General features: G+C 33.3%; 4 protein-coding genes and 1 pseudogene across 8 annotated transcripts in view; all 5 read left to right on the top strand.

The window, feature by feature from the left end:
- Positions 1 to 1,651: 1,651 nt before the first annotated feature.
- Positions 1,652 to 4,671, top strand: LOC111017883 (UDP-glycosyltransferase 84B2-like). The gene is made up of 2 exons (XM_022293766.2): positions 1,652 to 2,742; positions 4,133 to 4,671. Exons 1-2 carry the CDS (start codon positions 1,702 to 1,704, stop codon positions 4,505 to 4,507), a joined length of 1,416 nt encoding a protein of 471 aa, XP_022149458.2. The 5' UTR covers positions 1,652 to 1,701; the 3' UTR covers positions 4,508 to 4,671.
- A 3,332-nt stretch (positions 4,672 to 8,003) lies between these two features.
- On the top strand, positions 8,004 to 10,451 carry LOC111017893 (UDP-glycosyltransferase 84B2-like). The gene is made up of 2 exons (XM_088121046.1): positions 8,004 to 9,090; positions 9,912 to 10,451. Exons 1-2 carry the CDS (start codon positions 8,053 to 8,055, stop codon positions 10,332 to 10,334), a joined length of 1,461 nt encoding a protein of 486 aa, XP_087977172.1. The 5' UTR covers positions 8,004 to 8,052; the 3' UTR covers positions 10,335 to 10,451.
- A 5,253-nt stretch (positions 10,452 to 15,704) lies between these two features.
- On the top strand, positions 15,705 to 24,569 carry LOC111017943 (putative cadmium/zinc-transporting ATPase HMA1, chloroplastic). 5 transcript variants are annotated; one of them, XM_022293841.2, is made up of 13 exons: positions 15,705 to 16,365; positions 16,740 to 16,890; positions 16,969 to 17,153; positions 19,251 to 19,397; positions 19,959 to 20,154; positions 21,035 to 21,147; positions 21,283 to 21,524; positions 21,976 to 22,081; positions 22,599 to 22,763; positions 23,183 to 23,399; positions 23,606 to 23,793; positions 23,881 to 23,967; positions 24,279 to 24,569. In XM_022293841.2, the coding sequence occupies exons 1-13, from the start codon at positions 15,913 to 15,915 to the stop codon at positions 24,459 to 24,461; spliced, it is 2,433 nt and encodes an 810-aa protein (XP_022149533.1). In that variant the 5' UTR covers positions 15,705 to 15,912; the 3' UTR covers positions 24,462 to 24,569. The 5 variants fall into 5 exon arrangements, with proteins under 5 accessions (XP_022149533.1, XP_087976861.1, XP_087976862.1 ...); XM_088120735.1 differs by lacking the exons at positions 15,705 to 16,365; positions 16,740 to 16,890 and having other exon boundaries at positions 17,010 to 18,578; XM_088120737.1 differs by lacking the exons at positions 15,705 to 16,365; positions 16,740 to 16,890; positions 19,959 to 20,154 and having other exon boundaries at positions 17,026 to 17,153; positions 19,264 to 19,397.
- Positions 24,570 to 38,983: 14,414 nt separating this feature from the next.
- Positions 38,984 to 40,302, top strand: LOC148212772 (transcription factor MYB73 pseudogene; annotated as a pseudogene).
- Positions 40,303 to 58,661: 18,359 nt separating this feature from the next.
- Positions 58,662 to 60,948, top strand: part of RLK (receptor-like kinase) — a 3,645-nt gene continuing 1,358 nt past the window's right edge. Inside the window, exons 1-2 of the mRNA XM_088121255.1 lie at positions 58,662 to 59,040; positions 59,168 to 60,807. Of these exons, the coding sequence (XP_087977381.1) occupies positions 59,196 to 60,807 (1,612 nt within the window). The 5' untranslated portion in view covers positions 58,662 to 59,040; positions 59,168 to 59,195. The remainder of the gene's footprint in view (positions 59,041 to 59,167; positions 60,808 to 60,948) is intronic.

Raw genomic sequence — 60,948 nt, 5'->3', positions numbered from 1 at the left:
AGAGGTGCGAGAGATCGCTACCACCTTGAGGCTTCACCATCTCTCGACTCATTTCGGGCATAATGACATGGTACATAATTTTTTTGGCTAAAAAATGTCATATATCTAGGATTAGCATCCTCCCTTTTTTCTAGTTCAACGATAGGGTGGAGATCAAACTATTGATATTAAAGATAGTAATAATTGCATTTTGTCTATTGATGTTTGAATTGATTTTGTCCCACCAAACTACATTATATCTAGGTTTGTCCTTACCCACCAAATTCATATCATGAAATAGGTATGGCGTGATGAACTTAGTTAATTCAACGTCAATAAATTATTACTTGCGTGGAATCTAAATCACTAATCAATTAACCAAAGGTCGTTGCTTCTCAAAAACAGAAAAATAGAAGGAAAGAAAGAACAACATGGCTCACTGTATTAGATATAAATGATATATTGAGTAAATCAAATTTCTTGAATTCAATTGAATGTCAAACATTGACTAGGTTTTTAATTAAATGCAATTCGGTTAAAATCTATTTTCATCATTTTCTTTCCTTTTTTCCTTCATATAATTCAGCCATGTATTGTAATTACATCATCAGTTTGCCATTTGTTTAATTTTGGGCCTTAAAAAAGGCTATTCCTTTAACCGTCGCTGTTTTCCCCCACATAAAAGGAAAATTTTATTCGGGAAACTTTTTATTGTGAAGAGGAAAGTAACCTAAAATTTTGTGAAAAAGAAAAAAAAAAGATGAAAGGAAAAGTAACGTAAACTTTCTGGAAATTTTTTATTTACTGTGAAGAGAAAATGGAAACTACGTGGCAAAATTTTTTTAGGGCACGGGACGCCGGAATGCCTGATTAAATTGCCAGATGGAGAGTTGGAGAAACTACCTATTTGTCTTACTTTCAAAAAATTATTATCATGTGGCCGATAATTTTATATTGAAAAATAAAGATTAGAGGTTGAAATCAATAAATTGTTAATAATTAAAGAGAGAAAGTAATTTAAGATTTAAATAAATTGTTTTATATTGATAATTAATAGCGGCATGTCTTGTAGTTTAGAAATTTAGAAATCAACATAGTAGTCTAAAAATATATATTTTTAAGATTATTTCTTTTTAATATATAATAGATTATGGACCAAATTGAAAAATATTCCAAACGTTAAAAGCCCATTTAACTAAATAGTTTTTTCATAAGAGGGAGACTAGTGAACTATCGATCTAATGTGGTTGCCGACACCTATAAGCTGCTTTCTTCGTTTAGTGGTAAGCAATATTAAAGGGTGGAGATTGAATCATATACTTTTAGGATGGTAATAGTGTCATATTCATTTAACTATGTTCATATTAACGATATTTTTAACTTCCCTTTCATATACATTTAACAACGAGAGATTGTCAACTTAAACTTAACTTAACCGGTTAAGATACGTATTTACAATCAAAAGTTTGTGTATTCGAACTCCACCAAGATATATTGGTGTACTCAAGAAAAACCAACACTTTAATCTATTAAACATATGTAATAAGTCTAATTCACACTTCTTAAAAGTTGAAAAAGTTACATATAAAACCTACCATATTTTTTTCCGCTACCAAAAGGGGAAAAAAAATGAAAAAGCTACCTAACCGAGCTCTATATATGACAAGCATCTTCTCCAAAACCTTCAAAACCAAAACCAAAAAAGCTAAAAGTTGAACAACAATGGTGGCTGATAAAAAAACTCATGTCCTAATGGTGTCAGCACCCCTCCAAGGGCACCTCAACCCCATTCTCAAGTTCGCCAAATCCCTCCTTTCCAGAGGCATCCACGTCACCATCGCCACCACCGACGTCGCCCGCAGCCGTATGCTCAAAACCACCGCTACCGCTACTGCCGCCCCCTCGATCCACCTCGAGTTCTTCTCGGACGGGCTCGACTTAGAGTTCAACCGCGAGAGCAACTACGACCAGTGGTTCGAGTCGCTCGGCACCAAAGGCCGCGAAAACCTCTCGAATCTAATAACCAAGCTGTCCCAACACACCAAATTCTCGTGCCTAATCCTCCACCAATTCATGCCGTGGTTCATCCCCCTCGGCGCCCGCCACCAAATCCCCTGCGCCGTGCTGTGGATCCAGCCCTGCGCGCTCTACTCCATCTACTACCGCTTCTTCAACAAACTAAACCCCTTCCCTTGCCTCCACGGCTCCCGGGACCTCCCCGTCGAACTCCCCGGCCTGCCGCTCCTTCGCCTCGACGACCTCCCATCGTTCCTCCTCCCCGACGCCCCCCGCTGCTTCACAAATCTTCTCTCCTTCTTCTTCAGTTCGCTGAGCGAGGTGAAGTGGGTGCTGGGGACTTCCTTCGAGGAGCTGGAGGGGGAGGTGGTGGCCTCCATGGCGGGCCTGCGCCCCACGGTTCGTCCCGTGGGGCCGTTGGTGTCCCCGTTTCTGCTCGGGAGGGAAGAAGATGACACCAAAGGTGGGGTGAAGAATGTGGACCTGTGGAAGGCGGATGAGTCGTGCTTGCGGTGGCTGGACGGGCGGGCGACGGGGTCCGTGGTTTACGTGTCGTTTGGGAGTATCATTGTGCTGTCTCGGAGGCAGATTGAGAATGTTGCAGAGGGGCTCAAGAGGAGCGGGAAGCCGTTTCTTTGGGTTTTGAAAAAAGGGTCGTCGGAGAAGGAAGCTGTTGAGTTGCCGGCGGGGTTTTTGGAGGATGTTGGTGGGAGGGGCCTCGTCGTCAATTGGTGCTCTCAAGAACAGGTTTGTTAAATTTAAATTAAAAGGGTTATTTCTTTTATTTCTTTTGAATATTTGTATTAACATCTAATTGGTTCGTATATTACTAGAAGTTAATTGTATGTGAGAAAATTGCTTATTTTGTTGCTTATCAGCCATAAAAATTTAACTGCTCACTCGTTCAAATTTAGTGGTGGGTAGAGATGGCAAAAAATCTATGAGACTCGATCCGATAGGATCTGAAAATCTCTAGTTTAACCAAGGACGAGGTCGAATCGGGAATCCTAATCGAGGTTCCCGATGGAGATGGGGAGGATTTACTGTCTTGTTTAATATTTTATTTATTTTTCTATTTTTTACATAATAATATTAATATATATAAATTTTATAAATATTTTTTAAACTTAAAAAAAATACTCAAGCTAATAGTCTCATTAGTCATTTTTTCTTCACTCCTTAGTAATATAAGATTAATTTAAAATTTTAAAAAATAAAATATAAAAAAATATATATTTTAACGGGGAATCTCACCCCACAAAATTTGGGGGATGGGTGCTATGGGGCAAAAATCCTGGGGCGGGGATGAGGATGGCCCCCCGACGCCACCTCGTTGTCATTCCTAGTGGTGGTCAGAAAATAAAAGAGTATGTGTGTAGTAACTAGAGTGAACACTTAAGTGAAATTAATTAGTTGAACTAATGAGATGTTGACACCTAGCTCACACGCATTCTTGTTGCCAAGATATAAGAGGTATTTTTTGCGTTTAAAATTTGGTTGTAATATATTTGTAAATTTGTTGCATAGAAAAATAATTGGTAAATATGATCATTTTTCTCTCTCGTATATTATAGGTATGCTATTTTGTATCGTTAATGTATCTAATATATATAAATAAGATGTATGGTCACTTATATATCATTTATGTGATACATTTATTGACGATATATAATTCGTTACGGTCGAATTGGCAAAATTGTATATAGGGATTGGAAACAACAATTTCAAGAACATAAATACAATTATTATTTTATCATTTTTTCTATTTATAAAATGTATAATAAATATACAAAAGTAATTTTGATTATTTATTTAAAAAATAATACTTTTCATGTATAATATTGATTCTTTTTTCTGATTAAAATTTAAGTTATCAAACCCATTTTTTCATCGTACTCAATAATAAAATAGAAAGGAAAACTGTAAACTTAGTTTTGTATTTTTCTTAAAAAAACAAAAATTACCAAATATATATATAAAGGAAAATAAATAACAAGGAACAAGATAAGTAAAATGATAAATGACTAACCAAAAATAGAAACATTACCCAATAGAGTTATGAACTGCCACTAGCTAAATTTAAAAAATTAAGTTAATAGGATATGATATAATCTTTTTTATGCACATTCTTGACAAGGTTCTCAAGCACGGTGCTGTGGGTTGCTTCTTGACTCATTGCGGGTGGAACTCGACGCTAGAGACGATAGTCACCGGCGTTCCGGTGATAGCGTTTCCAGAGTGGACGGATCAGCCTACGAATGCCAAATTGCTAACGGATGTTTTCAAGGTGGGAGTGAGAATGCAAAAGGGAGATGACGGAGTAGTGAGTTCAGAAGAGGTGGAGAGATGCATAAGGGAGATGACCGACGGGCCAGAGGCGGAGGCGATGGCCAAAAGGGCGGCCGAGTTGAAGGAGGCGGCGAAAAGGGCGGTGGAAGACGGCGGATCTTCTCACCGGAATCTTGATATTTTTATTGCTGACATTGTAGGGAAAGAAAGGGTTGACGAGTAAAAAAAAGGTCATGCAGCGGTTTCTTAATTATATGGCGTTTTTCCAATCTGTAACGCTGCTTTGCATGTCCTAGAAATCAGTGTGTTTGTTTTTCTCAATGTCAAAGTTCATATATGGACAGAAGAAGATGAGAATATGAATGAAAATTATAACAAATTATGGCATTTAATGAAACAACAAAATATACTTTCCTATACATAATTAAAGAGTGGTTCTACTAACTTTATATGGGATTATTTTCTGAAATATTTGTAAATATGTGATTTTGTAAATGTAATGATGAATATAATATTTAAAAACTAATTACCAATAAAATCTTTTGAAAAGTTTCGTTGATTGTATGTACATAAATGAGTTATTAACTTAGATAATAATGATTAACTAGAACTATGCTAGCTAATTAATGATTATTAAAAAAAATCTTCATAATTATTTTGTAAAGGGGGGTTATTTTATTTACTCTCGTCGTATTTCTTAGTAAAGTTGAACAAAAACCACGAATTGACATGACAAGTCACTATTAGGAGAATGTGTGAGCAAGAAGAGAGAAAAAAACAATGATATGAATGCCTTGGAACTTGTGAAGAACAATATATCTAAGTCTCAATTGTTTAATTGTTTCATTCTTTCGATGTAGGTCTTTGTACAAGTTTAATTGAGCTTAGCTTCCCATTAAAGACCCTCTAAGCTTAGGCTCAATATTTCTCAAACTGCTCCGTCTCTCGGTCTTGGATCACCTGCTAACTATTGTACTGCAACAAGGACATATGTTAACCACGAGATTGTAGCACATGAGAAATTCATGAGACTATCACACTAAGGCAATTATTCCCCTTGTGTTACGTACTAAGAAAGTTCTTGAAAGTAATGAAATGATATTAGTCTTATATGGTTAGTTACTCCAAATTAAATACTTGTAATTGCTTAGGTAATCTACTTTCTAAACTCTATTTTCACTCGGGTTCTTAGAAAATCATATCCATTTTTCAAGTCCTAATTTATCCATTAATCCATATCTTAAGATTTTCAAGTCCTAATTTATCCATTTATGGCCATATCTTAAAATTTTTTTCACTTAGTGTTTAAATTTTCATAACATCCTTTATTTGACGTCTTAATGTATCTATCTATTATGAGTTATTTTCCTCAAAATAGGGATGAAATCCAAAAATTTGGAGAATACTTTTCAGAATTGTATAAGTAATTACTTGAGAGGTAATCTCAATATCTTTATTTCTTTCAATGAATTTGTTCAAGAAGCACTGTCGTCATGATATATAAGTGAAGTACCAAGAAAACAGATAGCACAAATAAATGCTAGAGTTCTAAATGGCAACGTGTCCTTTACATAATTGTTTCCTATTTATCTCGTCGCAAAAGTTTGTGTTTGGTCAAAAAGTCAAAAAAAAAATGAAAGGCAACGACAAGACTAAAACTGCATTAATGGGGCAATGAGTTAGAAACATCACCTTTCAAATATATCTTAAAAGTATTTTAAGGCAAAATCACAAAAAGATTCATGGCAAAGTTGCAAAACGTCTTGTAATTCTGACTCTCATTGCATTATGAAAAATCATCAATATAAATATTGTTACTTTAGAATGGATTACAAATCATTCTAGAAAAGATGGTTGGTTTCAAAATAAAAAGGAAAAAGATTAAGCAAATTTTACAAAAGACAAGATGAAGGGAACAATTATTTTTTTGTAAAATTGATCACTAAAGTGAATCTCGAACTATGAGGGTATTTGGATAGTGGTTGCAAATAATCATATGGCAGGAAATAAATTCTCTCAAGTAAAGCTTGGCAATGATAAGATGCTGAAGGAAAACATGTCATTATTGTTCATGCCAAGAAATTAAAGGAAATGCAACATATATCTCAAATGTTTAGTACTCAAAGTATCTAAGATATCTCTAGAATGGTATGATATTGTCCATTTTGGACATAATCCTCGTAACTTTAATTTTGGTTTCACCCACAATACCTCATACCAACGAATATAGTTGTTCTTACTTATATATCATGGATCAATCTATTCCCTAACTAATGTGGGGGATTTTGTTTGCCCTCTTTGCAACTCAAGCAATTGTATCATATTCTTGCTAGAAGATGAAGAAAAAGATTTAATGCAACATGGTTCTTTCAATTTTGACAATGAACAACAAAACAATTTCATTGAAAGATGTCAACAATATTGAGATACATAGTCGATTCTTTTCTAGTTCCCATGCTTTGGAAAATGGTGGTGGATAACACTTGGATTATTTTTCATCAAACTTCAACCATTCCTACACTCGTCAAATCTTGCATGTGGCCGATTTTTTAGTAAGAGAAATTATGGTGGACAGCAAAAATCTTTTATATATTTCAAAATATGTCACCTGTTTTTTAAATTTTCAAATATAGCAAAAATTTTCACTTATATGAATAGTATATCAGATACCCGTATCAGTAGTATAATAATAGTATATCAAACACTCAAATCAGTAATATCTTAGATATATATCACATACATATTGCACAGACACTCATATCAGTAGTATATCAGATACATATATCAGTAGTCAAATATATTACAGATGTATATCATTTAGATAAAGTTGTCATTTTAAAATTGAACCTAAGTTTTATATTTTAAAAAATTAAATATAGTTACTATTTTACTAATTTTATTAAATATTTTTTACATAATTGTAGCTGTCCCTTGTAATTTTGAGAAGAATGTCCTCAAAAACGGTCAAATTGAAATTCCTCGTCAGCCACTGTCAGTCACGAAGCTGGTTTTTATTCTATTAAAGAGCTGATTTAAGTAAGGCCTCTGACTTTTTTGGTAAGTTTGTAGTTATCCAATAAATATTCTCTTGCCAAATTTGTAATTCTACCATGAATATTATCAAACAAAAAGTTCTCCTGCCTAAATGAGTATACATTTATTTCTCTCTTAGGTCAGTATTTCAAATCCTCAAATTTTATATTTGTTGTGTTAAAAAAAAAAATAAATTTCTGACCAAAAATTTTGTCATTCATTTTCGATTAAAGCACTATCTCAAAAATTTGGTACTTGCGTCAGAGAAGTTCAATAAACTTTTGAGGGGATGTGGAAAGTTAATTTCTAATTTCTTGTTAAATGTAATTTGTATTTTGAGTTATTTTAAGTGAGTTTTTTGGATGGGAAAATAGGGTGGAAGTTGAAGGAGAGGTGGCAAAAAGAGGGATGGAAGACGACAAATCTTGTCACCGGAATCTTGATATGCTTATAGCTGACATTGCTGGGAGGAAATTAAAGGATTTGACGAGTAAAAAATATCATGCAAATGGTGGTGGTTTTTTAGGCGTTTTACTTCCCAATTTGTAACGTGCTAATGTTTATGAAATTTCCTAGGTAAACCAATTACCTACGTCATTAATTTTGGATTTTTCTCGAGTAGTCCTTCCTCACATAACATTATAAATAGAGCTGAACCAACTTCCAATTGAGCAAAGTGCCAAAGCGTTCGTCTTTCTTTCATTGTCTCCCACATCCCAACTCACAAACAACAATATGGTGGCTGCGGCTGTGACTGTGGCTGATCAAAAAACTCATGTCCTCATGGTCTCAGCAGCTCTCCAAGGGCACCTCAACCCCACTCTCAAGTTCGCCAAATCTCTCATTTTCAAAGGCATCCATGTCACAATCGCCGTCACGGGCGTGGCCCGTGACTGCATGCTCAAAAACACTGCCGCCGTCACCACCACCCCCTCGATCCAGCTTGAATTCTTCTCAGACGGGCTGGACTCGGAGTTCAACCGTCACAGCGACTACGACCAATGGCTGGAGTCCCTCAGCACCAAAGGCCGCGAAAACCTGTCGAGTCTCATAACCAAACTGTCCCAACACACCAAATTCTCGTGCCTAATCCTCCACCAACTGGTGCCGTGGTTCATCCCCCTGGCCGCCCACCACGGAATCCCCTGCGCCGCCGTGCTGTGGATCCAGCCGTGTGCGCTCTACTCCATCTACTACCGCTTCTTCAACAAACTAAACCCCTTCCCTTGCCTCCACGGCTCCCGGGACCTCTCCGTCGAACTCCCCGGCCTGCCGCTCCTCGGCCTTGACGACCTCCCTTCTTTGTTCCTCCCAAACAGCCCCCGCTGCTTCACAAATATTCTCTCGGTCTTCTTCAAAGCGATTAGGGACGACGTGAGGTGGGTGCTGGGGACTTCCTTCGAGGAGCTGGAGGAGGAGGTGGTGGCCTCCATGTCTGGCCTCCACCCCACGATTCATCCCGTGGGGCCGTTTATGGTCGGGAGGGAAGAAGATGAACATGTTGGGGTGAGCGTGGAGCTGTGGAAGGCGGATGATTCGTGCTTGAGGTGGTTGGACCGGCAGGAAATGGGTTCGGTTGTTTACGTTTCGTTTGGGAGTATCATTGTGCCGTCTCGGGAGCAGATTGAGAATGTTGCGGAGGGGCTTAAGAGGAGCGGGAAGCCGTTTCTTTGGGTCCTCAAGGACAAGGAATCCGGCGGGGAGCTGCCGTCTGGGTTTTTGGAGGATGTTGAGGGGAGGGGCCTCGTCGTCAGCTGGTGCGCTCAAGAACAGGTTTTTTTCTTTAACTTTGTTCACTTATATATATTAACACTCTCAACTTAAAATTCCATCGCTCAAGACAGTATCGTTTCCTTTATGTTTCTTGTTTTAACTTTGTTGACTTATATATTAACACCTCTCAGGTCAGAGCTCTCGTTTCGTAACGAATTACATGTCTTCAAGATCCATAAATTTAAGTAGGATAAAACAATCTTTAAAATTATATTTTAAAACACATTGGAAAGAGAACAAGAAAGAAGAAAGATTGTTTTCAAAATTTCTATACAATTGTGAGAATGTTTCCGAAAAATTGAAACAAAAAATAAAGTTAGTTGTAAGATGATTATATTTCTTAAGAAAATTGAAAGCGAGAAACAACAAATGAGATTATCGTTACTAAATAGGTCTTAGTTATAAAAGCAAATCTTACTGGGACGGAGCGATCGACGAAGAGTCTTATCTTAAGGAGAACACACTCTTAGTCAGCACATACCTTAATGTTAACTTAGAAAAATTGTATTATTAAGATTTTATCGTAATTCATCAACTTAAACTTTTAGATTAATGGATGATTAAACATGATATATGAAAGTAGGAGCTCATATATTCAAACATGTATAATGTCATTTCTTTCCGATTGATCATTTTGGAACTTGTATAAATTTACAAACTCACAAATTAGGAGGATTTCTTCCAACATTTACAGTAACCCGTCAAATTCCATTTTTGAGCTAGGAGAATCATCAATTAACCTACCATAAAATTAAAAAAAAAAAATCAGTTAACAAGGTAGGGTATATTGAATATTTTTCATGCATATAATTCTTGACAAGGTTCTCAAGCATGAAGCTGTGGGTTGCTTCCTGACCCACTGCGGATGGAACTCGACGCTAGAGACCATAGTCGCAGGCGTTCCGGTGATAGCATTTCCGGAGTGGACGGATCAGCCTACCATTGCCAAATTTCTAACAGATGTTTTCAAGGTTGGAGTGAGAACGCGAAAGGGAGATGACGGAGTAGTGAGTTCAGAAGAGGTGGAGAGATGCATAAGAGAGATCACCGACGGGCCAGCGGCGGAGGCAATAGCCAAAAGAGCGGTGGAGTTGAAGGAGGCGGCAAAAAGGGCGGTAGAAGACGGCGGATCTTCTCACCGGAATCTTGATATGTTTATAGCTGACATTACAGGGAAAGAAATAGAAGGGTTGACGAGTAAAAAAGATCATGCAATTGCAAAAATGGTGGCGGTTTCTGAATAATATGCTTTTTTCCAATATGTAACCCTGCTCTGCAGATGGACAATATGAAGGAAAGTTATAACAAATATATGACATAAATGAAATAACAATAATACTGTCCTGTGCATAGAGTTTTTACTGACAGTGTAATGTTGGTTTTTCTTTTTTAGTATAACATGTGGGGTGGGGATTCGAACTCACAAACATTTTGGTTGGAGATATATACTAATTATCGTTGAAGATACTCGTTTTTGTAACAACGTGACGTTTTTAATTAACCAATAAAAATATATGTCATCCTAAGTACTGGAATTTGAATGATAGGATTATTTTCTAAAATATCTGTAAATATGTATTTATAAATGCAATTATGAATACACTATTTAGAAAACTAATTACAAATACAACAATTGAAAATTTTATTAATTATTAATTAATTTAATAGTGATAATCAATAAATTAAGATCATAAATGTGTGATTAACTGCAACTACCAATTTTTGTTATATTTATAAGTTTTTTAGTATAACATGTGAGAGCAGGGATTCAAATTCGGTCAGATAGGTGTTTTATCCTATTGAGCTATGCTCGCAAATTATTTTAATTTCATCCTTGTCAATGTGACATCTGCGTCTAAAAATGTGTATTAAAATTCAAACTTGAGAGCTATGAGACTAATTCTACATTAGAAAAAAAAGAAAATAAGGAGAGATCAGCACAATATTCTTTTTTTTTTTTTTTATTATATGTGAGGGTAAAGATTTGAACTCTCATATACATTGCTCTAATGGCTAAACTATGCTATCATTGGCAGAACTAACCTCTTTAAAAGTTCTGAAAACCTAATATGAGATTTTTTTTCTTTTTTAAGTAAAACCAATATGAGATTCAAGCCTTATGTTTATCAGTATTAATTAAGTACATTGTTCTATATTAATCAATCCGAGATGGATATAAGATATTTAAAGGTTGAAAGTTCCATCCACATATTTTCAATAAAATATGGACGTTTTCTCACCTTTTTTCTTCCTCTAGTATTAGGGTAAGATTTATTAGAAATTTTTTTGTTTGTTTTATACAAACAAATATAGGGTGGGTGAAGATTTTTTTAGTACAAAATATGGGGATGAGGGATCGAACTCACAACCTCCTAATTGAAAACCATATATGTTAATTACTGTTTAGCTATATTCACTTTGGTGATAAAGATTTAAACGGCCTCCACAACATAAAAGGTAAATATTTTTTTTCTCATTGATGATTTTGGTTTGATAATATTCATGGTAGAATTACAAATTAGGCAAGAGCATATTTATTGGATAACTACGCCAACTTGCCAAATAAGCAAAAGTCAGAGGAGTTCTTACTTAAATGAGCTCTTTAATAGAACAAAAAACAGTTTTGTGAATATGGATCGAAGGAGGATCCATGCTTTTGCAATAGCAGACCTTTTCTCCAACAACATACGCATACACAAGTAGACAACTTATCTTAAAAATACCTTTCAAATTCTCCCTGACATAAGTTAATTTAGGACTCGTTTGGTGACAGTCTCGTTTTCTGTTTCTCGATTTTTGTTTCTATTCTTTTTAAAATTAAAAACAAGAATATGTTTGATAATCATTTCGGTTTCTTGTTTCTTGAAAAAAAGAAATAGAAACAAAAATATGTTTGATAACTATTTCTTGTATCTTGTTTCTATTTTTTTAATTAAACAACTTGTAGGGGTGGAATTCGAACCTACTACAATCTATTGATCGAGAATTTATACCTTATTCAGGTTAGTTAATTTTTATTTTTAGTTAAATAAAATTTAGTAAATATAATATAAAAAGATATAATATAGACTCGAAGAATAATATTTATTAAAGAAAATATAATTTAGAATATAAATTTATTTGATATAAACATATTGATTATTAGCTTAGCTTAAATAAAGAATAAAGTTTCAAAATATTTTTAATTTAAAAAATAGAAATTTTTTTATTTAATAAAATATAATAGCTTTTAATGAAGAATAAATTATCAAAATATTTTAAGTTAAAAAATATAAAACAAATTTATAGTTTATTAAAAAATATAATTTACAATATAAACTCATATAAAAGTATAAATTATTTATATTAAAAAAAGTCGAGAAAAGTAGAGCTGTGAAATCGGTGTGGTGAGGTATTGGAAGTGTGTTCAGCGAATCGAGGGCTTTGCTGCGAGGAGGATGCCTTTTTTAATCAGCCAACGTCAAGACCTGCAATAGAGTCCTACCACGTTAAGGGAGAGCACCCAACTTGCTTGTTGACACGTGAGGAAAAATAGGGAAAGCTTATCCCTCACTCGCATTCGCCTAATCGAGCAGAACGCCACTCGGCGATCATCCTACAACAGGTCTTACTAGAAAAAGAAAGACAAAAAAAAAATTTAATTTTGCAGTGAAAGTTGCGGATCTCTTCGCCCCCCTCTCCCGACTCAGTCACATGCAACCAGGCTTGAAACCCGACTCAATAAAGCCTAAGGGGAAAGGCGAAACCGAAAACCTCCAGGTTGCTGCTGAGACCGGAGGACCGCGGTCTTGCAAGAAAATAGTATTTCATATTGAGCTCCAAATATACGCTTTAAGCGCACCTTCACTACCCATAGTCGATCTCGTTAGGGGGTTGCACTCAATAGTCAATCGCTACCATCAGTATTGTCCACCAATGTTTCTTCAGTTATTGTAACAGATAGCAACAACCATTTCATCCGGCATGCGTATTTTTTATTTTCCAATGTATTTACATCTTTCATTAATTATTAGTTTAAATAAAGAATAAAATATTAAAATATTTTTAATTTAAAAAATAGAAATTTTTTTGTTTAAGAAAATTAATTAAAATAAAATTTGAAAACATTTTAGATTAAGAAAATATAAAATATAAAAAAAGAAACAAAAATAATAATATTTTGCATGAAATGGGGTTTGAAATTATATGGACCACCACGGCATTGATGCTTTTTAAAAATTTTAACAAATATATTATTTAACATCAGATAGTGCCGGGACACAAAATAAAGAAACAAAAACGGGAAAAACGAAACTACTTTTCATAGTTTCCAAAAATTGGTCCTTTTTCGGAAACGTTTCTCAAAATTTAGAAACGAGAAACGGGATTGGTTAGCAAACATGTCTGTTTTTCAAAAAATGAGAAACAAGAACAAGAAACAGGAAACGGGAACGTTACCAAACGAGGTCTTAAAGTTCTAAGTTTTATTTTGCCTTTCAATATCTCACTATATTGTTCTTTAGGAGGCATTTGGAGCACAGATTCGACATCTAAAAATGTTAAGTTCGGGAGCAGATTTGGGGTGTTGTGATGTCTGTAATTAGGAAGCCCGTTTTGAGGTACAGAAATGTGTATAGACTGCGATTAAGTAATCTATGTTTGGTGTGCAAGAATTCTTCCAACTCTACTTGACCTCATGAGAGTTGCTCAATCTTTCCAAACCTCCCAAATTGATTAAGGAGGGAATAATTCAAGATCTCTTTGGTAAAGTTCTCGTTTTTTTATGTTTTCTCTTTTTTATTAAAGAAAAATAAAATTGCATAATTTCAATACCCATAGTTTCAAGAATGATAAAAAAAAATTATTTTTGAACAAATTAGAAACATGAACAAGAAATAAGAAAATTGTTTTTGTTGTTTTAAAAATTTCTGCACAATTTTAAGAATGTTTCTACTAAAATAGAAACAATGAACATAAAATAATAGTTGTCAAATGCATATGTTTCTTACTACAATTGGAAATGAGAAAAACAAATAGGAAGATAACCAAACAAGTTTTTATGATCCGTTTGATAACGTTCTCGTTTCTTGTTTTTCGTTGCTAAAGAGACATAAGTGTTTGATAATTGTTCTTGTTTCTCATTCTTTTTTTTTTTTCAAAATTTTGTAAAAATCTTATATACACCAAAATCAAATTTCTTGTTTCTCGTTTGTATTTTCCAAATTTTGAGTTTTTTCCAAAACATAAATAAAAGTATTATTTTATCGTTTTTTTACTCATAAGATATAAATTTTGAATAAATTTAAAAAATTAATTTTCATATAAAACCCTACTTTATTTAATTTAAAATTTTAGGGAACAATGAACCAGAAATAGTTACCAAACATATGTTTCTATTTATCATTTTTGACTTATAAAAATGCATAATATATATTTTAACAAAAATAAATAAATAAGATAAAAATTTTGAATATTTAATTTAAAAAATTAATTTTCATATAAAATTTTACTTTTTTCTTAATTTAAAATTTTAGAGAACCGGAAATAAGAAATGGTTACCAAACATATGGTTCTACTCCTTTTTTTCAATAAAAAAAAAACGTAAAGTGCTAGTTGTAATTCTATTTCTATCAATTAGAATGATAAAGGATTGGTTTGGTAACATGCTTGCAGCCAAATAAACTTTTAATTTCAACTACTTACTCCTTCCCAAAAGTAATTTTACTAAAAGGAGAAAAGGATTTAAATCATCTATCCAATGTGTATATCAACTAAAACCATCCATTCATTTTAACACAATTAATTTTCTAATGAATAATGTTTGAAGATTTTAGCACTATTCACAAGAACAGCTCCCTCCACATGTCAAAATATATACGTCACAAATGGCCGTACATTTCTGTTTCTAATTAGTTTGAATCTTCAAAATATCTTACACTATATGTTGCGGTTTTTGAAGTCCTCATTTATTTAAAACGATGTTAAAGCGTCGTAAGAATGTTATTTGTAATTTTCTTTTTCATACAACAAGATATAAAGTGAGAGCTCGAACCCACAATATTTTGATAGAAAATAAATGTCTTAACTAATTGAGTCACGTTCGCAGGTCATAGTTCCCAAAATTGACTTAGTCAATAATCTCAATTAACTTTAAATTTACTCTTAGTACAATAAACGTTAGAGTGAGTTGTCGAAATAAAAAATAAAAAATAAAATAAATGTTAGGCGAGAGATTAACTTCATAAAATATAATAGATACTTGAACTATGTTCAAAACGACGACCAGCTGTAATTAAAAATAAGAAAAGAAAAAAAAATTTGTCATCGATCAAAAGAAAAGATATTAATTGGATGGGAAAAAGATAATAAAATGTTTTGTAAAGAGCATAGCTCAATAGTAAATAGTACCTACTCATTCTTTGAGGTCGGAGATTCAAACATTATATTCCTATTTATTGTTGTTGTAATTAAAGTGACATTTGAGGTCAAATAAATATCTTATCTACTCAGCTATGTTCAAATGGATTAGTCAAATTTAATTTAGTTTTTTTTAAGTATAACAAATGTAGAGACGAGGAATCCAACCTCGGATTTTTTTTAAGAAGCAAGATGCCTAAATTGTGAAGCTATGCTCGCTCCAATTTTGGCGGTTGAAGAGGATGAGTTCATAATGTCAATATTATGACGCCATGTTGTAAAATTCAAGCACTACTTGATTCAACTGTTCTTCAGCTCGAATTTTGGGTCAATTCTCTGTAAGTCGTATCTCTTCTCTCTCAGTTTGCGCACTGTAATGAACTGAATTCAACTGCATGAATTCGAGGATTCTCGTTTCTTCACCATATGGGAACCCTCTCCTTCCCAATTTCATCCCCAAAATCCCGACTGCCACTCTCCCGGAATCGAATTGCATTTTCGACGCCTTTTCTTCCAACATCTCTCCCTTCTCATGCATTTCGCGTTCGTAATTTACCCAATCTCCACCTACGCCTCGTTCCCTGCACTGCTGCGGCAGCCGATCAATCAAATCACCACCACCACCACCACCACCACCACCATGGTCACCACCATTGTGATCATGGCGTGGAGCTGACTGCGCCTCAGAGAGCGGTGGTTGGATTTGCCAAAGCCATTAGGTGGACGGACTTGGCGAATTATCTGAGGGAGCACTTGCAATTATGTTGCTGTTCTATGGCTTTGTTCGTAGCTGCTGCTGTTTGCCCTTATTTGGTGCCCAAGCCCATTGTGAAGCCTCTACAAAATGCTTTCATTGTCGTTGCTTTCCCTCTAGTCGGGGTATGGATGTCTTCCTCTACCACTTTTTGTTCTGTTTTGAATTGCTTCAATGAATGTGATTATTATGCATATATTCCTGAATCCTACTGCTGTGGCTTTTTGTAATTCTAAACTTGGAACTTCTACGACTTATCACGGTGTAATAATCTGCTCGATTTGATTAAAATTTGGGTGTTGAACTGGTGATCGTTTTTATCAACAATTTATTGATAAACAACAATTGGGGAGCTTTTTTCCTGATCTCCTAGGCTTTGTTTCTTCACTTCTTCTTTCCTTTCTCTCCGGAAGACGTCGTGTCTTCCTTTGTGGTTCTATGTTATGAAATTTATTTGTATAAAATTGTAATATATCTAATTTGTGCCCCTGCTTGTTAGGTATCCTCATCCCTTGACGCTTTAACTGATATTAGTGGTGGAAAAGTAAACATCCATGTACTTATGGCTCTTGCAGCCTTTGCATCCATCTTTATGGGGAACTCCTTGGAAGGAGGACTACTACTTGCCATGTTTAATTTATCTCACATTGGTAAGAAATTTGATGCTAGCTGAATTACCTATCTTTTTGCTGTGGATTTTAACTGGACCAACATCAATGGTGATGTAGCGGAAGAGTATTTTACAAGTCGTTCAATGATTGATGTCAAAGAGTTGAAGGAAAACCATCCAGATTCTGCCCTTGTTTTAGATACAGATGATGGTAAGCTTTCCAATATTACAGATTTGTCCTACCAGAAGGTGCCTGTCCATGATGTACAGGTGAATTCCTATATCTTGGTTGGAGCTGGTGAGGTATGTGATTTCAGATTCTTACATTACGATGTAATAGTGATCCAGAGAAAAACAATTAAGCATAATGTCTTCATAAGATACAAAAACTGTATTTTTATTTTTAGTTCATATTTTCGCTCTTATTGATAAACATGAGGAAGAGGAAGTTCTCAAATCTGATAATCAGCTTGTAACTCTAGTTGTTTGATGTTGTTTCGAGAGAAGAGGCATGTTGAAGATAAGCCTACCAATGACCATAACCTTGTACTGTGGAGCGATTATGTATGGGTGTACCAAGAAAGGGGATGGGAGTGTGCAAAGGGGTGATCCTCATGCTACAACAACTGATTGAAGACTTCTTAATTCTACCTTTAGTGCTGCTGTTATCCTGAGGGTGCAATGGGTATCCACGCTTGGGTTTATGAGCATAAATTGGAAAAACTTGACTGTTAAAGTGAAATTTAAGTTGGGGGAGGGTGTGGTAGTCCACAAAGGGGATCCCTGTATGACAGATCTTTTATCTCAAAGTTGACAATGAAAATTCTAAGGATGCAGGACAAGAGTTATGGCTGGAGCTAAACTCCATTTGTGCTCCAACGAGTGATCATAACCAAACAACAAAACCTGGAGATGTTCTGGATGAAATTCAGTGTGTTTTTCTCAAGTATTCCTAGGTATTTTGAACGTCTATCTGGTCTGTTCCTTACAGATGCAAGGATTACACCATTACTCAGCTAAGTGTCTCACCAATCAAAGTACAATGCTGTTGGTACCCAGAACTGAGTAGGCGACTTGAATCCTTGCGTGAAGGATATCCTGCTCTCTAGTGTTATTCACTTAGTAGTTCTTTGTTCAGGCCCATTATCTTGATAAAGAGGATGACAATAAGTTGTATGGGGCCATAGTATTATAAAGAATCAACCCAAGTTAGGTTATCACCAAATAAGTGTAAGGCCAGAGAATATCTAACGACAACCCACATGGAAGGACTTTGCGAACTGTAGTCACGTCCTTTGGACTTATCAACACTCCTTCCACTTCTCAATTGTTGATGAAGTGATGATGAATGACATCTACTGATCTGTGTATTGAGTCTTAACCTACAATGGGTGTTGGGGTTGTTTTTAGGCTGCAAAGGTACTGATTCAATGTGTGGCCATCTCAGCTACTGATGCTTGGCTATATAGGAGCAAACATCTCATATTAGCACCAATTTCCCCATTTTCATCTTGAGCACAAGGTGGCTTTATTGGGGCAGGGTATGATGGGCTCCTTTTCTGGTTTACTTATGTAAGGAGGATGAGAAGTGGGCAGAAAAGGAATAGAGAGGCTGTAAACAGGGAAAATTAGTTGGGAGAAGGGAATCTACGGGATGACTCAAGTGGTTAACTGCAAGCAAGTAGGAGGAACCATGAGTAAGAGGATAGAAAGTTTATGGTAGTCATGGTATCTCCCTTTTTTTTTCTTTTTTTCTTTTTTTTTTAACAGACTGTTTTTACTCTTTTTCTATGAATGAATTTTCCACTTTGAGGCCTACTATATTCCTGCCACCCCCAAGTATTCAAACTAGAAGTACAGTTTGTTTTTCTAGGCGGTGAACTTTTCTCTTCTTCAAGTGACTACACAGCTCCTGAATATTTTGCACATAAAAATTAGCATAATATCCAGTCATGTCTTGCAGTAATTATATATTTACGAATTGATAAATTCTTCAATGTCAACCATTTTAGAAAACATTAAAGAAAATCTCTAAAGCAGGTAAAATTTTTTGTTTTTCTTTTTCTACAAGTAGTATAAAAAATCATGTTAAATGAACTTTCTGAGATCAGAAACCTGAATTTATTTTTTAAATTTCTAGATAATTTTTTAACATAACCTTACGATAAGGCTTCCAAAAAATGTAATCAAGTAACCTCTCACTTATGCTATTATCATTAACCCTGGTTTCTTGAGGCTTCATTTATTGAACACCTGCCTTCTAAAGTTGTAAAAATATTATTGTCCAATGCACTAATTCTATAAGTAGCTGCACTCTCAGTTTGAGTGCCTAGATTTCTCATGTTTCGTCATGATATGTTAGAATAGAAAACATCATAATGGAGGCTTGTATTTTGCTAGTCTGTGCCTGTAGATTGTGAAGTTTTCCAAGGTAGCGCTACAGTCACTATTGAGCACCTAACAGGCGAAATAAAACCTTTAGAGATTACGGTTGGAGACAGAGTTCCTGGTGGTGCAAGAAACTTGGATGGTAGGATAATTGTTAAGGTATTGTCATTTTTTCTTAAATTTATTTTAATTTTTTTGAACTTAACATTGTTTCTTAATATTAAAAAAGAAAAGAAAAAACTGGATAATTGTGTTAAAAACTAAAAAATGCAGAATACAATATCAGTTTGACGAGAAAATCACTGAAAATAAGTGAAAGGAGAGCAATTTCACCTAATTATCTATTGTTTTTTCTTGCAAATTTTATTAACAGTCTGTTATTTTTCTAGTTTTTAATCTTTTCTTTATTACAAGAAAAGTAATTTAGTTGATAGATCAAATGTATATAAACTTTATAAAACAGGTTTTCAGTTGAGACAAATAGAACTTTGAGAAAAATTACGGAAAAAAAAAGGTACACCGATTCAAAGACAACAAATTCTCACGGTCAACCAGAATTTCTAAGATATCATTGGATATTCTTCCTATCTCTCTATCACAACTCCAAAAGCACCACATAAAAGCAGTTGAAGAACGAACTTTAGCTTGATCCCCTACTGATGGTTCGACTACTGTAATTGTTTTGTTAGCTCACCCAGTTAATTTTGAAACTCGATGTAGGCAACAAAGACCTGGAAAGAGTCAACACTGAGTCGAATAGTGAACTTGACTGAAGAGGCACAACTGAATAAACCAAGACTTCAGCGGTGGCTGGATGAATTTGGCGAGCATTATAGCAAAGCAGTTGTAGTTTTGTCCATTGCTATTGCACTCGTTGGTCCAATAATGTTCAAGTGGCCATTTATTGGTACATCAGGTAAACATCAATATTATTCAACTGGAAGTTGCATCCTATCTATACCACTTTACAATGATTACTTCCCTATGTTTGGAGGCAAGGTTAAAGCTCTTTGGATCAATGGCTGATGGTTAAGGAATGGCTTGTTATGGTTGGGGAGAAAGACGAATGTTTTCAAAAGCGTTCAATTATGTCTGTTTTTCCAAGGATGTGGGTGGGCAGAAAGGGGAGGGCTTTGGTATCAAAGCACCAATAATCATCTCCACCCAATATGTAATAGCCCAAGTCATTCTACATCCATCAGTACAATGCACCAATAATGTGACGCCTATATAGAAGTAATTTTATTTAAAACTGGTTGTTAAGGGCTCAAACAAGTTGGATTGTGAAAAGGAAGTCTAAATATTTCAATGGCCATTACATCACACTAAAATCATCTTGAAGACAACTTTTCCAAACTTTCTAACATAAATACCAATAATCAACTATCAGCAAAATTATTATCAGCTCCAATTTGATCCCATAAGACGAACTTAACAACTCAAGTCTTGCAATTTCTCCTCATCTGAAATGAAGATGTTTGTGACATCTCCTACTTGGAACTTTCGGTCATGGTATGTGGTACAGATAATGTTATTTAGTTGAATTATGATTCAAAGAGTATCATTTGGACACACTTAACCTAATTAATAACTTGTGGTAAACACCTTCTAATCCTTAATTGTAGGTTTTGTTTAAAGTTCAGAAGGTGAATCTTTTACATCTCTGTGGTTCTTCATTCCCTCTCGTCGTCTATTCTCTATCTAAGTGTCGTCGTTTACTTTTATCCATTGTAATTCCATGTTTCTTCTTTGATTAAAAGTTCTGTCATCTGTATGATGCCTACTTAATTCTTTAGCTTGCAGAGGATCCGTTTACAGAGCTCTTGGCCTCATGGTGGCAGCATCACCTTGTGCTTTGGCCGTTGCACCATTGGCTTATGCTATTGCAATTAGTTCCTGTGCAAGAAAGGTATAAATAAATCAATTGTCATAGTAAAATCCTAATTACTTGCACTTCAAGATATATTCTTCTTTTTGGTAAAATAGGAGTCTATTCTTACTGAGCATTTCTGATGCCGTCTTTTTTGTTATCAATTCAATGCAGGGGATATTGTTGAAAGGTGGCCGTGTATTAGATGCATTAGCTTCTTGTCACACTATAGCATTTGATAAAACTGGGACGTTGACTACTGGAGGTCTTATTTTCAAAGCAATTGAACCAATTTACGGACACAAGGTCAGAGAAAACAGATCAGACTTTGGTCCCTGTTGCATTCCCTGCTGTGAAACTGAAGCCCTTGCTGTAGCAGCTGCCATGGAGAAGGGCACTACTCACCCAATTGGGAGGTCCTTTTGAATTTAATTTTTCCTCGATTATAGTTATCCTTTCTGAACTTTTTGTGTTTTATTCCTTCTCAGATGAAAAAGGTCTTATAGCTGCATTTGATTGGAAATTATCTTTTTTTTTTAATTTACATATTTATTTAATTATTAGTTTAGCAGGAGTAGGAGGTGGAAATCAACAGATCTAGGATATGTCTGAAATTTTCAGACCAAGTGCTGGGAAATTTTTAATTACGACAGACTGCAACTTATCTGCTGTTTTATTTTAGTTTATTGCATGCTTTTTATATGAGGACAAATTGGTATTAGAGGGGTAGGTCTCATCTATATAGATCAATTACTTGTACATGTATTTGGGTACAAAAAGTTCAAGAATAATTGATGCCCAAGCATTTATTATATGCTCCAAGTACCCATATATTTCTTTTTTTCTTTTTGGTCATTTTACTTTCAGAGCTGTGGTTGACCATAGTATGGGAAAAGACCTCCCATCCTTTTCTGTCCAAAATTTGGAGTATTTTCCTGGTAGAGGACTGGTTGCAACTCTGGATGGTACTGAGGTAATGATTATGCTAAATCAACTAATTGGTTTATCTACTTTTATACCTGCACAGTTGGTGGGTGTTATTCCTTTCTCTCACATGCATTCTCTTTTCTAACTTCAACTTATTGTTATAATTGGAGCCAACTACGAAATCTACAAACTTGCCAACGACCCTATGTATACCTTCTTTTCCATCCATAAAACCAACATCCATCTATTATTCCTTCTTCCACAAGTTATTCTGCTTTGAGTTGTGTGACTTCATGATACACCATCATCTATCTCGTGCCTGTCTATTCTTCTGTAGAAGTTTGTGACATTGATTTATCTTTGCATGACATTGTGATTTATGAATTTAAACGTAACAATTATGCAAAGAAACAGTGCATGTCATAAATCATTCAGAAAAATCAGCTAGTAGTACAGGGGACCGGATATTTATCCACGGTGTTCTTTATTGTAATTGATTTTATCATATTGTATAGTCAGTAACCGGCAAGGCAAACTTGCATTTTCATCTTGATTTATTATAGTCAGGAACTAGAGGTGGGAAACTATTGAAAGCATCTCTTGGTTCTTTGGATTTCATCACTTCACTCCACAAATCAGAAATTAAATCAAAAGAGATCAAAGAAGCTGTGAGCACATCTTCATATGGAAGTGAATTTGTTCATGCTGCTCTTGCAGTTGATGGGAAGGTAAGATATAAGATTTCATAAATGGGCCAGGTTTCTACTTATTCTTTACCTATCTGGTACGAAAAGATATTAATCTAGCATTGCCTTGTTAGAAAATCAAATCTAACATGGCAACGCCTAGATCCATATCCACATCACTATTCTATTATCAAATTTTAATGGTTATTTAGTTGGGACTTTATTGAAAATTTTTATACCTTGGGGTAAAATTGATACTTACAGAACATTTGAGATAAGTAAAAGTTTGAAAATTTACGTATATTTTAAGTACTAAATGATAAATTTAGCCCATATAAAACAATATTAGTAGTCAAACTGAATTACTCTTACTCTACTTACCATATGATTCATCCTAAAATAGTCATTCTAAATACATGATTGTATTTTATTGTTTCAACTTCATTGCTATGAGGGTGCAGGTAACACTTATTCATCTTGAGGATCGACCTCATCCTAGAGTTTCAAGTGTAATAGTAGAATTAAGAGATGTGGCAAAACTCCATGTTATGATGTTAACTGGAGATCATGAGTCAAGTGCATGGAGAGTGGCGAAGGCAGTGGGCATCAATGAAGTCCACTTCAGTCTGAAGCCTGAAGATAAGCTTAGTCACGTGAAAAGTATCTCTAGGGAGAACGGTTGGTTTTCTTTCTTAACCCTCATTATTGATTAGCTTAATTATTCGATGTTAATAGAGCATATACTTGTTCCTACTACTGAATTATCATGACACAACGAAATAGTTCCCAGTTGACAGTTGAGTTTTTTCCCACTGTTTTCTGTATGTTTGTTTGTCCGGTAACTTGTAAGGGTCTTTGTTTCTCGTTTGCTGTTGAACATATAGGAGGAGGGCTGATCATGGTTGGTGAAGGCATTAATGATGCTCCAGCACTTGCTGCTGCTACCGTTGGAATAGTGCTTGCTCAACGTGCTAGCGCAACTGCTATAGCTGTGGCAGATGTTCTGTTGCTGCGGGATAACATTTCTGGTGTACCATTTTGTGTTGCCAAGTCCCGCCAGACGACTGCCCTAGTAATTAATTACAAGACAACCATTGTGCTCTGATATCACTTTTATTGATTGTCACCACTGCTTATTCTCTACTTAATTTCCTTGCAGGTTAAACAGAATGCTAGTCTTGCCTTATTTTCAATATTTTTGGCTTCCCTTCCGGCAGTTTTAGGGTTTCTTCCCTTGTGGTTAACGGTATGAAATCCAGCTCTTTTGACGTTCTTATGGATGTTTATTTTCAAGAGCCTATCAAATGGTATAAGATTCATCAAGTACTATTTCACCTCAGCTAAATGAAGTTGACTCAACTTCTTTTTTATGTTTTTACATTTTGAAATCTTGATCGAATGTCAAAATATTGTTTGAAAAACTAAAACTGTTTTTCGTTAAGATTTCCTTACTGGTCTTAAAACTAGAAACGGAATTGTTATAAAACGAGGCTCGGAAGTGTTTGCATTCACAAATTAATATAAATGTACTTAATCACCTCTTGGGAAAAAATGCAGGTACTTTTGCATGAAGGTGGTACTCTTCTGGTTTGCCTAAATTCGATACGCGCTCTGAATGATCCGAGTTGGTCCTGGAGGCAGGACTTGAAGCAATTGCTAATGGGACTGAAATTTAGGGGGTCGCAGCCAAGCCTTGATACCAGCTCTACCAGTACCACTGTACAATCTTCCCTTTTATAGTTCCTCTCTACTTCTCTACAACTATAAGCTTCCCCTTTGTAGTTCTCTTTCTCATTAAGCTGTTAAAAATCTGTACATGTTCGTTTTAGGTAAATGAATTTTACTCTCTTTTGAAGTGCCTTAAAAATTTTGTGGTATACTTGGGAAATTCGTGGGTATAATGTTACCAGGAAGGAGTATATTTGTTCAAAAAGCTAAATTTAAGCTGCCCGAAGTCGAGGAAGGAGAATCATATGAGTCCTCCTTAATTCACAAAGCCTAATATTTACGTTTTTAATATCGACATAGAGGGAACGGGGTCTAGTTCCGTTTTCAGGGTTCAAGCCTGGAAATCGAAAAAGGCTGGGGCATTTACTGGCAACACAAGGCAGGGCCACTTTTGGTCAAAATAATTGCTTCAGCTGGAGTCACATAATTCTCGAAGCACAGGGGTTGAATAGTGATGGCTGATTTTGAGCATGTCTGGAATCATTTTTGCTTTTTTTTTTTCTTTTTCTTTTTTTCCAAAATCAGTTGTATATCATTGTCAAACATTAATAATTATTTTCTAAAATCAATAGTATATTATTGTCAAACATTTTTAGTTTAAATGGAAGTGATTTCGGCGATGAAAAAAATGATTTCGGTAATGTCAAAATCAATTTCAAACATATTCTAGTGTGTGATATGATAACATAAAACAAGTGACTTTCAAAACGGTCACTTCCAAATGTCTTTAAATTATTTAATTTTGGTCTTTTGCGAGTTGGAACTCATTCTACCATCTAAGTGTTCAACAAATCAAGCCCAATCTAATATCAAACTTTAACTTGTCTGCCTCACTCATCCATCCATTAGATTAAAAATGGATCACTCAAAGGTAAAAGATTTAAGACCTTCATCTCTAGGTGCTTTGATTCCAATCTTGGAAAGTATGAAAGAGTGACAGAGAAGCGGTTGAGTGTCTGTATAAGAAGACATAAAACCAGCCAGAACAACCAAACTTAATAGGATGAATGACATACACAAGGAACCACCAAAGAACCACATGTAAACCCTAGCTCAGCGATAGTGGCAATAATTCACCTCGTATATTCTCTCTCAAATACTAACGATCCCTAAGAAAAACGGCTGTTCTCTCTTCTCCAAATCTTAGATCTAGGTCAAAAAGAGAATAAATATATTTCAAATATTGGAGTTAGGAATGGAATTAAATAATCGACTTCTAGCCCACATGAGTATAACTCAACTAAACTAGTTAAGGTATATATTCTTGACCAAAAGAATATTGAACTAGAAATACGATCAAGCCCTTGGCAAGGTTGAACCAACCAGGACCGAACCCAAATAATGTGGGTTTAAGACAAGCTTGGGCTTGCCTTTATGCTTGGCCTGGCCAATGATGAGATTGATGCTACAAGGAGGCCAAGCTTGAGACAATTGATTATAATTGCCATACGACAACCAGGCGTCTTTTGGTATGGTCCATCTTCTAGTTTAGATCTTATTTGGTCTTTTTTATCAAGATCGAGACATTTAAATAGTAGACTGAGTCTTGACATATTTAGTTGTTCGGGATGTGAATATAGACTCACATTGAGTAAAAGACACATCTATTGGTATAAAACTTTTTAAATGAAACAAAAAGCATGGATGTCCTAAAAATTAGTATCAAATTCAGAGAAGAATGAAAAGCTTAGTTGTTCTAATATTAGCTTTGGATTCAAAAAGAGAGAAACCTCATGGGGTCATGGGCTACTTGGAGATAATCCAACAAAAGGGCAATGATAGCTCTAAGTGAGAAAAAGCTAAGAGAGAAAGCATGGAAAAAGGGATTAGTTTTCAAAAGGCTTTGTTCATCTCAAAGGGAAACCACTATATCATTATTCACACTCTCCCTCTGACATAAATGGCTCAACTAAGGAGACAAGTTTGTCAAACCAAAGAGATAGAAAGACCCAACCCTTCAAAATTGTGCTTATTTAGTGCTTAAATTCAATTTAAAAAATAGTTACATTTCAAACTTTGCTATATATTTCTGTTTCGTTTACGTTGCTAATATCATTAACGTGACATATCTATTAGTTTGTCCAATTATCCTCCACATCTCACTAAGTTAGATAAAACTCATCTCATGAACATACTACTTTAGCATTCTACTGGTGTTAATGGCAAAAGTTGAATAAAAATATGATCTAAAGTTCAAGAAATAGAGTGAAGTCAACTTCAACATAGCTTAACTAGTTAAAGTATACATCTCCGACCAAAATGTCTGAAGTTTTTTATTTTTCACCCCATATATTGTTTAATTAAAAAAAAAAATGTGAGTGCCTATTTAAGATTCATGAACCATACACACAACTCCTTGAAATTAAAGGATTAAATTTATAATTTAATCAAGAAAAAAAAAAGGAGTAATTAGATTTTTTTTTTTTCAATGATTTGGATCTAATAGGCAGCTTGGGGAGAGGATTCAGATTTCAGATGATTCCAAATGAATCAGTTGGTGGGAGTGAGCTGTCTTCACAATTTTGTGTAGTCAATGAAAGCCCCATGGTCCTTTCATGATATGCCATTTAGCTCTTTCTTTAATTAATTAACCAACTTGGAAATTGCAATAGCAACTTTCTTTTTTTTTTTGGTAGCTTTCCCATAATTACATTACCTTTTTTTTAATTAATAGTCAGAGCGGGTTGCAAATTTGAACTTTCGATCTTTTAATTTTAACCCGATCAATAAAGACAACTTTTGAAGTCAATACATCTTATCTTTCCTGCATCAATTATTGTGATCTATAATTAGTGACAATTTCTAAGTGACATTGAAAAAGATATCTACATAACTAAGCTACCTAGTTAAAAAGATTACCTAATCTATGATTATCTGATATATATTTTTTTTTACAATAAAATGTGTCGTATATCATCAATAAGTTAAAATATCGATATGAAAATATAAACCTTTTAGTCCTCTTCAATCATATATGAATGTATGATGATAAATTAAAAGGTGTTTTTTTTTTCCTTCCAAAATTTAAGGATACACATATACAAGTTGAGATTTGAGATTTGAACTTTCAAACTATGAAGAAGTTTTTTTTGTCTTAACCAACTGAACTGTACATTGACGGTTAGAAGATAATGTGATAGCTTTTTTAATCAATGAGTTTTTTTCTTTTTGTTTTCACATACTAGGAAATTAGGTAATCCTAAATTATGTGACAACTAAAAGGATACACAAATTTTGAGGGAGAAAACTCATTGCCAATTAAGTTAAGATAGTTAAACTTAACGCTTCTACTAGGTTTCATATTATATCCTAACTTATTCAGTCATATTTCAATTTTAAGTACTGATAAACAAACTTGAACGCGATCCTATAAAGTTATTATTTTAAAAAATTTTTGGGTAAAATGTCATGTTCTAAATTATAAAGTTCAAAATGGAATCATTCTCACTAAAAAAATATACTTCTATTTTAACTCTAGGTCATTTAAATATCATTTAAAGTAAGATAAACTAGTTTCTAATGATATTATATATTAACCCCTAGTTTCTAATGATATTGTTGTTTTTGTTACAAATACATGTAGGATAACAAAGTGAAGTGACTATGTAGTCACGAAATAGATTACTCTATTAGCCAAATCATTCGACACGACAACTTATGTTCAAATAAATTCCACAAAATAGTTAACTACCAACAATTAGTTCAGTTTGCTCGACACAAATAATTAGCTCAAAATCCAAACAGAGGCATATCATTGCTCATCCATATCTTGGATATTGAATTCTCTTAAATGAGAGCATCTAGTCACACGACACACTCATCTTTTATGATACAAAGTTATCGTGTTCTCCCGTAGCGAGATTAATCATCACATTCAACTTCAATACCTATAAAACCCATCTCCATAAGTCCTAACTATGCTCCATTTCACACTCTAATCTCCATCACAAACCTCTTAATTTGATCCTCAAACAGTAGCCTCAACAAATACCACATAAAGAACAAATCGAAACACTCGAATTAATAACCCTCTCTCTTCTGCAATTTGGTCGAATCTAAGAGTAGATTTCTGATATAATCCACCGCCAAAAAGCCCATCTCTATCCAATCAAGTGGCTGTGTCAATTTGAAAATTCATTTTCAAAAGTGAAAACTACTCTTATTTCTCTTACTTTATCTTATTTTTCCATGATTTCAAGGGATATTTCAAATATTCTGTACCCAAGCAAATTATCAATTGGGTCCCCCAATCAAATTCTCTTCACTAAATCCACAACTCAAAGTTTGGCATCACCACAACTTATAATTATTCTTAAAATAAATATACATATAAAGAAAAAAAGCATGCAAAAGGAGAGTAATTGGGTCATTGTCAAGACATAGAAAAATAACAAAAGCACAATAAAAATTAATGAGAAAGCTACGCAGCCACAACCAAACAAACAAAAAAAAAGATCAATTACCTAACCATAAGGAAATTCTGAACCTTTTTTGTGTAAAGAGAAACCCAATTTGCAGCTTTCTTTTTTCTGCCTATTTTCACACATGTTTTGCTGTAAAGCCCCAATCGCTGCTGGAAAAATTAGGCACCGTTTGCCACTTTCTGTTTGTTTCCCGAGAAAATTTTCATAACCTTACAACTATTACACGGAGGGTCTCTCTCCTAATCTTTTAGGTAAAGATTGAATATTTCATAATATATATATAAAAGATTGAAGGGTTTTGAGTGTTGTAGTGGCTTAACATGATATTTGAATAGAAAATGTATGGTTGAATCTCTGTAATATCATTTCTTTGATAGTTGTTTTTTAATTTTTCTTATTATTCAAAATCTATATCGTGTGACTTCTCACCAATTGGATTCTTATAATTGAGAGTGTCGACAACAACTCAACACTGTAATCGAAGTTGTGGGACTCATCTCCAAATAGAGAGCGAGAGGAAACCCTAGCTAGACGTCCTGGGGAGCACGAATCAGGGAGGAGTATCCCTATTCAATCATAAGCTCACTATGCCACCACCCGTCGATGGTGTTCGCTTATGTTAATTTTAGATCCCATAAATGAAAGATATGCATTAAGAATAAAGAAGATTAAATGATAGGCTAAATATATCAAAATGATTCCTATCTTTTAAAATTATCAATTTTACCTCTACCTTCTTTGGAAACAGAGGAATTTTAAATAATGTGAGTTGAAATTTGAAAAATGATTTTATCTTGTTTTGAATAAGAAATATTTGAAACTCATGTAATTAAAATTCTGGGATGTTTGTTAGAAAAGAAAAAGAAAATAAAAAAAATTACTGATATAGGTTTTTAGTCTTAATTATTAATAAAAAAAATTAAGATGTATGACAATGCCAAATAAATAATTTATTATAAAATCCTACACAATTAAATCATTTTGGTTGGAAATTTTTTAATGTAAAAACGTTATTTGAAATCCATAAAAAATCACTCAAAATCCCAAATAAATACATCATTTATCGAATCTCATTTTATTCTTACCAACAATAATCTTTAAAATTTTGTTAATAAGAAACTAATATATTGTTAACATACTTGGATGTGTGGGTACGTTACTTGGACATATCATTTGCAAGAAATGAATTTTATTGATAGGGAGAGTTTGGTTCGAGGATGGGCAAAAATTAAATTTCACGAGTCAAGTAGCATTTCAAATAATATATTCACACGTCTATATAAGTAAGTTTTTTTTTTTTTAGAGTAAGGGTTTTCAATCTCCCAACTTAAAAAAAAAGTTATTAATAACTTATAAAATGTTTAAAATATCAATGTCGATCGAAATGTTTAGATCTTAATTTTATGGAAATGTCGATAAGATATTAAGTAAATTTTCTAAACAAATTATTAAAAATATTTAATTAACAAATAAATATTTTACAAACTTGTTAAATGAGTTTAGAATTAATAATAATAATAATAATAATAATATATCTAGTGATAGTTTTTTTATTATTTTTTTCTATATTATATAAACGTTGATTCAATCCCTTGTCATATAAAATTATTGATCAAACTATCAAAATCTCGATAAAAACTTAATACCCTAATAGTAAACCACTTAAATGAATAATTAGAAACTTCAAATGCAATTTCCAATGCACAATGTTAATTATGAGAGATGAAAATAAGTTTTTTTTTTTTTTAGTGGTAAAAGAAAATGACATGTGACCTAATTACTGCAAAAGAAAAAGAAAAAAAAAAGCTTAATAAGTTTTTGTTGGGAGATGTGCATGGCATGGCTCATGGGTCCACCCCTTTGACAATTCCAATATAATTTGTTGGGTTATTTATTCTTATTGGTGCATATTATTTAATTTCCAAATAAATGGAAACTTGCATAAAAATTAGACCACTTTTCAACTTAGTTTCTGAATTCTTGTCTTTCTTTGTTTCATACCCAACACCTATTGGCTTGTCACTATCATTTTAATCACCTCACCCACTCATTACTCATTATCTCCAATTTTTTTTCCCTTACCCATACATTTTTTATTTGCATCTAACTATAAAGTTAAACATAAAAAATATGTCTCTATTTTTATTTTTATTTTCAAATGTACGACAAGTTTATTGTTTATTTCTTTCTCGTGTAAAGTAATATTTTAAAAATAGATGTCTTAACCAGTTGAGCTATGTTCAAGTTGACATTACGATAAACTAAAAGTGCTTGCTAGAGATGATTGTCCTTGCTACTAGCGACAATCATTTGTTTTATTGTGTGTGATTTATATCAACATTCATTCAAGTGTGAGTATCAAACTTGTGGCTTTCTGATTAAGAATTTACGTTATATCTCTTGTTTGGGTGGAAAAAGAGTCTTGGTGATCAGGGTAAGCCAAGTGCTATTTTCTCCCCTACCGAGTGGTAGTTCATTTCAATGTACTTGGTCCTAACATGCTTGGAATATCGAGTTAACAGGCATGTGCAATGCATTGATGTTGTACATTATAGTACATGGTAGGAGGCTTGTGTGGAAGAATGTCAATGTCTAGAGTAAATGTAATCTAAATTAATTGAGTAGAAATTAGTAACCATGGAAATTTTATTTTCGACTCTTGCTACGTGGAACTAATAGATTCAAATCGTGTCAAACTCTTTTATCCATAATCCTTATTTATAGCTTCTCAAAAGCAATCACGATAGCTCATCAATTAGAAATGAGACAAGAAAGTTCTATAATCTCATAGAGAATTGAAACTGATATAATATATTACGATAGAATCAGAGTTTGCCATGTGGCCCTCTCGCTTGGAAAAACACATATTACGATAGAATCAGAGTTTGCCACGTGACCCTCTCGCTTGGAAAAACATGTGTTTGGGTCTTAGCTTGGACAGGTCAAGACTGAGGAAGATCAGACATTGGTTCAACCCTGATTGATCTAGCGAAAGTCCAATTGAATAGTACCCTGATGTCACCGGCATAATATCCACCGACTGTGTCAAGCACAAAGCGTCGAAAATAGTGAGACAACACTTCCCAAATCTCTCCTATAAAAGGTAAGATTCATTGCTTACAGAGATACGCAATTCTACACAACATTATTAAGCTCGACTCAACATCATCTCAAGCTAGATACTAACTTAAACTTCCATTGGGAATGTACATGGTCGAATACGACATCGGTGCAAGATTCTATTTGTAGGGGTTTTCATTTCAACTGATCAAGCTGTTTGCTCAAATTCAATGCTGACTCGTCACCTCGTCCTTAAATCATCATCATCATCCTTCCTAGAGGTGAAAGAAACCCAGCCGACCCGAAAACCCGATCCTAATCGAATTGATTCAGGTCGGTTCGGTTTAAATAAAACACAAACCAAAACAAAATCGAACCGAACCATTTTCGGTACGGTTGGATTTTAACCGACTAGGGCTTCACCTTTATTTTCTTGAAGTTAAATGTCGCCTCCCCTCCCCCAGCCCTCCCCCAAAACAACTCACAGGCGACTCGTCTCCCCCCTACCCCACAAATGGATGGCACACCATCGGCGACTCACCTCGACGGTTGGTGAGCGGTGACCCTTAGCCCTAAACGGCCTGCGACCCATGACCACGGACGGCTGGTAACTGAGGCAAAGACGATTCACGATCTTCAGACGTCGAGTCGCAACGGAATCGAGCGATGTCTCGACAGCGACTCAATCCGGCAATCCAAACTGGTGGGATGGCCGCATGAGTGGTCATAGGCGGTGGTTTTTGCTTCTTACATCCTTTATTTTTGGCTTTTCAAAATAAAAAATTGGGAAAAAAACAACTGGGGTTGTTTACACATTCTTCCATCCTTTTGAGTTTTTACTTTTCAAAATGGTTATCTGTGGCTGAATTTAGAAGAAAAGAGGAGAAAGTGAGAAGTTTATGTATGAATTTTGACGTGGTGGTTTAATGAAAAATTGGGGAAAACAACTGGGTTTAGGTTACAAGAAGGAAGGAACAGAGGAGAGCAAGAAAGGGAAGGGAAAAAAAGAGTAAAATCCTTTGCAAAAAAATAAAAAATAAAATGTCGGGTCATTTCGGTTCGGGTCGGGTTTGACTCGAACAAGTTCGGTTCGAGTCGGTTGCGACCCGAATAGATTCGGGTCGGTTCGGTTTCTCTCAAAAATCGATCCGACCCAAAACGATTACACCCTTAATCCTCCCAAGTATGTGTGGCCAACCACCAAGGTGCTCTCCCATTTCGGTCCATGACCTACACTAATGTTGGGAAGTTTCATAAATACCCTTAAATGGTATTACCTTTTTTCAGCTATTACATTTTTTCTTTCAATTTTGCCCTCCACTCGTACCTAAGTAATTTCGCAATATATATAACTTTGCCATTATTATAACCTTCCTCTTATCCGACCAAGATCCATGAGCCAAAAGAGCAATGAGGGAGCATGGTTAAAAATTCCACATTGAAAAAATAAATGACCTAACAATAGTTTATAATACATATTGATTACTTTTCTCATTGTCAATTGGTTATGAGATAAAACCTATGAATATTAATATAATATCAGAGTTAAAAAACTTAAACGAGTATCTAGTCCAAAAATGGTTACCATGAACTCCAATATCCAAGTATAACACCTGTATTCGAACCTTCATTTTCTTTTACCGTTCCCAAAAAAAAAATATATTACGTCATTATATAAATAGAGTTGAACCCTTATACCACATAATCAATGAAAAAGGCTTAAATATATCATTGAAATACAATAGAATATCAATCTTTCTTGGGCTTTCTTGTGCTTCCAGGAAAGAAAATGTTCACTTTGAAGCACAAGAGGTAGATAATTATCATTAATGATGCTCATTTTACTCTTTAAAAATAAAAATAAAAACACAATATATCAATTTAAAATTTGATATAATTTAAATTACCCATTCATAAGCCCAACAATGAGTCTCTAAAAAAAACATCTTTATTCTTCATTCTTTATACATCTCATTAATTCATGGGAGTAAAATTGAGAGGCCCATATGGAAATGAAATATTTAGAAATAAATATGATTTACACATTTGAAATTATATTTAGCAATCCCATGGGTAAACGTGGAAGTCAATGCTTAATTTTATTTTTATTTTTTTCTAAAAATCAGAAATTGCTCCAATTGGAAATTTGAAATGAAAGAGAAATAATTAGACGGTAGGTGGGAGAGACGTACCAGAAAATTGATACGAATCCTTTCATTATTTCTGATACTCAAATTCCTTTTTTTTTTTTCTTTCTTATTTAATTTTAATTTTTGTTTTCTTTGTTTCATTTATTACGTTACGACGCTTCACCTTCCCATCAACCAACTTCCCCCACGAACGCACCATTTAAATATTTAAATTAAATATGATATCTTCATTTATTTTTTTTATACTAAAATATTTTGAAGATGCGGAAGGAAGCTGTTCAGAAGCTCCCCTTCACTCTTGGAGCCCGTGCAATGCCTCTTCATTTATTTCCCTTTTTAATTAAATTATATTTTAGTTTAGTTCACCTAATTTAATTTTTTATTTTATTTCCTTTGAGTTTGCATGATAATTTATTTCCATAAATTTGTATGGAAGGATTTTGTAAGGACTAATATTTTTTAGTCCTCACTATCAAAATTGACAATTCATTATTATTTCTTTTTCTAAGAAACAAGACTGCTCAAATATTTTCATTTTTAAAATTATAGAAACTAAAATAAATGTTTTAACATAAACCAAAATCAAAAGCACATGTTATATATTTTGTGAGTCTATTTAAATTTTAAATTTCAATTTTCATCTAATTAAATCTAAAATTTAAATATCACACCTCTTCAATATTAGCTGGTTTAATCTAAAATTTGAATATAATGATTTGTGGAGTTAATATTTCCTTAAAATCGAATTTAGTTATTCATGAATCAACGTATATAATCATACAAAATTTAACTAATAAAACATTCAAAATTGAGATGTGTCCATATACTTTAGAAGTTGTAACAATCTACTTTCTACCGTAAAAGATTTTATCAAAATTAAATATCAATTTTTATCATATAACTATTTAGTATTTGTGATTTATAAACACATTTGATACTTCGTCTATTTATCGATCTATATATATATATATAATTTAACAAAAGAGAAAAAAATTACAACAAATACTAAATCATTACCAACTTTAATTATAAAAACTAAATTGTTACGTGCTAAAATTCTAAACCCATTTAAATAAAAAAACATTATTCAATAAAAAAAATATCGGACGAAAAAGAAAATGTGGAAGAACTAATTTCGAGGAACACGTAGAGTGAGTGGATGACCGACAGGTGTTGGTTGAAGAAAAAGAAAAAAGAAAAAAGGGGAAGAGAAAAAAAAAGAGAAGGCCGTTAGAGAAATAACGGCCGACGGTGTCCGGTGTCCAGGCTGGAGTGACAGAAAAACAGCAACTACACGTCCTCTTATTCGGCGACAATTCTTGTCGTTTTTCTCCACCTCACCCTCTTAATCATAAAATCTTTTTTTTTCCTTTTTAAATAATTCTAATAAATATTAAATTACAATATAAATTTTATAATTTTATAATTTTATAATTTTAAATGGATCTCTAGCATATTTAATTTTTTTTAAATTAATAAATTTATCATACATAAAATTGAATTATGTATTTTATTAAACAAAATTTCATCTTTGTATATAATAAGTTTATGAATTAAAGAAATATCAATTAGGTCAAAATTCTATTAAATGTGATATTGAGGTTCCTTTGGTAACTATTTGGATTTTAGTTTTCTATTTTGAAAATTAAATTTGTAAAGATCCTTTTCACCTATGTTGTTTTGTTGTATATTTTTAAAAATATTTTCAAAATATTAGCTAAATTTTAAAAACTAAAACAAAGTTTATTTTTATTTTTTAAATTGAGTTAAATTTGAAACCCATACCAAAGAAATTATGAACAAGTCAACATAATTTTTTAAAAATTAAAATTAAAAATTGAATATTTATTAGACATGATATTGAAAGTCGAGCTCTTTCAGATATTTTAATTTAAAGGTCTTGTTAAACTTCATCGAAAATTTAGAAAATTTTTAGATACGATTACGAAAATGAAAAGATTAAAGTCGTATTTATTTATTTTTACTTTTGTGAGAAAGATTAAACTGATGATTTAAAGAAAAATAAAAGGAATATATTATTAATTTATTTAGGATAAGGATAGCAGAAAGGGGAAATGGTAAACAGGCTGGCATTGCTTCCTCAGTCAAAACTACGACTCGAAAATCATAGCCAACCGCTCGCATCGTTATCCTTGTACAAAATTTTCCTTTTTTTCTCTTTTTTTAATTATGAAAAATAGAAAATATTATTCATTTATTTATTTATTTTGAATTTGAATGGATTAATCATTATTTTCTTCTGGTTCTCAGTTGGGTGCGTTTACTTGAACAACACTGCACTCCCCCAATTAATAGATTTTCTTTTCCTTTTTAACGGTCCTTCTACTTCTTACAATTACACAAACCAATTTTTTGTCCCACTCTCGTATACTTGGCGCGTGCGCACCACGCACGTTTTCAATTTTCTTTCTTGATCTATTGTTCAGATTTTCCATTCTACCCTTAATGTATTAGGATTTGTTTATTACGTTCTTTTTTGTAAACATATTGTTAAGAAAATTTACAAGAAGTTAATATGTCAATAAATTATTCTTTGATTTAACGTACTCATCTCCATCTACCCCTTAATAAAATCTATCACTAGGAAAAATCTCAAGCTCCACGTGTACCTGAGGTTGGGTACCCTCGGAGAGCATTTTGAGGAGCATCGAGCAGTCGGCAGGTACGACATTAGTGCATTATTCGCTGATATATTTAGAATGACGATTGATGTGATAGATAATATTCATTTGTGACAACACACACAATTTTCTAAGGATAGGTATAGAGTATGAAATGTTAGAACATCCAATTTTCTCGCATTCTTCTGTTAAGGATCACATATTGAAAAGAAAATAGATTTTACAAATATTTTATAATAGAAATGGACTACTTCTCTCGTTTCCAATTAGTTTTGAGATGGACCCTATAAATATTAATATCCTCATCTTACAAGGGCGGGAATCACAACCTTTTCACAAAAGTAAACAAAAATTTATTGTTAACCCTAGCTCGGCATACTCATTACTCGATTCTGAGTTCTAACTTAGGCATTGAGGTTCATCAAAGACAATAACTAATGTATCGGCACTTGTCCAAAAACGTGGTATCAACAGATTTTTTTTTTCTTTTTCAATAATGGCATGTACTCTTAAATAACATGTCCATTAATCCAAATATATTAACCAAATAATAATTTAATAACACATTAGGGTTTGGTGAAAAAAAAAAGTTTATTAGAAAACCTACAATATTAGGTAACATCTTAAAATAGGTACCCTAAACAACTCTTTTTTTATGAGATGATACTGTCACATGTTTATTTTGCATTATTTTCTCCTCATTTTTGTAATAAGATGAACACACAATATTTTTGTTACATTATCATCTTAGCTTCTAAAGTTTGTGCTAGGTTTAAATTGGGCCACATATAGGGTTAAAAGTTCAAATTTAGTTCCTAGATAAAATTGTTTTTGGTCATGTGTTCTTTGAATTTTTTTTAATATAGAGTAAGATTTTTAATTAGTCAATCAAACTATTTGTCATACTAACGCAACTAAAATTTATTTAATATTTATCATGTAAGTATTCTATTAATGTTTATTATAACATAGATTTTAAATTAAGCCTTTTATCTGCTGTGTCTGTTTAATCAACCTTTTGTTCTTTGCTAAACAAATTAGCAAATTTAGAAAAAGCAGTTTTAAAAAAATATATATTTTTTTCTTAGAATTTGGCTGAGAATTTAAATAAGTTTTTAGAAAACATGAAAAAACATACCAAAAAAATTGTAGAGAAACAACATAAAATAAAAATAAAAATAAAACCAAACTATTATCAAGTGGAGACTAAGAAAATAATACTGCATATCATTAATGGTCTAGATCAGAATCTACGCATATTTAGTTGAAAATTTGAATCAAACTAAGATTGCAATAAATAAAATGTAGCTATTGTAAAGAGGAGAACCAAGAAATATAATACCAGGCCAATATGAATTGCGATACTTCTCTAATCAAGAGGTCATGAATTTGAATCCTTCACCTATACCACTTAGTATACTAAAAAAAAATTATAATATCACAGGGGGGCAAAGCTAGAAATTTTCTTGGCAATGAATAAAACTTTACACGTTAACTTTTTGTATATAAAATATTTCAATGTAAGCAATTTATGAAGAGTAAGTCAGAAGAAAACTATAAATTTTTAAGTATTTCATATAGACATTTTTGAGTTAAAACAAAAATGGAAGCAATTACAACATCGTATTGGAAGTATAAGAATTGAATCTCTGAACTTCAAATAAAAAGTAGTGTCAATTACCGTTTGTTATTTATAGGTTCTTTAAACTTAAATTACTTTTAAAAATTTATTAGTCAATTATTTACGACGAATGAATCATAATTCACTCGATCTAAAATATATTACCAACATTTTATAAAATTAGTTAATTTCTTACCTTTTTTAGATGGCTATAGCTACAAAGCATTTGGAAAGATAATCTCACACAACCAACCTAACCTTGATTTAACATTGAAATTGAAATCTTGTTAGTAATTAAAAAGGGCTATATTTACACTATTAAAATAATTACCCCTAAAAAAATCGTCCCCATTTGGACGGTGCATGGAGGAGTGCAGCACACGCGACACCGCGGGCGCGTGATTGGAAAAGGACAGAGAGGGAATAGATTTTGAAATGGAAGAGCGTGGACTTGTGTATATCAGAGCAGTTAGGATGTGACGCGTGTCCAGTCGCCAGCTGTATCCCAACCCCTCCCCTTCTAACGGCCTGACAGGAACAGCCGGTAACCAATGCCCATAACGCCCCTCCCACCAACGCTCTACCTTCCACCTGCTCTCCCGGTAACCCACCTCCTCCCTTTTATATATCTCTCCCCCTCCATGTCTCCGGCTGCCATTAATCAACCTTGAAATTGAGTTTCCATGGCTAAGGAAATCGATCGAATCAAAGGTCCGTGGAGTCCCGAAGAGGACGAATCTCTTCAGCGATTGGTTCAGAAGCACGGCCCTCGGAACTGGTCGTTGATCAGCAAATCGATTCCCGGCCGCTCCGGCAAGTCCTGCCGGCTCCGGTGGTGCAACCAGCTCTCGCCGCAGGTGGAGCACCGCGCCTTCACGGCGGAGGAAGACGAGACCATTATCAACGCTCAAGCGCAATACGGGAACAAGTGGGCCACCATCGCCCGGCTGCTCTCCGGCCGGACCGATAACGCCATCAAGAACCACTGGAACTCGACCTTGAAACGGAAGTGCTCGTCCATGGCGGACGAGAGCGGGAACTGCAATACGAGTCCGCCGCCGTTGAAGAGGTCGTTGTCGGTCAGTGCCGGAGCGTCGGTTCCGGTTTCGAATAGTCCGGCTGGATCCGATATGAGCGATTCGGGTTTCTTCCCCCCCGCCGTGTCGTCCTCCCAAGTGTATAGGCCGTTGGCGAGGACCGGCGGCGTTGTACCTCCGGGCGAAACGGCGTCGTCTTCCAACGACCCGCCGACATCATTGTCGCTGTCGCTTCCCGGTGCCGACTCGTCGGAAGTTGTGAACCACCGCGGAACGGAGTCGAGCGCTTACGTGGCTAATTCTCTGCCGTCAATGGCGGGAATGACGGCGGCGCCGTACAGGGAAGAGCGGATTCCGGGGGAGAAGGAGGAGGAGAGAAATAGTAATGGATTTGGGGTTTTTAGCTCGGATTTGATGGCGGTGATGCAGGATATGATAAGGAAGGAGGTGAGAAGCTACATGGCTGGATTGATGGAGCAGAATGGCGGCGGTGGTGTTGGCGGTGGCGGCGGCGGTGGAGGGGTGTGTCGCGGTGGGTTTAGAACGTCGTCGTTCAGCGAATTGGGGTCAGCAAGATTGACTGAGAACAAAGGGGCTAATTAAAATGCCTAATTAGTCTTCGTTTTGGTTTTTTTTTTTTTTTTTTTTTTCTTTTTTTTTTTTCATCGTGTAGTTTCTGTGAATCCAAGAAAACTGTTTGGAAGCTGGGAAAATAGAGTGGGAAAATTTGGGGGATTTTGATGGATGATGAAGAGCGTGGAGAATGGTGATAGGGGAGATGATCTTCGATGAGAAGAGTTTCAAAAAGTCACTGGAACTTGAAATAAATTTGGGGAAAGAAAAAGGAAATGAGAAATGTAAAAAGAAATTAAAATATAGATAAATTTGAACCCAAACCAAAACTCATCATATTCTCGTACCCCTCCTTTTTGATTTCCAATTCCACAAATATTGGGTTTTTGTTTTCTTAAATTTGGACAATTTTTTTTTTTTAAGTTCAAACTTTGAAACGAAACATGGGAAGAGAAATAATGAGCCTTTTTATATTTGGATTTGACTATTTTCTTTAAAATCTTTGTTACTGTACACTGGAAGAATCACCAACTTTATATAGTTGTAGTTCGACTATTTGAAATATATGTATACTTCACTAAATAATGAGACGTTGGATTCAAACATGCAATTTTAAGCATTTTAATGTTTAGTTTCGAAGTATGTATTGAAGTATTTTTTCTCTAATCTTTAAAAGATAAAGAATTGTTGGTTTGACGAATGTTTGGTGGACAACACAACTATTAGTTGAGTTCACAACTTCTTGGTTGGAGATTATGTCAATTACCGTTGAACTATGTTCGTTTTGGCAGTGTGACATGTTTATTTGTTAATTAAAATATTTATTATGAATTTTTTAAAAACATCAATTTTTAAAAAAATATTCATCGATATCAACGTTAGCATATTTTCATCGATATTTTTATAAAATTAAGATCCGGATACTTTTACGACACCTACATTAAAGACAAATACTATTGTAGTGTGTAAATATCTGGTTTAGAATCTAATAAGAGAGTGAAGTAGAAAAGTAGTGGCTGTCAGTTAGAGAAAGAATGTGCATTTAAATCAAATAAATATCAAAGCTTGTGGAGGCTCAATAATTTCCATCCCACCACTAAAGAAACCAAACAAAAGACCTTTTTTACCTATTCCATCCAAAAAAAAAAAAATCTTTTTACTGATTGTTTTTTAGTACCACGAAAGTGTGGCTTCGAACTTATAATCTTTCTAGTTTAAATATATACTTTATTATATTCCGATTGACATAACCCTAAAATTTATGTCAAATATTTTACTCATAAAAGTGTATTGTATATCTATTTTTTGTAATATAGAAAATATGTTTTCAAGTGATTAAAAATATGTCCTAACTCAAATATTTAAGTTTTTTTTCTTACATTTCTATCTATTTTTTCAAATATTTATGTTTGGCTACCATTTAGAACGTATAAGATCTATGGAAGAAAGAGTCGAAGATAGGCTTTGTCCCATATGTCGTGACGAAGATAAGTTTCAAGGGGCCCGTTTGGAATAGGAGAATGAAGATGAGAGTAAATATGGGAATAGGTAAGGGTTAAAGATCTCCTTGTTTGGTAACATGAACTTTAAATTAACTAGCAACAATTAATTATTTAAAATTAACTCACGTAGATTAATTGTTTGAAGTTTGTTATGATTGTTTAATGATTTATAATTGTATTAAAATTGTTGAAAGTTATCGCATGAATATAATTTATTTATATGTGTTATGGATGAGAAAATCCATATTTTCTACTATTCGAATTCTCCTTATTTAAGGAATTGAAAAAAGAAGATATATCCGGATAGTTTAGAATTTTCCCTATATTATATATTCAAAAGGAGAAGATATCCTAATGGCCTTAGGATCTTACCTTTATAAGTAGGAGGTAAATATTGAAGGTACGCTACAAGACCCTACACTCTATATTCGACTTCTCTGATTCTGACTTAAGCATCGGAGCCGGTGTGGCCTTGCCACATCGGCTTTTAGTGCTATTCTGTTTTGTAGGTCTTGTCAATCCCTTTATTCTAGAAGATTGGTGCGAATTTGACGGAATCCCAGAAGGCCAAATTTCTGCATCAACAATATGTAAATTTGATAACATTCTCACGTAATAACACCAAACGCAAACATCATTTTATTCTTATGAAAATTTGATAACATTCATATACACAACCAATCACAATTATCTTTCATTTTCAGACAGGCTTATTCCAGTGGTAAGTTGATTATGATCATGCAATATATATATTGATTGTTAAAAGATGAATAAACCACCACTCAATCCAAAAGATTAAGTTTATGGGTTGGGTAAATTTAATTCATATATTGGATATCTAACACTCCTCCCACTTGGAAATCATAATAAATGGGGAGAAAATAGCAACGCAAGGGTTTGAACACAGGACGTCTAGCTCTGATACTATTTTAAAGGATGTTTAGGGTTTAGGAAAAAAAAGGGATCCGGGCAAGATTGATGAGCCAAATGAACCACGATCTTAAGGGAGCATGTTAAGGATCCTGCATTGAGAAGAGAAGGGACCTTACAATGGTTTATAATAGACATGATCTACTCCTCTCATCGCCAATTGGTTGTTAGATGAATCCCCACGGATATAAATATGATATCAGAGGCCAACAAGCTCAAACGAGGATTCAACCAAGATCAATGAGTCAAAAGAGCCACGATCTTGAAGGGACATATTAAGGATGAACCTTACATAGATTTGAAATTCTAATCTCAAAGGAAAGGGTAGATGTGAATTATTGTCGTTAAGTTATGATCATGTTGGTAATACTTATCATAATTATGTATAATCTCACATTGCTTAAGGAGTAAAAAGGGTTATGGTGATGAACATTTATTCCTTTATCTTGCTTATAGGCAACCCTGCTTGGGCTTTCTTTCTTAGCCCACATTTTTCAGCTCTCTGCTAGTTTACTCATTTCCTTGCCACCAAAAGATTTTATAAGAAATTTACTTTTTATATATATATAATAATCTGTCTACTCTCAAAATTAATGAAGGAATTAGAAGAAAGTTTTTTATACCCTGTTTCTTATATATGCTTTTTAATCCAAGATAAATTAAGTAGGAGGTGAACTATTTTTCTTTCTTACTTCTTCGTTACGCCTCCACTTTAGTAGGATGGTATAACATTATTCTAAGGCAAGTTATCTGGTCACGAGACCAGTGATACTATAGGGAATATATCACTTTGTGAACAGTTTAACAAAGCTGTGAGATGAGACTACAAAATTTGTGGATTTTATACACATTTCATCATAGTTTTAGAAAAATATTTACAAAAAATAAAAGTACACTAATATTATTTAATTGTTTGGATTCTATCATCTCACGTCCTCATGTTTAAAATATTATATATCTTGATTTTAATGTGGCGGTGAAAGAACAAAATTTCCATCTTAAAGAATGTAATATGTTTAGATGGACCAAAAATTCGATCTCTTAGTCGAACCTTTATGAGTATTTGTCAAATGCATAGATATTGAGTGTATATATAAGACAAATTTGTACAAAATGAAAATGCCTTTTTAAACATGGAAAGAAGTAGAAGCATGTAAAAAGGAGTAGTAGGCAGTGATTGAATTTATATGTTAAATAAAAAGCAAAGAATTTCCTCTTTAGTGTTTAGTTTTTGGAATATGGGCAAAAAAGGGAGGAGAAATCAAATGACATGGGCTCCACTAAAAAGGCCCATTTCAATGGCAATGAGTGGCCTGGCCCATTTCACCCCATTGAGATGCTTTTCTTGGTTCATGCTTTAATTAGGTCCATATATTATTTATATACACCCCTATCCCCTACTTCAAAATAATTGCAAAACTATGATATCTATTGTCATTCCGAGCATAATTCGATGGATATCATATCTATTATCACCTTCTGTAAGGTCGAAGGTTTAATCTCTCACCCACATTTGTTTATCTAAAAAACAAATATGTATGTTTAAATCTTATTTTAGTATCTAGACTTTTAAGTTTATTCTATTTCAGTTATTACACTTTTAGAAGATCTATTTTATTGTCTATAGATAAATATTTTGATTATCGTTATTGTTTTACCAGCTATCATTTGCTCAACTAATTCACACCTTCAAGAAACCACCTAGGTTAATATACATTCAAAGTCATATTATTTATATATTAAATAATTAATAATAGAGTAATAGCGACCGAGAATCAAAATAGTGTACCTTTTAAAGTTTAAGATCACAATAAACATTGATCTCAAAAGAAAAAAGAAAAAAAAAGACCACAATATACATTTTAGTTCAAGAATAGGAAAAAAAAAATCACCCCACCTTTAAAGTTTAAAGAACTAAAATAGACATTTTCAAAATTCAAGTATCAAATAATGGAATAACTCAAAAAGTTTAGAAATCAAAATAAAAAACTAAAATTAATTAACCAATCTAAATAGTTGATTTGAGTCTCGTTTGTCTTGTGCAAAACCCAAACACCATATAAATAAGCAAGAGGATTTATTAGATTTATTATTTTGAAAGAATGAAATAATGTAACTTTATATTAAATCTTATATCAATAATCAAGTAGAAACAAAAATTTAAAATCATGAAATTTAATAACCAATAAAAGAATGTACAAGGATTTGATAAATAAATAAGAGTTGTTTGTGTATGAGCTTGACAGGGTTAGGTGTGAAACATAAAATTTTGTCAATTTTGAAAAATATTGTACAATTTGGCTCAATCATTGTCTTAAAAAAATGTGGCAAGCTAAGATAGATTTGAAATATTTAAAGCAAAAGGCTTTAGATGGTGGAAGAAAAGCTAACAACAACAATATAAATAATTTTGGCCACAATTTTTTTTTTTAATGTTTGAAAAAGAACAAGAATTCTTTTTAATGCAGCAAGAATTTTTTTTAGGGATTAAAAAGTAAGATTCCCCCTTGACTATTAAAATAAAGTTTGCAAATCCCAATCTCATGATCTAAAATTTTTATTGGGACAGAGTTTAAGACAAACAGTGAAGTTTGGAAAAACCTTAGGATCTTGACCAATTGCATGCCTCTTCTGCTAAGTAAGAGCCAGCTAGCCAATGGGGTTTTTCCTTGTCCTTGAGCAGCAGAAAAAAAAAAAAAGGAAAAGGAAAATACACCGTCAAGATCAATCTTTATCTGATCTTGATCACCAATGAGAGAGAAATGCAATCTCATGTCTTTCTGATCAGAGATAGATGCTTAAACCATTTGAGTTATGTTCGATTTTAGCATCTATCTCCAGTTAAGAGATTGTGTGAGTTCGAAACTCCTCTCTCACATTTTGTACTAGAAAAAAAAATGTTAAACCATGAAATTTTCTACCATTAAAAAAAAAATATTTACCACTTCTTTGAATCAATACTTCCCATGAGTAAAGTTTTATTTTTTTTTTGGGGTTAAAAAATGGTAAATTGTGGACGGAAAATAAAAATCTTCAAATTTATTTATTTATTTTAAAGAAGCATTTAACAAGCACTTCTTCCCCAATTGTTTAATAAGGAAAAAAAAAGCTTTCACTCAAGAATACTATTATCGAAAGAATACATTTTCTCAATTTAAGCAATTTCTTAGTCGCTTGATATTTAGTGGTTGGATTCAGATATTTTCGTGACTTTTTTTAAACGTCTTGTAATGTTGATGAGAATTTTTCTCTAAGTTCATTTCTCATTAATCTTTTTTAATTATTTTACCTTTTTTTTAGTTCACAATTATGTGAAATAGTGATTCAAAACATTTATCTTAAGTTAGACATGTAATCGCCTCAACTAATTGAATTATATTTTAATGGACAAATTTGTCCCCATGTTTCAAAATAAAAGGTATAAAAAAATATAAAACAGAGAATTTTTTTTAATTTTGTTTTTTGGGAAAATATTATAGTGAATGAGGCAGGTCAGGTGGGGAATGTAGGAGAGGAAGAGCCAACGCATTAGAAAACAAACCGAGAAGAAATTTTGGCGTTCTTCATTGGAACTTTTGACCCCAAATTTTTAAATAATATATTTATTATTATTATTATTATTATTATATATATATATATATTTTTTTTTTAATTTTTTGCTTTCACTTCATCACTTGCAATGTAATAATAATGTGTAAAGTCGATACATCACGTGATGTGTGAGTCTTCGGTCAACTTCATCCTCTCTTTTTTATTTATAATAATCATCCATAAATTTTTGTTTTAATACTTTTTTCTACTTTTAAATTTCCTTATAATTTAGTGAGCGATAATGGAACCTTTGATCTATATTTCGAGAATGGTTTATACTATTTATTTTTGGTTTGATCCTAAGGTAGGTTGTTTTCATTTAGGTTTGTTTAGCAACGTTCATGTTTCTTGTTTCTCGTTTCTAATTTTATTAAGAAACTTAAGCATTGAACAATTGTTTAGATTTCTTGTTTCTCATTGTTTTAGTAATATCTTCAAAATTGTATAGAAATTGTGGAAACAATAAAAACAGGTTTTTTTTATTTGTTGTTCCCGTTTCTAATTTTTTACAAAACATAAATAAAAATATAGTTTTATCATTTTTTGATCCAGGATGTTGCGGTCATGTAATTCTATTTTTCTACATTAAAAATGAGGAAACACCAAATGGGATCTTATATATCATAGATTTTACTTTTTCTTAGCCAATATGAGACTGTTGTTTAAGCACCACATGTGGGGCATAGGAATTCGAACTCAATACCTTTTGGTCGAAGATAGATGTCTTAATCAGTTGAACTATATTTAGATTACCAATATAAGACTTTTATCACATCCCTAATGGATTTATCATTAGTCCGCTTATTGTGAAAAATCTTATTCTTTAGTTTGCCATGATTTAATCCCTTGGTTAGTTTTTAAAAATACATTTCGTCTCTTGAGCAATTTATTGACTTGCATATGCAAGAAACGACCCATCATAATTTAATGAGATTTTTCACAGTAGAGACTAAATTGCTACAAACTTTAAAGTATTATTTGAGATTAAATAACTGCATATTGAAGTTCAAAGACTAGATCGTCACAAATTTTAAATTAAATAGACTAAATTGTAACATATTTACTTCGATAAAAGTACATAACAGAACAAAATGTGTATGCTAACCTAACCATCAGCAGCCATCGAAACATGGGAAAAGATAGTAAAAGAACTCGAAGAAAAGAAGTTCAAGCCACAACATGACAATATTAAGACCTCGAGAATTCTTCGACATCTGAACATTATAAGGTCCAGATAGATGTCCCGTTGGTTCAGACCCTCACGAATTTAGAAGTAAACGAAGGGGCTGAAAAGTCACACATTGACCCACCCACCAAGCAAAAAGAAAAGCAATTCACACACAACCACAAGGGGCTTGTGACACAGCATTTGATTTTGTTTACTATTCTTTTTTCCCAAATCTCACTCTCAATATTTCAAGATATTTGTTCTTGAGATTCAACAACAACTTAATGCCTAAGCTGAATCAGTCAACTTTCGTATTTCTTTTTTTATAATTATTAAAAGTGACATAAATTAATTCTTGACTCAATTCTTCCTTTGACCAACAATATATATTATGGAAATTCAACTTACTCATAATTTTCTTCTCCTCTGTCTTTTCATTTGATAGCAAAACAAGTAGGTGCTTTTTTTAGTAACATCAAATCTTTTCATCTTGAATTTAGCACATATATTGTCTGTATTCTATAATATTAGGCACTACTTGAAAAAAAAATAGACCTTTTCCTTTTTCATTTTTGCTGCAAAATTTTCATGAAAAGTTTTATAGATTTAGGTTGAAAACAAATCCAAAATAACCTTAAAAGGGGCTGCTTGCAGGAAACTGTCTTGAAAAACATATATTTTTCTTTTTGAAAATTGTTTGTTAAAATTGTAATTTTTTTAATCAAACAACACGGGAGAGTGGGTTCAAACCCAGCCATAACCTTTTGGTCGAGGATATATATCCATTGACCAATTCTATGCTTGGGTCAAAAATTGTGTATTAAAATTGTGATGGAATGAATACTACGAGTTAATTTCATTTTATACAAATTTGTGATTTTAGAATAAATATTAAAATATCTCCTAAAATGTATGTCATACATTAAAATACAGTTATCCAAATAAACTTTTGTTCTAAAATATAAAATTATTTACAAACGTTTCCAAAGTCTTTATTAGTTGTATGAATGGCAAAACTCCTAAAATAATTAATTTTTGACATGTTAAAGAAATTAAGATTAACTTTAGATGGAGGAAGGGAGGGAGTAGTTAAGGAACCATTTAATATAAAATATTAGAAGTTTTTCTTCTTTTAAGAAAAGTAAACTTATTTTCTAATTGAAAGATTCATTTTGGAATAAAAATATGTGAGAAGAATGACTTTTTTTTATTTTTCAAATTTTAAATAAGAAAAATAAAAAATAATATTTCTTGCTATTTAAGGAAAGAGGTTATTTTCCTTTGCATGACTCTACATGTAATCGCAAGTAGTTGACTTGAGATTATATTATCATGGGAATTAAGTATACTTGTAAGTTGTACCATTTTGGATCCAAGAAGATGTCTGTTTACTGATCAATAATTCATTTAAATTAAAGAAAAAAACAAGTGATTTTTAAAATTTAATATAAATTAACTAGTAACAATTTTCCAGCTTCATTATTTTTACAAATTAACTTCCCTAAGTATTATCGTTATTAGCCAAAGCAATTATAGCTCAACGATAATTGACATATATCTTAAACTAAGAGAGTGTGAGTTTGATCCCCCATCCCCACATGTTATATAAAAAAAAAGTATGATATTATTGATTCTCATCCTTTTTCAATTTTGTTTACGTGCTTTTAAAAGTTTCAACTTTATCTTCGATATGATGTTCCAAAATCTCACCATAAACTCTACTCAATAACGCGGTTCAATTTAATAACACATTTTGGTTGGACTCGTGTTTTAAAACCAAGTAAGAGTAAGGTGGATATTTGTTTTAGGAAAGTGGGTTCGAACTCATTTGATCATAGATAGATACCTTAACCATTTGAACTATGCTCGATTTAGCTAAGGTTTACATTTGTTGATAATATGTCTAAATATTATCACATCATTATTTCATTATTCAATTTCAACAACAATTTATATATATATATATATATTTTATTGGGTTCAATCAAATTTGGAAGGACAAATGGAGAATTAATATAGGCAGAGAATCACTGGTTGAATTGATTTGTATGTAATGTGATGTAAGGCTTCAGCTTTTGTGTACTTTTTACTGCAGGTTCAGTATTTTAGAATATTAAGTAAATAAATGCCAGTCCAACCAAAGTTTATGTACGAAATTTATAACATATATTATAATAAATTCATTAATAATATTTTAGATTAACTAAATATTGAGCAAGTAACTACCACTAATTTTCAAATCTCAGTCTCTTTTACATTGGATATCTTGTTTTTAAATTTATGTTTTCAGATCAGCAATTAAAACGTATACTCAGATATCTAAACAAAAGGGTGATTGAATTTTCTCCGAGAAGGAACACATGTTTAAAAGAAAAAAAAACTTCAAACAAGAAAACAATTTGACTTTGATATGTTTTTTTAGTTGGAAGGTGATCTTTTACAAAATATAATAACTGTGAGATGTTAGATCAAACTATCGACTTTGAAACTATACGTAAATTTGTGTTATACTGGCACATAGTTGAAAGTTAAATATTATTTTTTATTGTGTTTATCAAATGTTTGAGCTCCTTTAATTGATCCTTATAGCATGGGCAACCCTTTAATTGATCCTTATAGCATGGGCAACCCTAGCTTGGGTTGCCTAGGTCTTGGACTAATCCATGAACATATGTCAAGTTGGATGACTTTAATGAGCCTCTTTATATGATTGCTAATTCTTAAGTCTATCCAAATATGAAGGCTAGCAAGTACAAAATTTAAGTTTTTTAATGAAGACATGGTTCAAATTTAATTTCTAGGTGTTGTAGGAATGAAATTTAGACTCATCATATGAATAACATTTTCAAATACTATGGTGAATAAAATTTGTGAAGTAGGGAGGATTCACACATGTAAGCAGTCTTGTCTTGAATAGACAAATTAGAACTTGATTTTAACTGCTTTATAAATAGGATTTGAGGGAACAATTAGATAACGATTGAGATGAGTTGTTACAAACAAAAAGAAAAACATGAAAAATAGAAAGAGATAAAGTTGCAAAATCTATTCTTGATGCAGTGACAAAAACATTGGATCTTATGGTATATCAGCTACCATAAAGTCTTGGATTTAAGGCACCCTACGTTAGTCACAGTGTTGCTCAGCTCAAATAGCTAGTTCCGATCGCAGGGATCCACAATGTAAGCCACACAACATCAATTTCAAGAAATCATTATTACAACTTTAATGGAAAGATCAAAAGATCGAATTCCCCTCCACGTCCTGTCGAACTTTAAAAAAAAGTCATGATTTTAAACTCCGTTTTGGGATAAATATTAATTTTACTTGAACTTAGGTACACCAATTGTGGTGGTAGCTAGGTAAGTCCTAAACTACCGTGGGTGAGTTCTACTTTATTTTGGTGGATTATTTTTACAAGTCAACGAATACTTCATTACCTTAATATATTTTCCATTTTTGTCATTAAATTTTTTATTCTAAAAAAGGAAGAGTAGGAATATGATTTGGCATCACCTTTAACAACTACACTTGATCATTAGAAATAATATATCTACTTTCAAATAGTAGATCACTTAATATACCATCTATTTGATTAAGTAGTCATAGTAACATAATTATTGTTGATTGAATAGGTTATCCATACCCACCTAATTATAAATAAAAAGATGTTAGATAATATATTTAGTTTTTTCATCTTTGATCTTTTTAAAAATAGATTAAATTACAAGTTTAGCTTCCTCTGCAACTCTTAAGTTTTGTATCTAATATATCTTCGAACTTTGAAAGGTATCTAATCAGTCTAATAAACCGCTGAACTTTCAATTTTGTGTCTAAATAATCCATGGTTTATTCGACATTTTTTTTAATTAACGAATCTATTAGACATAAAATTGAAATTTGTGTCTAATGAGTTTGTGGATTTTAAAGATGTTGTATAGGTCAAGAACTATTAGACACAAAAGTAAAAGTTGAATGATTTATAAAATACTTTTTAAAGTTCAAGATCGTCTTAGTAGATGGAAACTTGAAAGTCCAGAAACTCAATTCTAATCTAACCTAAAAAGTTCTAATTACGTCGTTATGCCATTATACTTAACTTACCAGTAACATCATTAATGAAACATTAACATAGTAGAAAAATGACAAAATAAAATAGAAAATTGACTCATTATACTCTTGTAACTTTAACCTTTACTTAGAAAAAGAAAAAGAAAAAAAAAACCAATCCAACATTTATTTAACCATTGTTCCCCTTTTTCATGTGCTAATTTTTCAGCTTTTGGTTTGGTTAGACTTGAAAGCTCCTACTTTTATATATCAAAAAAGAAAAGAAATTGCTGCTTTTTCTGGTCATCATATTCATCACAAATTAAAACCAATATCTCCAACCCATCTCTTGTAGCTTTTTAGTAGCTTTTTAATTACTTGGAAAGAATAATAAAATATGCCTTTTATAACCCTTTTTCTCTTCTTTTAATGTAGAAAAGGAATATATGGAGGGATATTCAACACACTTATGCAAGTTACTTGGCATCTAGACTCCCATCTTAGATACTCTCTCTTAACCAATAATATATTTTTTGTTTACCTATGTCCTCTAGGAAGCGAAAGCTCACTCTACCAAGCCACAATTCTAATGTCTCGTCATTGTGACCCCGAGGCTTGGTGTACATAGCAAGAACCCGCTCAAAGTGACGAGATCTTGTATGACTGAGTTTGGCAAGGACCCTATAACCTCCACCACCTATCATTACTAAGGTAGAGAACCTTCGTAATGATAGGATATTTTTTACATATAGCCATCAGACCATATGGATGATGGTAAGCAAGCAAACAACGAGCAGACATGGTATAAAAATCCATGCGTGCATAAGACCCGAACCTAAAACTTCAAGGTAGGTGATACCTTAAAACTTCTGCACCATCCTCCAGGACAAGTTAGTTTTAAATATTGATATTCTATACCTCACTTTTTCTTTTCATTTTACAAGGATGAGTTACCTTTTTTTCGCTTAAATTATATTTGTTATTATATTCTTTTACCTGTTTAGCAATTTTGTCTATATAAATAACTTATTTTATTGGATAGTTTTTAGCTAGGTTTTAAATGTCGACAAAAATGTTGAAGTCTCAATTGTATGAAAAAGTCGATATCAATGGATATTTCTAACAAATTTATATAAACAAAAGATTCATAACAAATATTTTAAATTAACAAATAAACATTTTTCCCTTTTAAATAAGTTAAAAATTGTTAGTATTAATATTATATCTATATAAGTAATGTTGATGTATAAATTTAGCTTCCGTGGATCTTGCCAAATTTGCATCGATCTTCTAGAATAAGGAGATCAATGAGACCGGCAAAACAGAATAGCTAGCACTAATATCGGACTCTGATGCTTAAGTTAGGATCGGAGTGGTTGAGTATAGAGTCTAGGTACGGTATTGTGAGCATACATTTAGGGTTTGATTCACCCTTTTATCTAAAGAAGTCGAATCCTAATCCCTTTAGGAATTATAGAAGTCGAATTCCAATTCTTTTAGGATTTACCTAAGTCGAATCCTAGTGTATTTAGGAGATTTGGACTCCTAGGCCCGTGTGTTTCTTCGTGGGCCTAGTATCGGATCAAGGATCGAGACAGGGTAGAATCGGGTCGAGCCGCGCAGGGGTCGAGAGAGAACCAACGACGTTCTCGGCCCACCGGCGCCGAGAAGGTCTCAGCGGCAAGGCCTGATCGGCTATGGCCGGCCCAAATCGTCAGGTCCCAATATTCTTACCTAGTGTCTTGAGCCCACTCCTCTTTCGACCCAATTCCTCTTTTCCGTTGTTTAATCTGATCTCCTTTTATCTTCCCATCACAAGTAATATTTTGTTTATATATATAATATATATATATTTTTTGGTCGATTTTTTATATTATAAAAATATTAATTTACTAGATATAAAATTAGTTGATGGAAATTTTAATACCCTAATTTGTAATGTCCATTAATAAGGACAAAAATGACGTGTGCTTATTTTGAAATAAGTAAATTGTATTATTGACGTCAAATAAATGGATGGAAGTGAGTGGCACAGACAAATATCTCTAACAAATGATGATGAGAATTGAGATTAATGGTGAATTTAATTTGGGGGAGTTCACCAACTTTTTGGTTGATTTTTTTAATTTAATAAGAAGTTGGTAAATATTTCTTTTTCTTTTTTTCTCTCTTTTTTGGAAAGTTAAATATGATACAGAAGTTGGTAAAGCTAATAAAACCAAAAGGTGATGGTGGTGTGCATGAATGATGATGGAGATATGACTGACATTAATTACCATCTCTCTCATAAATACTCTTTTTATTGAGAAAAAAAATGATTTATTTGTATAAATTTGTATTTATGTTTACAATTTGAAGGGGTGTTTTAGAATATTTTTGTAAAATAATTCAATTATGAAATACTTCATTAGTATGTTTGATTTTATTGAAATGCTTATTGGTCAAGCATTTGGACAAAAAAACTCCGATAGTACTTTCGTATACTTTTTTGTGTTGTTCTTCTCGAATGTATGGAAGTTTTTAGTACTATGAATATGATAATGTACAATCCTTTAATTCGTATTTAGATACAATATCATTAATTGATATATTGTTTTATTTCATAGACCGTACATTATTCTTAAATGTAAATTCTCCCATCGCCAAAAGCAATAATGCCCTTCTCAAGCGTACTCTCAATCAAGTTGGGAATTGATATATCTTATGATAGATAAATATTTAGGCTTTATTTGATAATTGGTATCGTCTTTAATTTTTTTTTCTTAAAACTTATGTTTATTTTTCACGATTTCTATAACATATTTTTTTACTTTTATTAAATATGCAGCTGAATTATGAGTTAATTAAATTTCAAAACAAAAACAAAATTTTGAAACTATTTTTAGGTTTTCAAAATTTAACATGATTTTTTACTTTTCCCCTCTACTGGGCGTGATGTCTTGGGTGATCTTCTTAGGCATCTCATAGTTTGGGTATAGGATGCCAATGTCTTGGCCATTGTTGGATGTTCAGGCGTTCTCTAACAATTATTTTTTGACCTAGCATATATGATTGGACCGACTCGACGTGTGACACCTCGATTTTATCCGGTAACACATAATTTTATAAATCCAACCTACCTCTCATTATAAATACTTTATTTTCTTTATTAAAATAACATTTATATTCTAGAATTAAAATGAATCCCATCAAATTAAAAATGTTTTCTTGAAATTTTGTATTTTAATCGAATAAGATTTCAATATAACTTTTGAAACATTGCATAATATCATTATTAAATAAAGTAACATTTTTTTTAATTAATAAAGTCTTAAAACTTAAAACCATAACACTAAAAATTTTCTGGTAACTTTAATCAGTTAAAATTTAAACATGAAAAAAGATTGAATTTTAAAAACCATCTCATAGATAGATTTCCTGAGCTTTCAATTTTGTGTCTAGTAGATCCCTAATTTATTATAAATTTTTCAGAATTCACATCTTTATCAAAACACAAAATTGAAACTCTCAAAAACTTATAATAACCCAAAAAGAAGCAAAGAATTCAAAACTCAAAACATCGCAAGGAAACAAATTTAAATCTGTGAACGAGGACCAACCCATAAGAAATTATTGACGAGAATTCCACAACAATGTAGCTTACAGTTTTACACCACTGAATCGGAAATTCAAATTCAATGATTATTAGAAGACACGAAAGTGGTAGAATCTCCATCCAACGGTTATTAGGACATGAATTTTTCCAGACCCACAAAAGTCAGCATCATTTATAACAGATCCAATCCAAACAATTCCAAACCCAGAAAAAGAAAAGAAAAAGAGGAACATGAATTTGGAAAAAATCCAGTGTCACTGAAAACCAAAAGGACTGGGATTCGGCTTGGCTCCAATGGATTTAACGCCAAATCCAGCCCTGTGTTTTGGAGTTTAGCGAAAAAGGAGAAAAATAGTGCATTTTCCATCAAATCCATCACCCTGCGTGTGGACAGCAACACCCAACACCCATATTTTTCTAACCCTAGAATGAAATTCAACTGCTTTCCTAAACTCATTTTTCCTTTCTTGCCTATGGATTTCAAATAAGTTTGTCCACGGCAGGATTGCAAGTTCGAGTCCTGCATTGGTTTGGTGTTGCGATTATAGGTATCCATCGTCGTAAGCTACATGACATCGATTTTGAGAAGTAAAAATAGAAGATTTGAAATAAGTTTGTCCATTGGAGGATCGCACGCACTGTCAAGCATTTGAGACCTTGAGGTTCCATCTACTTGAGGTCTCTCTAAGTTCGAGTCCTGGTTTGGTGTTACGATTATAGGTATCTATTACTGTAATCCACGCGGCATCGATTTTGAGAGGTAAAAAGAAAAGATTTGAAATAATCTTTTTCTTTCTCATATATCTAATAGGGGTGATTGTTTAAGCTCTTGGTCTCGTATGTTATCAATTTGGATTGTAAGGATAAATGTAATTGTAAAAATAGAAAATAGTTGGAGACGGTGAATATTTAATTATTTTTAGGTTTAAATATTATTTTGGTCTATGTATTTATTTTTTTTTCATTTTTCTCTATATTTTCAAAATATTCATTTGTTGGTTTTTATGCTTCAATTTTTGTTCATTCTAGTTGCGTCAATGTACTTTTAAAAGGTCTGTTTTAGTCCTAGATTTTTTGAATTAATAACAATAAAGACATTTTTTTTAGTACACCAAATGGAGGTGGTAGATTCGAACTCATGACTGGTCAGATACATATGTCAATTACCATCAAACTAGCTTAAGTTGGTATATAAAAGCATCTTTTAAAGTTTAGTCTTGACATTGTTATTTCGTAGCATATATTATATTGTTAATATCATATCGTAGATGGTGGAGGATTCAGATCTATGATTCATATCGATGAATTAGTACAAACGTCTAACTATTTATTTTTTAAAATTAAGCTTATAAGCCCTATTTCTTTGTTTTCTAATCTTGCCAAGCTTTCAAAATTGAAAAAGTAAAAAAAAAAAATTATAAAAGTTTGTTTTTGTTTTTGAATTTTAGCTTCAAAGACAAATCTATTTTAAGAAATATGAAAACTATATCATATATATATATATATATATATATATATATATGGGTAAAGAAACTAGTACCATTTTTAAAAACAATAAAAAAAACAAAATACTTATCAAACAAGTGTTAAGATAATAGAATTATCTGAAAAGAAAAATAAAAAAAGATGCAGGTGTTTAAACCATATATAAATAGAATTGTGAAACCTAATCTCATGGATCCAATGCTTTGATATACTAAATTAGATGCTTTATTTTGGTTTTGAAACTTTAGATTGGAAGTAACAAAAAATATTGAACTTTTTGAAATGGACCCAAATGTCATAATATAGTAACCCATCTTTTAGGCAATGGAGTACTTTATTATATCATTTACATTTGATTAGAATTTTAAACCCTCTTAGGTTAAACTTTTAGAATTAAATTTGGTCCGTTGAATCATCATTGGGTCCATCCATCTAATATCAATCCATTCTTGTTAAATTAATATTGACAAAAATATATGAGATTAAAATAAATTACTTAAAGTATTCGAATCATTTGTTTGATGAGAAAATATATTAGATAATATTGATTAAATAAAAGGTTAAAATACTACTTTGGTTGAAATCGGATTTATGACGTGACATTTTGAATAGGAGAAATAAGTCTCAGTATTTATAATATTCCGAGGATGCAAATCAAGAGTGAGTGTTTGGGGTCGGGTTCCAACAAAGTCAGGTTTCGTGGAATTTGTTTGAATTGGATTTTTTTCGTACAACATGTGGAGTAGGGGATCGAACTCACAATCTTTTTGTTGGAGATATATATATCAATTATCGTTGAGCTATATTCGCTTTGGCTATTTGAACTGAATTTCAGTACACTCAAAACCAGATCTCTTTATCCTTGATGACCATTAATTCATAATAATTTTATTATAAAGGTATATTGTAGAAATAATTGGCAGTTTTATTACATCAGATAATACAAACCATAACAAATAAATAAAATAAATAGTAAGTCTGGCTGAGATAAATCAAAACACCAATTATCAATTATTTGAACTCGAAGAAAAAAAAACATGGGTTTAATTATTTTCATTGAATTAATTAGCAATTACTACAAAACAAACATCATAATTTTGCATTCTCAAGCATCCAAAAGCTCGACTGCATATCATATGAATGGGTTTTTAGATCACATGTAATGTCTCTAATTCAATTCATTTTTGGGACTTTCCTTTTCATTTATTTGGTTGAGGATAATAATGAAAAATCATTATAAATTTCATGAGTTGTTCAAGGAGAAAATATTTGTCTATGCAATATTAAATCTCATTCTAACAAAAAAAAAAAAAAAAACTTTTTGCTATCAGCTAGATATTAATTCCAAGGTCAAAATTCATGTGCATTATATTACATATTCTTTCGATCATAATGTATAGATATGTATTGACTCTTCCGTTGATGACGAGTTTCAGAGAGGTCTATGCATCCTTCTTTCGGGTTGTTGTCGGACAAATGAGCATGCAACAATGGAGCTCGACACCGGTGCGATACCTTGCCTAATAGACTAATGCTCAAGTTAGTAATAAGAGTAAAATATAGTAAAGAGCACCCTCAGGAGAGTAGTGATATATTTTTCACTTGCTTAGTGGTGATGATGGTGGTGGTTCTTTCTTTTTTGTAGGTGCTCATGGTCGATCAGGGAGGACGTTTCGTACGTGGTGCAGTGGGGTTCATTGTTGTACAGGATTCTGACGGACAAGGAAGGACATTCTAACGACGTAGTGGGTAGGCGCGTAGTTGCCGTTTGGTACGTCTCTCGTACTATGCAGCGGGTGTGCAGCCCTCATCCTCCCATAATCGTACACTCCATACAATCTACAATCTCCACCTCCAATTTCACCCGTCAAACCCGCCACGTCACTTGTTTGAATTTCACCCTCAATAGTAACATTAATCATTGTCTGTTCTAGCAGTAGCGAGACACACTTCTACATGTTCCGCTGTTAATTCTTCCATATATTAAAGTAGGTAATTTCTCACATCTAAAATCATGTACATGAATTGTTTACTCAACAACCATCATCACAATAGTCTAACTTGATTGTTCAACAATCTCTTGTTCCAAACACCACACGATGTCTTCTTCCTTACAATTTGATGGAACTAAACAACATATTTCCCGACATCTACAATTCACAAAATTAAAGAGGAAAAAAAAACAAAAAACCATTCTTTTATTTCTTCGGAAGAAAACAAGTACAAATAACAAACATGATGAAAGTTGGAATTGGGAGCATGTTCATGATGTCTTGTCATTTCTCAAAAATTTTCACAGAATCATGTTTCTCCCCTGACCGAATCCCTACGGATCTATCATGTAACAAGAAAAAAAAAATCCTCAAATTACTCGAATCTGTAAACATTAATTAAACTAATCATGTTCAAGAAAACAGAGAATTTAGTTTCTTCTCCAGCTCAATCCTAGAGAGAGAGAGGCTCTGCAACTTTGGACTTTATCATATGTCACTTAGCAAAAAGATGCCTATTCTCCATTTCTTAAATCTCTTTGTTTCTTAAATCTTAGTGACGAGGATGACCAAATTTCTTTTTCTTTTTCTTTCTTTAATTTTTATAATTTTATTAATTGAATTGGGGTTGGTTTGATTTTGATAAAGGTTTATTAATTGGGAGCATATAACGTGCATTATGAATCATTGTGAAACAAGAATTTATAGCTTCAGAGAGAGAGAGATCCAGTGAGAGCATATTGGTTTTGCTATTTCGGCTTCTTGGTGATCTGTAAATCCTCTAAATCTCTCTCTCCTCTTTTTTTTTTTTTTTCTTTTTTCTTGATATTCTCTCTTCACATGGCCTCAACGGCCTCATAAATCCCACTTCTCTGATTCTCTCTGTGTTTGAGTTTCAGCGATGAGGGATTTTTATACAGAGAAATTATGAGCTGCCATTGGAAGTGGAGAATTCTTGCTTTTTTTCCTCTTCTTCTTCTTCAGTGTTGCTGTAATGGGCTGAATTTTGATGGGGTTCTCTTGCTTTCCTTCAAATATGGCGTTTTAGAGGACCCCCTTTTTGTGCTTCAGAACTGGAATTACTCTGACGATACCCCCTGTTCATGGCGCGGAGTCACCTGCGCTGCCGGCGGCGGCGGCGGCGGTTCTAGAGTTACGGGTTTATCTCTCCCGAACTTTCGGCTTCTGGGTTCTGTCTCTCCTGATCTGGGGTTGATTGAAAATCTTCAATCTCTTGATCTTTCTAACAATTCGTTTAATGGGTCTCTCCCGGGGACTCTGTTCAACGCCTCCATGCTCCAGTTTCTTGATTTGTCGGACAATTTGATCTCCGGCGAGGTTCCGTCGCCGGTGAATCGGCTTGGAGATCTCCGTGTTCTGAACCTCTCTGGCAATGCTCTGGCCGGGAAGATTCCGGGTGATCTTGCGAATTTGGGGAACCTCACGGCGGTCTCTTTGAAGGGAAATTACTTTTCCGGTCGGATTCCCGGTGGGTTTAAATCGGTTCAGGTTTTGGATCTGTCTTCGAATTTGATCAATGATTCTCTGCCGTCTGATTTTGGAGGCGACAGTTTACGTTATCTGAACATCTCTTACAACCGAGTTTCCGGCGAAATCCCGCCGGATTTCGCCGCGAAAATTCCGGCCAACGCCACGATTGACCTGTCCTTCAACAATCTCACCGGACAAATCCCTGATTCCGACGTGTTCATGAACCAAGAAGCGAGCTCCTTCACCAGGAACCCCCAACTCTGCGGCGAGCCGACGAGGAGCCCCTGCCCAATTCCTTCCTCGCCAGCGTCGCTGCCGCCGGCGATCGCCGCCATTCCGAAGACGCTAGACCCGAGCACCCCAGAAACCACCTCGCCGGAAAAACAGAGCAAAACAGAGTTCAAACCGGCCACAATAGTAGCCATTGTACTCGGAGACGTCGTCGGCCTCGCAATTCTGTGCGTCCTCTTCTTCTACGTCTACAATTTGAAGAAAAAGAACAAAAAAGTGGAAGCCAATTTGAAAAACGAAGCCAATTTAGCGAAAGAAAGCTGGTCCACGTCTTCCTCTTCCTCATCGTCGTCGGAATCCAGAGGGCTCTCCCGGTGGTCCTGCCTGAGAAAAACAGGGGATCACGAAGAGGGGACTTCCGATCAGGCCAGCGACGGCGAAGGCGGTGGCGGTAGAAATGGAGACGAAACGACGGCGCAGAGAGAACAGGGGAGCAACAGAGGAACTCTGGTGACGGTGGACGGGGAGAAGGAGCTGGAGCTGGAGACGCTGCTGAAGGCGTCGGCGTACATTCTCGGCGCCACCGGGTCCAGCATTACGTACAAGGCGGTGCTGGAAGACGGCACAGCGTTCGCCGTCCGCCGGATCGGAGACGGCGGCGTCGAGAAATACAAAGATTTTGAAAACCAAATTCGGGTTGTTGCTAAATTGGTACACCCGAATCTGGTTCGGATTCGTGGGTTCTATTGGGGTTCCGATGAGAAGCTCATCATCTACGATTTCGTCCCCAATGGCAGCTTGGCCAATGCGAGATACAGTGAGTTCCTCTCTCTCTCTCTACTTTCTCTCTCTAAACCCTTCTTCTTTACAGTCTAGCTTCAACTAAAATTTTGTTTATATTTTCAATTTGACTATGATTTGAATTAAATTAGAAGTTTTAAAACCATATTGTCTGCGA

Source organism: Momordica charantia (assembly GCF_013281855.1).
Source record: "Momordica charantia cultivar OHB3-1 chromosome 2 unlocalized genomic scaffold, Mcharantia_2.0 BLBB01000002.1, whole genome shotgun sequence".
Lineage (NCBI taxonomy): Eukaryota > Viridiplantae > Streptophyta > Magnoliopsida > Cucurbitales > Cucurbitaceae > Momordica > Momordica charantia.
This window is presented reverse-complemented; position numbering and strand designations above follow the sequence as displayed.

What these genes read in the sequence shown, in the direction of transcription:
- LOC111017883 (XM_022293766.2), top strand. Translation starts at nt 1,702, where the DNA reads ATGGTGGCTGATAAAAAAACTCATGTCCTAATGGTGTCAGCACCCCTC. An exon ending in ATTGGTGCTCTCAAGAACAG is followed by an intron (nt 2,743 to 4,132) that starts GTTTGTTAAATT and finishes ATTCTTGACAAG; the next exon opens with GTTCTCAAGCACGGTGCTGT.
- LOC111017893 (XM_088121046.1), top strand. Translation starts at nt 8,053, where the DNA reads ATGGTGGCTGCGGCTGTGACTGTGGCTGATCAAAAAACTCATGTCCTC. An exon ending in GCTGGTGCGCTCAAGAACAG is followed by an intron (nt 9,091 to 9,911) that starts GTTTTTTTCTTT and finishes ATTCTTGACAAG; the next exon opens with GTTCTCAAGCATGAAGCTGT.
- LOC111017943 (XM_022293841.2), top strand. Translation starts at nt 15,913, where the DNA reads ATGGGAACCCTCTCCTTCCCAATTTCATCCCCAAAATCCCGACTGCCA. An exon ending in GTTTAATTTATCTCACATTG is followed by an intron (nt 16,891 to 16,968) that starts GTAAGAAATTTG and finishes ATGGTGATGTAG; the next exon opens with CGGAAGAGTATTTTACAAGT. An exon ending in TTCTTCCCTTGTGGTTAACG is followed by an intron (nt 23,968 to 24,278) that starts GTATGAAATCCA and finishes GAAAAAATGCAG; the next exon opens with GTACTTTTGCATGAAGGTGG.